Here is a 62506-nt window from a genome sequence, read left to right on the forward strand (position 1 = left end):
GCACAGGGAAATATATACAAGATCTTATGGTAGCTCACAGAGAAAAAAATGTGACAATCAATATATATATGTTCATGTATAACTGAAAAAATTGTGCTCTACACTGGAAATTGACACAACATTGTAAAATGATTATAAATCAATAAAAAATTTAAAAAAAACATTGATGAAGGAAATTAAAGAAGACTTTAAAAATTGGAAAGGTATCCCATGCTCTTGGATTGGAAGAATCAATATTGTTAAAATGGTCACACTGCACAAGACAATTGACATATTTAATGCAATCCCTATCAAATTACCCAGGACATATTTCGCAGAACTAGAATAAATCATAATAAAATTTATATGGAACCATCAAAGACCTAGAATTACCAAAGCATTACTGAAGAGAAAGAAAGAGGCTGGAGGAATCATTCTCCAACACTTCAGACAATACTATAGAGCTACAGTAATTAAGACAGCATGGTATTGGTACAAAAACAGACATATAGACCAATGGAACAGAAAAGAGAACCCAGAAACGAACCCACAAGCTTTTGGTCAACTAATCTTTGATGAAGGAGGCAAGAATATACAATGGAATAAAGACTGACTCTTCAGCAAATGGTATTGGGAAAACTGGACAGCAGCATGTAAAACAATGAAGCTAGAACACTCCCTTAACAACATACACAAAAATAAACTCAAAATGTATCAAAGACTTAAATATAAGACAAGATACAATAAGAGGGAAACATAGGCAAAACATTATCTGACATACATATCAAAATTTTTCTCCTAGTAGAAGTAAAAGCAAGAATAAATAAATGGGACCTAATGAAACTTACAAGATTCTGCACAGCAAAGGAAACCATAAGTAAAATAAAAAGACAACCTACGGAATGGGAGAAAATTTTGCAAATGAAATCGATAAAGGCTTGATCTCCAGAATATATAAGCAGCTCATATGACTCAAAAAGAAAAAAATAAATGACACAATCCAAAAATGGGCAGAAGATCTAAAGAAGCAATTCTCCAAGGAAGACATACAAATGATCAATAGACACATGAAAAAATGTTCAATATCACTAATTATCAGAAAAATGCAAATCAAAACTACAATGAGGTATCATCTCACACCAGTCAGAATGGCCATCATTCAAAAGTCCACAAATGACAAATGCTGGAGAGGCTGTGGAGAAAAGGGAACCCTCCTACACTGCTGGTAGGAATGCAGTTTGGTGCAGCCACTGTGGAAAACAGTATGGAGATTCCTCAAAAGACTAGGAATAGACTTACCGTATGACCCAGGAATCCCACTCCTGGGCATATATCCAGAAGAACCCCTACTTCAGGATGACACATGCACCCCAATGTTCATAGCAGCTTTACAATAGCCAAGACATGGTAACAGCCTAAATGTCCAACAGATGACTGGATAAAGAAGAAGTGGTATATTTATACAATGGAATAATATTCAGCCATAAAACCCGACAACATAACGCCATTTGCAGCAACATGGATGTTCCTGGAGAATGTCATTCTAAGTGAAGTAAGACAGAAAGAGAAAGAAAAATGCCATAAGAGATCACTCATATGTGGAATCAAAAAAAAAAAAAAAGCATAAATACAAAACCGAAATAGACTCAGAGACACAGAATACAAACTTGTGGCTGCCAAGGAGGAGGGGGGTGGGAAGAGATAGATTGGGATTTCAAAATTGTAGAATAGTTAAACAAGATTATACTGTATAGCACAGGGAAATATATACAAGATCTTATGGTAGCTCACAGAGAGAAAAATGTGAAATATATGTTCATGTATAACTGAAAAATTGTGCTCTAAATAGGAAATTGACACAACATTGTATAATGACTATAAATCAATAAAAAATGTTAAAAAATAAATCTCGGAACTGAATGTGTGTGGAAGCCATCCATCACCTACCTTTTTGCGAACACTGAGTTTCATTGATTTGGACAAAGTCATACCTATATGTATATATGGGGAGGCACTCTCTCCAACTCGATTTTCCTTCGCAAACTGCCTTTACCTTGAAACCAGCTCTGGGAAACATGGTGAGAACTCAGGGAGAGTGATTCTATATTTACCCTTGCCCTTTAGGCTAGCTGAATGTATGCTTCTCCACATGTTCCATTCTGGGATCCAGACCCTAATCTTGAACCCTGACCCTAACCATGAACACTTCTCCTATACCTAAACACTGACCCTGAACCTGCCCCAGCCCCAGCCCCAGCTCCAACCCTAACCTTGCCCCAGCCCCAACCCCAACCACAATCCCAAACCTAACACCAACCCAAACCCTAACCCTAAACTCAATCCTAAACCTAACCCCAACCCCAAACACAAACACAAACTCAACCCCAACCACAAACTTGTCCCTGCCCCTAACCTGACCCCGAACCTCACTCTCATCCTGACCCTCACCCTTATCCTCTCCCTCAACCTCACCCTCTCCCTCAACCTCATACTAAAAACGAACATGTACACTAACCATCACCTGAGCCAGCATCCTACATACCAGTGCCCTAAACTTGTACCCTGAGCCCTAGCCCTATCCCAGCACTAGCCCTGAACTTGACCCTGACCCTGACCCTAGCCCTGATTTTGGCCCAAACCATAACCATGGCCCTGGTTTTAGTCCTAGCCCTGGTCCTAACACTAGCCCTATACAAGCCCTGACCCAGAAGCCCTGACCCCATCTGCTGACCTTGACCATAAACCCTGTACCTGAACATGACTCTGACCAACATTGACCCTGGACCTGTCCCTGAATCTTGTCCCCACACCAAAAACACTGACCTTAACACTGACCACTGCCTCCTATCCAGACCCTAATGCTGACCCCTGAAATTGACCCTGACCCAGACCCTGACCCAGACCCAGATGCTGAACTGGACCTTACCCTAACCCTACCCTTAACACTAACCCTAATCCTACCTTAACACTACCCTAACCCTAACCCTAACCCTAAACCCTAACCTGAAACCAAGCCTTTACCATAACCCTAGCCATAGACAGAGCCCTAGCCCTAACCCTGACCCTGAACCAAAACACTGACCCTGAACCTGAACCCTGACCCTAAACCTGAATGCTGACCATAAGCCTGAACCCTGACCCTATCCTTAACCCTAACCTGATTACAACACCAACCCTGACCCCGAATCAAACCCCAACCCAAGCCTGAACCAGAACCCGAACACTCACACCCTAACCTGAACCCTAAAACCCTGACCCTGACCCTTACCCAGACCCAGACCCTGACTCTGACCTTAGACACTAAACCCTAGACCCTGACCTAGACCATGACCCAGACCTTGACCTTTGCCCTGACCCATAATGCCTAACCCAGCTTTTGCCCATAGACCCAACCACAGCCCATACTCATGACATAAACATCCAATACTTCCCCAGACCCCTGTTCCCTAGCACTGACCCCTAACACCCTTTGCCTAACCCTTACCACTGACTATTTTACTTTCACCCTGTCTCTACCCCCATCCCTTAATCCTATTTTCTTGGAATAAACTAAGTCTATCTTGATGGAATAAAATCCCACAGAAACATCACAAAAACAATCAATTTGCCTATTAAATTCGATTCCTCCACTTACCTAAAGTACTACTTACCTTAATTTAACCACACAATAAAAAGATTATGCACCTTAAGCAAATGTCTGCACAGAAGATTTTATAATTTTTTAACATTTTAAACCAAACAATGTCTTAAATTTTAACATAAAACTAAATGGTATAATAAACAACAATATTACAGCAGGAGAAATCACATAATTTGAATCAATTGATCACAAGAAACGTTAAAAAAACTCCACTCTTACTTCATGGAATAAACACTCTTGAAAATAGGGGTAGAAACAATTTATCTTAGTATGATACACAGCATTATAAGAAACAGTAAATAAAAATCTGGAATAAAGCCCAGAGGTTTCCTTTCAACACTTTTATTCACTATTTTCCTGGAACTTCCACAAAAAGCCAGGGTGAAAGACAGTAAAAGTATCAACAAATAAAATTGTTACACTAAAAACAAATCTATTCACCAATCAGATGACATCATCATATATATATATATATATATATATATATATATATATATATATATATATATATAAATCTTGAAATCATGAACAATTCATTAAGTAGCTCAACTTTTAAGCTGTAAGCAACTCAAATACTTCAGCAAGTAGACAATACAAATTGTCAATGTATCAGAATTTCTTTCTTGTACACAGTAACAATGAATAATGTCAAGAATAATTTAACAGAATTATATTTTACATAATATCAATATTACTAGAATACTTAAGAATCAATTTTATCAACGTGTAAGACTAGTAAATTGAAATGGAAAAGACATTACCAAAAGAAATAAAATAAAACCTTAAAAAAAGAAGACATCCCATGTTGATAACAAAACTAAACATGGAAGGAGTGCCCAAAGCAATCTAGAGAGAAATAGACTGAAGCCAGTTTACTAGAAGATTTATCTGCTGACTGAAACTTCCTGTAGTGGAAGCCTACCAATCTACTAAGTATTTTCCTTGATTAAAGTGTTTGATTGTCTTCAATTGATGTAGTGCAAACTCTTGTAATCTGTATTTTCAGAAATGAAATTGTACTTCTTTAAACATTTGAAGACTGTTGGTGTGTACAACCTGAATCCATACTTAAGCACTGATACTGTTGATATTAAGGCAGTAATCCTATGACTGTTAAGATTAATAATAATCGGAGTGTTGTTTTCTATGTTTAAAATCTCATTTTTTTTTATAATTTATTGATAAAAATATAGGTAGTGCCTTGGAGGATTTTAGCCAGAAGTACAAATATATGTTGAATAATGCTGCAAGGAATATTAATGTTTGTAGGTTGATGTTAATGAATTTTGTTATATCTTGAGTTATTACTCATTTGAGGAAAAACCCTTATACTGGTGGCAGACCACCTAAGACAATATGATGATGGGGATAAAAATTGTGATCAGAAGAGTTTTATTTTATGTGTGTGATAATGATACTGTTGCAGTCCATGCACAGGGCATAAATAGTAAGTTGACAGTGTTTTTGATACAAATTAGTGCATTTAGGGTTGTCATGATTGGATTACACATTGTAATAGCTTTTATTCATCTTATATGGACAGTTGATGAGCAGGCTATACATTTTGTAGTGGGTTTTGTTAGTCTGTCTCAGCTTCTGATGATACTTCATAATACAGCTTTGATGAATAGTATGTTTAGTGGGCAGTGAGATTTGGTGTAACACATAGGGGTGTACATTTGTCACATTAATAAGATTGGCTCTATTGTATGACGTATGCCCTGTATAAATTCAATCACTCAGAAAAGAAATGGGGGAAGTTCAATTTTATGTCTATGGCTATTGTTAAAATGGTGGATGCTCTTAGATTAAAGAATTTTGTACTTGTTCATTGACTGGAGTATACTCGATTAATAATAATATCCAATATAAATAGTATTGATGTGGTGTTTTTTGTTAGAAAATACTTATTGGTTGATTCTATAACTTGTGCATTTAATTTTCTTTTAGATAGGAAATACTAGTACCATGTGAGCTTTTTATTAAAATAATGATTCCTGAGATAATGTTCAGTAGAATGACAGTAAAAATAGGGTTTACTAGTATACTAAACATGTAAAACAATACTCTTAGGGTATGTGCCTGATAGTTTATTTAACAGACTATATTCACCATAGAATGTGGCATAATGTGGTAGCATGAACATTTTAAAATTCTTAGGGGTAGGATCAATTCCTATGATTGTAGGAACTGATTAGACCTCTTTTATTTACTATTTTAAAAGAACTATTTTGGGGGAGGGTATAGATCAGTGGTAGATTGTATGCTTAGATGATGATGATAATAATAATAATAATATATTAAATATTTTAAATGATTATAATAATAATAATAATAATAATAAATTTAATCATATATAAATAAACCTACTTACTTCCCCCCTAAAAGCAGAGCAAAACAAACAAACAAAAACTCTTTGGTCAGACATAATTCTTATGTTTGTAGTGGGATGCCTGATGCACTGACAGGTACTGAAACATATACATAGAGCTAGTCTTTGTGTTAATTTTTTTCATAAATAAGGGATGTATAAAAAAGAAATCTAAAAAGAGAACATAAATCCAAAACAGAAATAGATTCATAGACATAGAATACAAACTTGTGGTTACCAAGGGAGAGAGGGATGGGAAGGGATAAACTGGGAGTTCAAAATTTGTAGATACTGACAGGCATATGCAGAATAGATAAACAAGATTGTACTGTATAGCACAGGGAAATATATACAAGATCTTGTGGTAGTTCACAGGGAAAATAATGTAACAATGAATATATATATATGTACATGTATGTCTGAAAAATTATGCTCTACACTGGAATTTGACACAACATTGTAAAATGACTATAACTCAATAAAAATGTTAAAAAATAAGAGATGTATAAGATGATCATCTAAAAATTGTGTGTAGGATATTCAAATTCATAGAAAGGATATTGTTATGATGCATGTTTGAATAATAACATTGGCTGTATGTAATTTGGCTGTATATAATTCTGTTATCTAGGGATTTTGAAATGCCCTTAAAAATAGAATAATTTTGAAACCATTTATTATAGTGATACTGACATATTCAGCTATAAAGATCAGAGAAAATAGACCTGCTACATATTCTACATGGAAAGTATATACAAGTTTTGATTCTCCTGTTAAATCAAAATGGGGCTCTGTTGATTTCTGCTACAGTAGAGGTAAATATAAAAAAAATCTAGCTAGGGATTGGGAGGGGAAAATTAATCATATGTAATCTTGTTTAATAACTGAGAGTATAAATGATCCAATTATCAGTAGGAATGATAAACCAATAATTGCTAGTTTACATTATTTGAGATTGTGCTCTTGCCCATAAAGCTCTGATTAGTGTGTATTTTTAATATTATACTCATCCAGATCAGAGCATGGAATAAGAAGCTAGGCTTCATACAGCCAGTATAAGAAGTGTGCCTAAGTTTACATCAGTGGATAGTGGATAAGTTATGTTAAGAGGAACTGCTAATGTGAAAGCCATGGTTAAGGCCAGCATTGGTGCAATAATATACATAAATTGATGATATTTGTGTCTCTCTAAATTTCCAGAACCTAGGAATTCCCTTTAATTAATGTGAAAAGTGATACAGTGAGAAAACCTGTAATACTTAGTAAAAGAATGTAGATTATAAACCTGTCCTTAGGAAGAGGACTTAACCTTGAGGAAATAAAGATTTATGTTTGATGCAATTGTTGTGTTCTGCTACCGTAGCAAACTATGTTCTACACTAGGGTATATATAAATTATTAAAATTTTACTGTATCACCAATTAATTTGATGGTGCTTTTATAAAGTGACCCTTAATTCTCTTGTCCTCTCATACTGGGACAAGTGTGTAATACATACAAACTTATTGGGATCAATCCAGTCTGAACTCATATCTCACAGAACTTTAATCATTAAATGAAGCATTTTCAGCAGTTACAACACTGGGATCTTCTGATCCAATTCTGAGGGTATAAAATCTATTGCTGAAATGAATTCTACTTTTGAATTGAGCTATTATTCTTAGAGTACTTTTTTCTGTTAATCAATGTATTGGATCAATACATGCTACAGCATTTTGAAAAGCTGGTCTAAATTTTAATCACTTGGAGCTTGTTATATTCATTGGGGCCACCACAACCAAAATTATTAACCCATTAAAAGCTATGCTATCCTTTAAGATTCAGTTATTTATTTTATAGATTAAACACATAAAGCACCAAAGGATCTTCTCATTTTATATGGCTCCCACCTCTTATTGGGAAGGTCAATTTCACTGATGAAAAGAGATAGTAAAAACCTTGTGCCATTCTCCCAGCTGCTTATTTAGAAAACAAGTGATTATTCTACATTTTCAGTGTCAGGAAACCATGGCCATTAAATATGTCCTTTGTTAGGCAGTGCCTCTAAGATTAGAAGTGCTAGAGGTAACCTTCCTGGTAAACATGCAGGACATGTGATTACAAAGTTCCTTTTCCTTTTACAAAGTCATTCCTTAAATGCAAACCTGTGTTGGACTAACAGTTTTTTAAAAATAATTAAGTATTGGTTAGGGTTTATTTTGCTGTTAACCATCAGTAAGTGATTCTTACTGATATAAGTTTATGCAAGGATAAATATTTCTTGCTACCAATATGAATAGTATTGCTTTTACTAACTAATAGATTAGTCCAGTATTAAATTATGAGGTTTATTATTTTCCTATTGATATTGAGATGAATGTGTTCTTAACCTTGAATACTTTCTTAATTGGTGGCTGCTTTTAAGCAAACTACAGCATTGTTTATGCTTATTCTCTAGAGAAACTTATATCCTGCATCTACATACCTGTACCTTTTAAAATTATACTAAATTGTATTAACAGTTTTGTTTTTAATTAATAATTAAAATTGAACTAAAATTATTTTCTGAACAACCTGTTAACATCAGACTTGTTGAGCTTATTACCTCTACTCATAAATCTTCTATTATACCATATAGATGAATTTGTTCCAGTAAACTGTTCATAAATACATCATCTGGTTTCAAGGTATTTAACTTATTTCATCTTTCCCTAATGGTACTTTATACTACTAGATTTAATTTTCTATCTTCAATATATTAACTGTTAAACAAATCTCTAATTTACTTATGATAGTTGAATATGGTAGGAAGCCGGGGCTGGCTTTAGTTCAAATTTTTCATGAAGTATGGAATCTACTGGGTGTAAACCAGGTGCTTTTCTTTCAACTACACTTTAATGCATCAAAGCACACTCTCTGGTGTGCTCACATTGTCATGAATCACCTCCTCATTAATTACTTGTACTTGCTAATGGGCTATAAAATGTTATCACTATTAGAGTAGAGTGATGGCATGAGTGTGCCTGCTTCATGTCCTGATTGTATTTGTCACACTTCTTAATTTACAACTATGTTCTCCTTTGGTATTTCTTAACAATTTTGTATATATTATTTTGTACTCAAGTTTTCCCTTGACTTGCCATCCAATAGTTTACACTTAGACCTGACATTTTTATATCTAATCATTATGATTATGACTGCTCCTTTTGTGGGTATACTGAAGATGATGTTACAGAGACAAACCACCAAAAAAAAAAAAACTGAAAAAATAAATGAGTTTAGAAAAGTTGTATGATAAAATATCAATACAGAAAAATCAATTCTTAAAATATACACAATATCACTAATTATCAGAGAAATGCAAACCAAAACTACAATGAGGTATCACCTCACACCAGTCAGAATGGCCATCATCCAAAAATCCACAAATGACAAATGCTGGAGAGGCTGTGGAGAAATGGAACTCTCCTACACTGTTGGTGGGAATGCAGGTTGGTGCAGCCACTGTGGAAAACAGTATGGAGATTCCTCAAAAGACTAGGAATAGACTTATCATATGACCCAGGAATCCCACTCCTGGGCCTCTGTCCAGAAGGAACCCTACTTCAAAAAGACACTTGTGTCCCAATGTTTATAGCAGCAATATTTACAGTAGCCAAGACATGGAAACAGCCTAAATGTCCATCAACAGATGACTGGATAAATAAGAAGTGGTATAATTATACAATTGAATACTATTCAGCCATATAAATCGACAACATAACGTCATTTGCGCAACATGGATGCTCCTGGAGAATGTCATTCGAAGTGGAGTAAGCCAGAAGAAGAAAGAAAAATATCATATGAGATAACTTATATGTGGAAACTAAAACAAACAAACAAACAAACAGCAGAAATACAAATCAGAAATAGACACATAGACATGGAATACAATCTTGTGGTTGCCAAGGGGGCAGACGGTGGGAAGGGATAGACAGGGATTTCAAAATTGTAGAATAGATAAACAAGATTATACTGTATAGCACAGGGAAATAAATACAAGATCTTATGGTAGCTCACAGAGAGAAAAATTTGACAATGAGTATATATATATATATGTACATGTATAACTGAAAAATTGTGCTCTTCACTGGAATTTGACACATTGTAAAATGATTATAAAGCAATAAAAAATGTTAAAAAAAGAAAAATGAGTTGACTTTCTATAAGCTAATTAGTTCCAGAAAGATAAATTACTAAAACAAACTTATTTCACAATTGTACCAAAAAATAACCAAAATGCCTAGAAATAAATTGTAAAGGATGTGAAAAGCCTGCACATGGAAACTTATAAAACAGTGATAAAGAAATTGATACAGAACACACATCCACAAAATTTGTGCTCATACATTAGAAGAACATTGGTATAACATTCATCAAGCCAAAGCAGTGTACACATTAATTGCAAACTCTATCAAATTCAAATAGCTTTTTTTTCATGGACACAAAAAACAAGAAATCCTAGGATTTATGTAGAACAAAGAACCCGGAATAATCTAAATGATCCTAAGAAAGGAGAAAACAGCTAAAGGCATCTTTCTCACTGACTTCACAGAACATGATGAAGCTACAGTCAACTAAGCAGTGTGGTACTGGCACAAAAACAGGCACATGAACCAGAGTGATAGAATAGAGAGCACAGGAATAAACCCAGTTTATGTTGTCAGTTAATTCACAACAAAAGAGCTAAGGACACAAAATGGGGAAAGACATTATCCTCAATAAATGGTGCCAAGAACACCGGAAACCATATCCCCCCAAAATGACACGAGACACTGTCAAAATCACACACAAAATTAAGAGTAAACTCCACAAGTTCCCATATAAAGCCCCTTCTCTGCTGGATCCTCTGAAAATGGAAACCCTTTGCTTTAACCACTTAGAGAAAGCTTCTGCCCACTTTTTCCACATCTTTTACTCTCATGATGTTGCCTCCTGTTGGTTCCTGAAGACGTCTGGCTCCTGCCTGTGTGTACTTACCTGAGCATTTTCCTGAAGTTGAAACCACGACGGGTCCTGAAGAGGCCCAGCCTCCACTAGCTCCACAAGGAGCCAAGCCCCTCAGTGAGAAACGTGCACCTCAAGGGTCAGAGAGTGGGCATGGAGCCACCTTCTGACCAGCTGGGAACTGCAGGTGCAACCACTCAGTGTTTACCAAGTGTACTCTAAATTGTCCATACAATTATAAAAATGCACATCTATAAATATTCTAAAGGAAAACATGTAAGTAAATCTACATAACCTTGTCTAAGTGATGAACTTTTTTAAAAAAATCCCCAAATCTATCCACAAAAGTAAAATTTGTATCATGGAATTTAAAAAAAATAAAAATTTAAACATTGTTTATGATCTTATTCAGAAAACATAAAGACAAACCACACACTGAGAAAAATAAATCTACACAACACATAACTGATTAAGGATTTGGACACAATTACATCAAAAATTTTATAACAAACAACCCAAATAAAAACTGGCAAAGATCTTAACAAACACCTTTCCAAAGAAAATCATATACCATTAAGGAATTACAAACTAAAATGATAATATAGAAATGCACACTTATTAGAACCACTAAACTCCAAAGAAATGACATTACCTGTGATTTATAGAGAATGAAGAAAAACAGGAACTCTCCCTCACTGCTGGAGGAATCCATGTGTGGCTACTTTGAAAGACAGTTTGGCAGTTTTTTCCAAAGCTAGTCAAAGTTCACCTGAGGACCCAACAGTGTGTCTTTAGTATTTAGACAACTGCTTTGAAAGTGTCCAAACAAAACCTAGCCTGCAATTATGCACAACTCTTCTCATAATGCCTAAAATCTTTAAAATATGAGGATATCATTCCATGCATGAATCCATGTGAAGGATGGCAAATTACACTCTAACATAGATCTCTTTAGCTTGAAGATTACAATGGACAGATTTCTTAAAAAAGAACCATGAGGTTCTCTGAAACCCAAGTCAATTTTGCCTTTTTGAGGCAATTTTATATTTATAATGGAAATCTCCATTTGAAAGGTTGTGTCCCCCTCTGTGCCAGGAATAGAAAAATGACTAAATCTCAAACAACGACAACAACAACAACAACCACAACAACAACAACAACAACAACAAAACACTGTTATTAATGGAGAAGGCTAAGATTTAAATCTTTACAATGAACATACCCTTCGTTTCTTTTGGTTTTAGGTGAAGATGGTATTTCAAGTGATGTCTTGGGCCATTTCAGGGAATTACTCAATTTTCTTGGTATCTCCCATGCTTAAAGGTGGTACTCTTGTTACTAAGTTTGTTTATACAATTATCTATAGACAGCTAATACCACAAAAGTGTGTACTTAAAATGATTTAAATGTTATGATTTAAAATGATTTAAGTGTCATATTATGTATTTTTAATCACAGTCAAAATAATCAGGAATGTAGTACTGATACAATGCATGATAGTAATACACACTAAAAAGATCCCTAGTGAAAAAAGCCATAAAGAAAAGTTCTCCCAGATGAAGTGATTATCGTGTATGCTTTAAATCCATCAAGGTTGTAAAAAGGAGAGAATCTCAGTAACAATTCTAGAAAAAGAAAAAAAAAGGAAAACAAGCAGTTAGACCTACTGGTGAAAGTTGAAGTGAGCCTACGGATTAAATAATAATGTGGAAAGCATATCACTTCCTCATTTGCACATTATATGGTGGTTCTTCAGGAGAGTGTCCCTGCTTTGGGGAAAGCAGACTACAGTATTTGGTGCAAAGTGCCAACTATGAGGACTTTTTATCATTACAAAATTTATTGGAAAGTCCAATATTTTCAAAGCAACCATATCAATACCATGGCAGAAAAGTGGATAAGACAGATATCAAACGTTGGTATAGAGGCCAATACTTATCCAGACCAAGGTCATCTAAAGTTGTGATGATAATTGCCCTTGTAGAAATCCACTTGCTATTAAGAGGTACTGTGGGAGGAGTATACAAGTAGCCATCAAGGTTAAACAGTATCTAAACATCCTTATTGTCTTGCATCAGAGGTGCAGATGTACTGCCATTCTGTCTAAGCATCATCCATGTGAGTTCCTGCCTGGGTCCCCAAGCCATGCATCCACATGTCTATGCAAGTAACTGTCTCACTCCCAACAACATAGCACTGCCAGTAGCTCCTAGACCAGACAAAGAGAAACAGAAAGTGATGGGATATAGTCAGTGGTAGTGGTTTGGGAGAGGCTGGTTTGGCCATGTGGCATCTTCCTAGGTTTGCAGGCCTCTGTGAGTGAGCGAGGAAGCCTGATATCTGGGTACATGTCAAGGTGACCTGAGCTGGGCTGAGAGTGTGGGGCATTGGTGAAGGTTATAACAGACTTTTCAGGGGTACTTCTGCCTACATTTGTGCAACATGGTCTGTTCATCCCCAGCACAGATTAGAGAACAACACAGTTCCCACGGGTGCTGCACAAGGCCAAACCTAAGGTGTAATGGCTTACTGACCCTGCCATCGTGTGGTAACACAAAACCATCATCCATCCAGTAATGTGTGAATTTTCCCTGAGAAAAGTGTTTTACAGAATTCAATATAAATTCAATGTAGATTTTATAGAAATTCAATTATAGTGAAGTAGAAATCCACATATACAAATATATCCCATGCATGCAATAATAATTTTGCCATCATATGTTTCCTAACATAAACAGCTATAATGTAGTTTCTTTAAAGGTTAATTGAAATGAAGAGAGAAGTAGTAAGATCTTAAGCTCCTATAGAGTGACAATTTCACAGCAAAAGATATTTGGATGTATGTGGCTTATTTGGGAAGTGATGACAGTAATCCAGAGAGGTGTAGATGACAAAAAGGGACAGTAAGACAGGGAAAATGGAAAAGTCAAGAAAGGCGAGTTATGGGACTGGTTCCCCTTCTGGGAAATGAGGTCAATCCCAAAATGGATATTCTGAAGAACTACATAGAATGCACTTCAGAAGTATCCCTTTGAAGGGCAATGTGGAGATTTATCCAACAACTCACATTTCCCATTGATTGAGAGTTTTTGTAGATGTCTTTAACACCCCTAAACTTTCAGGCTGTGCTTGTGCAAAATGAGCTGCCTTTCAGTTTAAAGAAAATCCTGAGACAGAATAGATGAAAGGCACTCGAGGCAGGACATAGACGTAAGCTTACTGGTACCAGTAATGCTCTGCTACAGTACATTTGAGAAAAGAGGCAAGAGGATGAGCAATGAGAATTGGAAATAACTGAAGCCTAAGAATTGCGAAATAGAGTGACCAAATCTGAATAATACTTTCAGGCAAAGCCTTGTACTGAAAATAATTTAAGCTTCTGGAATTAAGGAAATGTATCTTTTCAAAAGCAATAAAAATGTTAAACTAGTCCTGAATGACATCATTAGGCCAAATTTCAAGGGAAAGTGGGAACTCAGTGAGGTAAGTGGAGCATGGAAGCTGTTGTCAAACAAAGGAATGTGCCATCAATTTTGAAGGTGTGAGATAAGGGGACAGAATTCAAAGCCAGAGCTCACCCAAAGAGTCTATGGGGATGCATTGTACTTGATGACCATAGTTAATAATACTGTATCATATATTTGAAAGTTGCTAAGAGAGTAGATATTAAACATTCTCATCATAGGAATAAATATATATAGCTATTTGTGGCAATGGATGTTAACTAGACTTATTGTGATCATTTGTATCAAATACATAAATATGATATATATATAATATATCTATTTCAAATCCATGATTTTGTGTACCTGAAAGTAATATAATATTATATGCCAATTATATCTCAATTTAAAAATAATGTAAAAATGCATGAACTAAAATATCAAAGGAGAAAAGAAGAAAAATAAAGGTAAAGGACTTAGGTTTTAATAACATGATATTAACCAATTATGAGAAATAAAAGAAATATAAAATGGGATTTATAATTCTATATTCTTGCCTCTCAAGAACACTGAAGATTAATGCAATGACAACACAGTTCCATTCAACACAAAATGTGATGAAGCTTCAATGGCAAAGTGTCTTTATTAATGAAGAAATATGTTTTGCTTGAACATTAAAAATTCCAAGCTTGAAATTCCCAAAGTAGAGCCCTAGTAAAGAATTCTTGCTGCAGTTTGTGGGGCTTAAACTTTCACTTCAAAAAATAACTTAAGATCAGAATACTCCCTAAACTATATGAGGCAAATGAATAACTGTGCATTGTTTGTTTTTTTCAGCTTAAAGGGAATAGATACTATCTCATCTCTCCTGAAAATTATCCATTATTTCACACCTCCTAGAGTCGTTAATTAGAATTCCAGCATTATTTGTTAATAAAACTAGAATGGGTTTTATTATAAATAAAACTATATGTTATATTAGAAAATATAATAACAGTAAAATATACATTAATCACTTATTGTATTCCTGGAACTGTGCTAAACTTGCTCAATGTTAATAAATTAAATGTGATAACTATACACCTTGTTTGAATCTCAATGTGATTGTGCTATTTGTCAATTCATTGACTTCCCAACTCCAAGTCTACTCTTTATTCTCTATTCTGAAAAAATAGAGCTTAACTCCTCAAGTATTTTTCCTTGGCAAAATGGCAAAGTTCAGCTTTGTCAGTAGAAGGTGTTAAGAGGACAGACACGGTCTAGTGGGAGACCTCCTTTAGATATTGAAAGAATAAACTAGTTATTCTTAACATTTTCTTTACATAAACATCAACAGGGATGCTCTTAAAAATGCTCACACTTGACCTTTGGACCATCACCAGAGTGTCTGATTTAACAGAGCTGGACTTGGAGCTAAGCATGAGTGTTTTTTTAAGGCCTCCTCCCCAAGTGATTTTAATTGCAAGCCAAGGATGAAAACAACTGGAGTACACCTACAAAGAAAGTGTGAACTTGAAGGGAATCTGCCTTCCCTCACTCCCAATGCATTATATTCAATGTTGATTTGATACAGTATGGAAAGGAGAGAGAAGAGTAGCAAAAAAAGTTTCATGGCTATCATATTTATTTGCAACCAGGGGTTTGTTTTTAAGTGTATGTTTTGTTATTATTCAAATATGGTGAGGCCAACAGATAAGGAGATGATTGTCATGGAAAAGATGGTTTGTTATTCACAGCTCCCAAGAGGAGAGGGCATGCCATGACAATGTGGTGCAACACAAGAAAGTACCAGGGTCAGTAAGGAGCAGAGTGAGCAAGGTGAAACCTGGGCAAGAGCTTTATTGTGGCTGCGGCTGGAAGGGGAAAGGGAAGGGGTGAAGCAAAGTAGTCAGGTTAAGATTGGTTAGTTTGAATAATTTCAGCAGGCTGTATGGTATGGGGGTGTCCATAGTTGACTGATATCTGATCCTCAGGTGATTAGAGCAGTTGGATAGTGGCCCAGAGTGTGAAGGCTGATAGAGGAGGTGGCTGGAATATAGCCTATTGATTGGTTGGTTTTTTACAAAAGGCACACTTGCAAGGGAGTCCTTTACTATTTCTAAGAATAGGCTAACCCCAGTTTGATCAGTCTCTTCAGGGACTGCAAAGTCCCAAGATGCCAAACCATTAAATACAGAAGCTAGTAAATATAGTTACTACAGGGTTGCATCTCTTGGATGGTCCAGGAACTCAAGCCAAAATTTTGGTTTAGGATGACTCTGGACTGGTAATATCCACAGGCACCTTAAAGAATTAAATATGAATCCTTCAGAATGGAAGATAATTTTACCCTATTAATCTTACAATTCCAACAAGAAATTTTAAAAGAAATTAAATAGCAATAACAATTTAAAAATTGCCAAGCTCAAAAGGAAACAATGAGCAAACACCCTTCCAAAAAAAAAAAAAAGAATAAAGTGACTAACAAAATTTAAATGTTGAAAATTATTGAATACAAATTACAAACTCATAAGCTTTCTCTGTTTAAACAAATAAAAGACAAACTTTAAAATATTTGCAAGTAATAGAAAATTATATAGTGACAGCAAATTTCAAAAGGAATGGAAAAGTCTTTAAATGAAAAATGGAATAGCTGAAATTAAAAACCCAAAATATATTATTAAAAGCAGATTAGAGACATCTGACAAGAGAACTGCTGTTCTGGGAGACAAATCAGAATACAATATCCTGAGTGCAGCACAGAAGAGGAAGTAGGAGGAGAAGGAGAAGAAGACATGGAAGAGAACTGAGGCATCTTAGAGGATAAGGCAAGAATATCTTAACTATATGAAATGGGTGTTCCAGAACCAAATTGAGATTAATGCAGAAGAAGTTTTAAAGAAATATCAACAACCAGAAAGAAATTAACAAAATGGCAATAATTGCATACCTATCAATAATTACTCTAAATGTAGATGGACTAAAGTCTCCAAACAGAAGACATAGAGTGACTGAACATATGAAAAACAAGGTCGATATATATGTTGCCTACAAAAGCCTCACTTTGGATCAAGATACACACTGACTGAAAGTGAAGGAATGGCAAAATATATCCTATACAAAGGGAGACAAAAAGAAAGCTGGGGTAGCAATACTTACATCAGACAAAATAGATTTAAAACAGAGACTGTAAAAAGAGACAAAGAAGAGCATTACATAATGATAAAGGGATCAATTTAACAAGAGGATATAACAATTGTATGGGGGAAAGGTATAGTTCAAGTGGTAGAGTTCTTGCTTAGCATGCATGAGGTCCTGGGTTCAATCCCCAGTAGCTCCTCTAAAAATAGACAAACCCAATTACCTTGCCCCCAAGATTAAATAATTAAATCACACAATAATAAATAAAATACTTTTTTAAAAGAGTACACAAGACTTGTAAATATCTATGCATCCAACATAGGAGTACCGAAATACACAAAGCAAATATTAACAGACACAAAGGTAGACAGTAAGATAATAATAGTAATGACAAAAATACAATAATATTTGAGGACTTTAACACCTCACTTACAACAATGGCTAGATCACAGAAAAGCAGAAAGGAAACAATGACCTTAAACAGTATTTTAGACCAGATGAACATAATAGATAAACACAGAACATTCCACCCAGAAGCAGCAGATACATATTCCTTTCGAATGCACATAAAGTCTTATACAAGATAGATCACATGTGAGGCCACAAAACAAAACTCAATAAATTTAAGAAGAGTGAAATTATATTAAGCATCTTTTCTGACCAAAACGATATAAAATTAGAAATCAATTATAATAAGAAAACTGGAAAAAAAGAAAAACCACAAACACATGGAGGCTAAAGATCAAGGTTCTAAAAAAGTAAATGAGTCAACAAAGAAATCAAAGAGGAAATTAAAAAATACCTTGAAACAAATTAAAATAGAAATAGAGCATTCCAAAATCTGTAGGACACAGCAAAAATCATTCTAAGACAAAAATGTATAGTTATAAAGGCCTATCTTGGGAAACAAGAAAGCAAATAAACAATCTAACCTTACACCAAAAGAAACTAAAGCAAACAAACAAATAAACAAAGAAAGCCCAAAGTGAGTAGAAGGAAGGAAATACTAGAACAGTATGAGGGGAGGAGGAGAGAGAGAGGAGGGACAGAAAGTTTATTAGAAAGAAATAATGGTTGAAATCTTCCCAAATATATGGAGGGAAATAAATATCCATATTCATACAGCATAATCCAAAGGGAATGGTTTTAAACTCGACACTGAGACACATTATAAGCAATTGTCAAATCAAAGATGAAGACAGACTTTACAAAGAGTCATTAAAAAAATAACTTGTCACATACAAGAGAACCCAAAACTAGGAGAGAATTTCCTTTTTTTTAACGTTTTTATTAATTTATAATCACTTTACAATGTTGTGTCAAATTCTAGTGTAGAGCATAATTTTTCAGTTATACATGAACATATATAAATTCATTGTCACATATATTTTTCTGTGAGCTACCATAAGACCTTGTATTTCTTTCTCCATGCTATACAGTATAATCTTGTTTATCAGTTCTACAATTTTGAAATCCCAGTCTATCCCTTCCCACCCTCCACCCCCTTGGCAACCACAAGCTTGTATTCTATGTCTATAAGTCTATTTCTGTTTTGTATTTATGCTTTTTTTTGTTTTGTTTTTATTTTTAGATTCCACATATGAGCGAACTCATATGGTATTTTTCTTTCTCTTTCTAGCTTACTTCACTTAGAATGACATTCTCCAGGAACATCCATGTTGCTGCAAATGGCATTATGTTGTTGGTTTTTATGGCTGAAGAGTATTCCATTGTATAACTATACCACTTCTTCTTTATCCAGTCATCTGTTGATGTACATTTAGGCTGTTTCCATGTCTTGGCTATTGTAAATAGTGCTGCTATGAACATTGGGGTGAAGGTGTCATCCTGAAGTAGGGCTCCTTCTCTATATATGCCCAGGAGTGGGGTTCCTGGGTCATATATTAAGTCTGTTCCTAGTCTTTTGAGAAATCTCCATACTGTTTTCCACAGTGGCTGCATCAAACTGCATTCCCACCAGCAGTGAAGGAGGGTTCCCTTTTCTCGACAGCCTCTCCAGCACTTGTCATTTGTGGATTTTTAAGCTATGGCCATTCTGACTGATGTGAGGTGAAACCTCATTGTAGTTTTGATTTGCATTTCTCTGATAATTAGTGATATTGAGCACTTTTTCATCTGCCTATTGATCATTTGTATGTCTTCCTTGGAGAATTGTTGTTTAGCTCTTCTGCCCATTTTTGGATTGGGTTTTTTCTTTTATTAAGTCATATGAGCTGCTTATATATTCTGGAGATCAAGCCTTTGTCGGTTTCATTTGCAGAAATTTTCTCCCATTCCATAGGTTGTCTTTTTGTTTTACTTATTGTTTCCTCTGCTGTGCAGAAGCTTGTAAGTTTCATTAGGTCCCATTTATTTATTCTTGCTTTTACTTCTATTGCTTGAGTAGACTATTCTAGGAGAACATTCTTGAGATGTATGTCAGATAATATTTTGCCTATATTTTCTTCCAGGAGGTTTATTGTATCTTGTCTTATGTTTAAGTCTTTGATCCATTTTGAGTTTATTTTTGTGTATGGTGTAAGGGAGTGTTCTAGCTTCATTGCTTTACATGTTCTGTCCAGTTTCCTCCATACCATTTGCTGAAGAGACTGTCTTTATTCCATTGTATACTCTTGCCTCCTTTGTTGAAGATGAGTTGACCAAAAGTTTGTGGGTTCACTCATACCAGTCATTCTCAAACTCTTCCAGAAGACTGAACAGGAGGGAATACTCCCAAACTCATTCTATGAAGCCATCATCATCCTGATACCAAAACCAGGCAAAGACACTACCAAAAAAGAAAATTATATGCCAGTATCACTGATGAACATACATGCCAAAGTCCTCACCAAAATATTAGCAAATAGAATCCAACAACACATAAAAAAGATTATACATCATGACCAAGTGGCGTTCATCCCAGGGACACAAGGATGGTTCAACATATGCAAATCAATCAATGTAATACATCACATCAACAAGAGAAAGGACAAAAACCACATGCTCATCTCAATAGATGTGGAAAAAGCATTTGATAAATTTCAACACCCATTTGTGATAAAAATTCTTACCAAAGTGGATATAGATGGAACATATCTCAACATAATAAAAGCTATATATGACAAACCTACAGCCAGCATATTACTCAATGGTGAAAAACTCAGCAGCTTCCCACTAAAATCTGGGAGAAGACAAGGATGCCCAATATCACCACTCATATTCAACATCATCTTGGAAGTCCTAGACACAGCAATCAAGCAAGAGAGAGAAAAGGGATCCAAATTGGAAGAGAAGAGGTAAAAGTGTCACTATATGCCAACGACATGTTACTATATATAGAAGACCCTAAAAGGTCCACACAAAAACTACTAGATCTGTTTAAAGAATTCAGCAAGGTAGCACGTCACAAGGTTAATGTTCAAAAATCAGTTGCATTCCTTTACACTAATGATGAATCAACAGAAAAAGAAAGTAAAGAAACAATCCCCTTTAAAATAGCACCCAAAATAATAAAATACCTAGGAATAAATCTAACCAAGGAGGTGAAAAAATTATACAGAAAACTATAAAACACTGCTGAAGGAAATTAAAGAAGACTTTAAAAAATGGAAAGATATCCCATGTTCTTGGATTGGAAGAATCAATATTGTTAAAATGGTCACACTACCCAAGGCAGTGTACAGATTTCATGCAATCCCCATCAAATTTCCCAGGACAAATTTCAGAGAACTAGAACAAATAATTATAAAATTATATGGAACCATCAGAGACCTAGAATTACCAAAGCATTACTGAAGAGAAAGAAAGAGGCTGGAGAAATAACTCTCCCAGACTTCAGACAATACTACAGAGCTACAGTCATCAAGACAGCATTGTATTGGTACAAAAACAGACATATGGACCAATGGAACAGGATAGTGAGCCCAGAAATGAGAAAATTTCTCAGCATAAATCTTATAGGCTAGAAAGGGGTAAAATGATATACTCAAAATGCTGATAGAAGAAAAACTGTAAAATAAGACTACTATATCCCACAAAATTGGTATTCAAAAGTGAAGGAGAGATAAAGACATTCTCAGACAAACAAAAGCTGAAGGAGTTCATCACCAAGAAATATTAAAGGGAGTTATTCAAGTTGAAAAGAAAAGACACTAAATAGCAACAGGAAAGTATACCAAAGTATAAAACTCACTGATAAATATAAATATATAAACAAATATGGAATATTGTACACTGTGATAGTAGTGTGTAAATCACAGCTTATTTTGGTATAAGAGTTAAAACACAAAAGTGTTAAAAATAAACATAAGTATAAAAAGTTATGAATGGATGCACAATATAAAAATATGTAAAATGTGACAACAAATATAAAGTTGGAGAAGTAAAAGAGTAGAGTATTTGTATGTGATTGAAGTCAAGTTATTGTCAGTTTAAAAAGAGACATAACTCTAAGATATTTTATGCAAGCCTCATGGTAACCACATGACATGAAAATACCAACAGAGAAGACAGAAGAAAAAGAGAAAACAATCAAAAAGTAACAAAAATCAACAAAACACAAAGGAAGACAGCAAGAAAGGAAAAGAGGAACAAAGAACTATAAGATAGACAAAGCTATAAACAGTTAATGTCCAGCAACAAATGAGTAGATTAAGAAAATGTGGTCTAATCATACAATGGAATATTACTCGGCTTTAAAAAGGTAAGGAATTCCCACCATTTAACACAACATGAATGAAACCGGAAGACGTTATATAAGCGAATTAAGTTGGTCACAGAGGACAAATACTGCATGATTCTACTTACAAGAGGTGCCTAAATATTGTCAAAGTCATAGATGTAGTGAATAAAATGCTGGTTGCCAGGAGCTATGACGAGGATGAAAGGGAGATTGGTTGCTCATTAGGTTGTCAGTTGCACAAGATGTGTATGTTCCAGAGAGCTGCAGTATGGTACTATGCCTACAGTTAACAATACTGCACTAAACACTTAAAAACTTGTTAAGATATATAAAATAGATAAACAAGTTTATACTGTATAACACAGGAAATTATATCCAGTATCTTGTAGTAACATATAAAGAAAAAGATGAAAATGAATATATGTATGTGTTTATGACTGAAACATTATTCTGTGTATCAGAAATGGATGCAACATTGTAAACTGACTAAACTTTAATAAAAATTAAATTAAAAAGTGTGTGTGTATGTGTATACATATTATATATATATAAATATATATTATATATATATATATATATATATAGCAGTTTGGCGCACTAAAATGTTTTTGAAGCAACAGTACTGCAGAAATAATGAATAAATGCAACACCCAGATTTTTGTTTTCAAATTTTTGTTCACTTAAAAAAATGTAGCAAACAATGTTCCTTAGAGAAATCACAGATTGATTGCAGGTGTAGGGGAAAAACATAACATGTGGCTATGATATAGTTTGGTTCCAGAAAACAAAAGTACACTCAAAGATTAATGAGGTCATATCAAATAGGTCATATCAAATATGCCAAATGGACATATCATGGGCAAGTTTGGGATAATTTTAATATCAAAAAGACTCATGACTATAAGTGATTATATTCACATAACCTAAGCCGGTATCCAGATATAACTTCAGTAATAGGAAACATAGGGAAAGAAAAACAATACAAAAGACACCATGAGAAAATAAACAGGTGGGATATTCTATATGAAAACTAGTTTCTTTTAAAATTCAATGCTGTTTTTAAAATGAATAACACATTAAAAACACAAAATGATACTTCTAGGTTTATATAAACAGATATAACAAATAAATATAGGACATGATACTTGGTTTGACCCTGATTCAAAGATATAAATAAATGATACAGCTAAAAAGGTATGTTAGACGCAATTGGGGAAATTCAAATATTGTCTATCAGGTTATATTAGAGAATTATAAATTACCATTCTTTCCCAGTTACACTAATAACAAATGTTTATTTAGGAAAAGATACTTATTCTTGGGAGATGCATGCTGAAATACTTACGGGTATTGTGAATTGTCATGAAACAAGTTTTAAATGGTTCATCGAAAAATGTATGTAGAGAGAGAAAGTAAATGTGACAAAATATTAACAAATTTTAAATCTTAATGGAAGGTATATGGGTGTTCATTGCACTGTCTTTCCACTTTTCTGTATGTTTAAAATGTATCAATTTAATGTTTGGAGAGAGAAAAGAACTGTCCAAGTGTAGAAAGGCATTCTTGCAATGCTGTTAAAAATATTATAACTCAGGGTACAATCTAAATGCACTGCAAAAATAAATCACTTAAACACATTTAGTACAGATGGTCCAGCCACAGAATGAATTCAGCCAATCAGTGAACAGTTACCACCCAGGCAAGTTCTTGGCATCAATACTACCCTGAGCCCTGAGGACAGAGTGATAAAGAAAATAGAGAAGGCTTCTGCTCTCAGGGGAGAGCCAAAAACAAGCCAACAAATAAATGAACAAATTCATTACCGATAGGACTGGTGCATGGCATGAAGGAAATAATAAATGACAGAGGAGTTTCCCTAGATTGAGGGAGAGGGAAGGTTACATTGGGGTGGCTGTATTGGAGCTGAGGCTTGAGTGACAACAAGGAGCTGCCACGGGGGACACCTCTTAAATCTTCCCATCCTCACAAGTGATAGCAGAGTTTAAAGGCACTGATGTGAGCATGAGGACGGCTACACAGGTGAAAAAGATGAGCATGGCTGAGGAACATGTTTGCAATTATGGTGCTGTGTGAGAAGAGGGGTCTAGAACATCTTCTCTAATAGGATACAACTCTTCAAAGATACATGTACACACAGGATGATACAATGCAAACCACCAACAGCTTGTCACTGTGTTGACATCACAGGAGACCTTTCTCTTTCTCTCACTATCTGTTTTTCCCAAAGTACAAATGAACATGTGACTTTTATATAGATATAGATATAGATATAGACATAGATATAGATATAGATATAGATATAGATATTTTAAATGCTTAGCAACCTCCTGGAGGGAAAAAAAAAAACAGCAGAATTAGCTCAGTAACTCCCTGGCACCCTGAATGAAGTTCAATCTGGACACTTGTGAAGGACCATTCTGATCCCACCTAGTCACAATCCAGGAGCTCTTTGCAGGGAACAGCTTCATACATTTGTGAAATGCTTTGCTTTCTTTCTTGACTCTAAACCTTGGGACTAGGACAGAAAATAGGGGAAACTTCTCATAAGCTACCAACAACAGAAGACTAGCTGAGCCTAAACAAACAAACAAACAAACAAAGCAATTAATTAATTTTTTTAACATTTTTTATTGATTTATAATCATTTTACAATGTTGTGTCAAATTCCAGTGTTCAGCACAATTTTTCTGTCATACATGGACATACACACACTCATTGTCACATTTTTTTCTCTGTGAGCTACCATAACATTTTGTGTATATTACCCTGTGCTATACAGTATAATCTTGTTTATCTATTGTACAATTTTGAAATCCCAGTCTATCTCTTCCCACCCTCGGCATCCCTGTTTAATCTTTTTAAAGTGTGGCTATGACAGATTCAGCATCCTGGTTACTGCCAAGGAGGAAAGCAACCTACCAGTTGCTCGTTAGTGGGAGCCTGATGATTGGCTGCTCAGCCACAGATATCCACAAGAGGGCAGCAGAGGAGTTTGCTTGCTCAAACACAATCCCATATGCCCTATCCTCCAGGGCCTCCATTCTTCCCTCTTCACCCTCTCTTTTAGTTCCCCCCTCAAAATGATCTCCTTCTTTTCAGCTTACTGTGGAGAATAAATCTGTTGGATCTCCACCTTCTGGAGACAATGCTCAAACCACTCATGCCACCTACTCCCAACCATAAACAAACTGAGAAAGTAGCATTTAAACCTTTGTCTTCAATTAAATTGCATGGCGAGTGATTTCCCCAAGTCCCAAAAGGAAAGAGGGAAACTATGCAAAAAGTCAAGAAGCCTTGGCTGCTTACTCTCTGAGATTCCCCAAACTTATATCAACTTATAAACTTTTTTGTGGTGATACTTTTCTTTGGTTTCAGAAAGCTAAATGGACCACTATCTAGGAAGACCTGGAGGGGTCTCAAATTACTGCTGAGTTCAGTCAGAAAGTAAGAGTTAGAGAAAAAGGGTTAGAAGCCATTCCAAGTTTTATCTTGTTAAAATCGTTTGGTCCTGTGTTCAAAATTGTAAACAACTGAAGGATAAAATATGGCAAATTAACACCAGCAATTAGAAACTATTTGGAAAGATCAGTCAAGGCTTGAACTGAATTACAAAAGTAGCCTTTGCTCTAGCTACAGCTTTCTGAATGATATAAGACTTGAGCTTTATGACAGAAAAAAGTCTACTGTTAAAATGCTGAGATGCCTGAATTTCAGATATCAGCTCAGCATTGTGAGGGTACATTTCTAAAAAATAGAAAATTCACTATCAAATCACATGGCTTTACAATTAAAACAATTACAAAAATCTGAACAAAGACAGGACCCCAAAATAAGGGCTTCCATTGAACAGAATACTTGCTGGCATTACAAAGAAAATTTCACTGGATTTTGGACTGTCTAGACTCCAAATAGAAAGAAAAGCCCCCAAAACTCACAGGAGGAATACTAAATTAGCTCTGAGGAAGCAAGCATTCTTTGACCACAGTTCCCACTAAATTCACAGGGTGAGGTTACCTTTATGAGTTGAAGGGCACCCTAACACATTTCTCTTTAATTTTGGAGTGACATATTTCACTTTTAACACTGCTTCCATTTCTGGCACCTTCTTCAAAGTCACCAAACTGCCAGTGGTGGGTTTTGATAATTTCCCTCATAGTTTGCCTCCCAGTCCTTTAGTATATCTATAAGATCCCTTCTGTGTCAACCCAATTTTCCTCTTAGACCAACTACTCCAGTAACTTCATGGATTGGGATATTATACTTCATTGTGATACTGCAGGACTCCTTTCACAGGTCTCCTATTCATTTCTTTCACTTTTGTTACCTCTAATGGCTTTACCTGACTTCCTTAAGCTTCTCTGTCCTCTTCAACCTAGTACCAATCTTACTGTGGACTTAAGTCAATTAGTGGACAGGAGTTCTCTTCTTTCTAGACAAGGAATTTAACTGAAATTGGGTATGTATGAGGTGAAGAACCCCATAATAGAATGCTATGGTAAGTAGAAATAGTTCTGTCCATGCCCACCCCCCCCAAGATCCCCCAATATAATATAACACAAGAGAAACTAGATGGGTGCTAATAGTTCAAGAATTATTAGATAAGGTACTCCTGGTTCCTACTTGTATCCCATGCAACACTTTCATTCTGGCTGTTTAAAAGCCAAATGGAAAGGATACTGGCTATTCCAAGACTGGAGATGCTAACATGTTCCCCTTCAAATCTAATAGAACTCTATCCTGAGGTCTATTTAAATGTTCCCATAACTATATACTTCAACCCTCAATCCACCCTTATCAGAATTTCCCCTTCCCACTCTAGCCTTAAACTCTCTATAATCACTCAGCTTTAGGCTTCTTTTTCCCTTCTGTGGATTTTTGGAAATGTAGGGACCCTAAAAGCAACTACCACATGTGGAAAAGACTAATTGAAAACAAGAGTGGATATTTTACCAACTCAAATGAATTTGAAAAATACCCAGATAGCTGCTTGGTGTCTTCCTAGTCCCCATTCCAAAATTGAGTTTACAGTCACCTTGACACTTATCCAGATGTCAGGCTTCCTCCCACACTCACAGAGGCCTGCAGACCTGGGCAGATGTCACACACCAAACCAGCCTCTTCCTCACTACCACTGAGTGTATTCCATCACGTTTTGTTTCTCTTTGGCTGATCTAGGAGTTACTGGCAGTGCTATGTTGTTGGGAGTGAGACAGTTACTGGCATAGATGTGTGGATGCATGGCTTGGGGACCAGGCAGGAACCCATGTGGATGATTCATAGACACATGGACAGTACACAGATTCCTTTTCTGCATCTCTGCTCCAAGACAATGAGGATAGTTAGACACTGTTTAACCCAAATGGCACTAGAAGCAGACACTCAGCCTGAGATTCTGGACTTGGACCATTTTACTTGGCTTGTAAGACAATGATACATATATGAGCTGATGACAACCCCTGGTATATCGTAGCACCACATTTACTTAAACCAGGATGACTTCCCATTGTCCACCTTTGTAAGCAATGTCTTACTGGAACATAGTTATGCCCATTTGTTTACCTATTGCATGGATGCTTTCACTGAATAGTTGTGACAGAGACCCTATATCTCAAAAAGCCTAAAATATTTACTATCTGGCCTTTTATGAAGAAGTTCCCATAGACACGGAGAATGCTGAGGAAGGTGGAGAAGAGGAGGAAGGAGAAGTACTCCCTATACCCTCACAGTCTGGCTTCCTTGGACATCTCCCTGCTGCACTTCTCACCTTTCCTTTATACGCTGCTCCATTTTCTTTCTCACAAATGTGTGCCCCCAGTCACTTTCTTATCTGACCAAATACATCCCTTTGGAACTGGTCCAATTGGCTAAATTCCTGTGGAAAGAGGGTATCTATGTTAGGAGAGGGTCCATGTGTTAGGGAAGTACAGGCATGCTGAGCAAAATGCCAATAGTGAGCATCTCCAGATAATACAATGAAGGGTTGTTCATTTCCATCTTTAATCTTTATTTTCTAATTATGATAAAAGATTTTCATTTAACTAAACATATATATTAAGGAACAGATGTAAAATGTTAAAAGCCCTTTACTAACAAAAATACCCAGGAATCCCCGCCAAGAGGAAAATGCTTGAAATCTACTTGTTGTATACAGCCTTGCTTACATTTGTGCCATGGATTTTCTATTTTTCTTGTTTGCTAAGGAAACTTAAGCCGCCTTTGGCAACTTTACACGGGGGGAGAGATGTATCAAGAAGGGGGGCTATGAAGGCCTTCCAGTGCAGGGCAGCCCACAGAAAGTGGTGGCATGTGTTAAGATGTGACTATTAAATAGCTTTTTCTAATCTCCTCTCACCATGAACTAAACACCCATATTCGAAATGTAATCAGTGGTTCTAGCATGACTCTGCTAACTGAAAAACAGCATGAATTACTTTTGCTTTCAGCTTCAGTTTTATTACCATCATACTAGATGGACCAAGAAAAGATGAACCTCCTCGCTCTTTTTTTGCTTTCATGAAGGAGAGTCAGACTGGTAGGAGGAGCTAGTGAGCAAGGTGTGAGAGGCACTGAGAACCGTTCTTTTATCCCCAGTGTGTGGAGCAGGTATGTCCTTGTCTTTTACATGCAGTGCAAAATTGATGTCTTTTCTGTTTTTATTGAAATAGAGTCGATTTACAATGCTGTGTTAGTTTCTTGTGTACAACACAGTGATTGATATATATATATTCTTTCTCATTATAGGTTATTACAAGATGCTGAATATAGTTCAATAGGACTTCGTTGCTTATCTATTCTGTATGTAGTAGTTAGCAAGATTGATTTCAGATTCAAAGTGACACCTGAGGAAGGGCAAGTGGCCTGCTGTCTGGCATGCAGGGGTCTGTGGCTGGCTTTAGTTCAAAGGAAGCTCAGCTTCTCTGTATGGACCAGTAGCAGCTGCAAAGTGACAGCCAGACACACTGTGTCCCCCTCGATGTTCTTCTCCTTGAGAGAGTCCTCCTGGGGCCCTGCCTGTCTTGCTCTGTCAAGCTCTATGGGCTGGCGTTAGAATTCAGAGAATAAGACAGTCCCTGCCAAGGAGGTTATAGGGAACTGTCATCTATAGAGATTGTTTCTTTTTAATGTTTCTATTAGTCAATTTAAGAAAGCTCACATTGAGAGCTCTGTAAATCTCTATGTAGAGATAAATTTAGTCCCCTCACCCATGACCTTTATTAGTTAAACATTACGATCACATCAAAACTATCTTTCTCTTTCTGTCTCTCTGGCTCCCTCTTCCTCCCTCTTATTCTCTCTCTTCCCCTGTCCCCCAACCCCCGCCCCCACATTTGTGGGTTTGTTTTTCATAAGAACATTGGAATCATTTGTAACATGTTTTATACATACACAACCTAGGTTTAACAATCCCTTTGGGTGATTTTTTTCTGTAGATCACATTTTGAAAACCAACCTGGAACAGGATTGAATAGCTGCAGTTTGTTAATTTGATGTTAAAAATTATGTGGCTTATTCACAGCTAAGAAATCACAGGTCTGTTTCTTTAAAACATTTTTTATTGAGTTATAGTCATTTTACAATGTTGTGTCAAATTCCACTGTAAAGCACAATTTTTCAATTATATATGAACATACATACATTCATTGTCACACATTTCACTGTGAGGTAACACAAGATCTTGTATATATTTCCCTGTGCTATACAGTATAATCTTGTTTATCTATTCTGCATATGCCAGTCAGTATCTACAAGTTTTGAACTCTCAGTCTGTCCGTCCCCCCGCCCTGCCCCCTTGGCAACCACAAGTTTGTATTCTATGTCTATGAGTCAGTTTCTGTTTTGTATTTATATTCATTTTAAAAATTTTTGAGATTCCACATATGAGAGATCTCATATGGTATTTTTCTTTCTCTTTCTGGCTTACTTCACTTAGAATGACATTCTCCAGGAGCATCCATATTGCTGCAAATGGCGTTATGTTGTCAGTTTTTATGGCTGAATAGTATTCCATTGTACAAATATACCACTTCTTCTTCATCAAGTCATCTGTTGATGGACATTTAGGCTGTTGACATCTCTTGGCTATTGTAAATATTGCTGCTATGAACATTGGGGTGCAGATGTCTTTTTGAAGTAGAGTTCCTTCTGGATATATGCCCAGGAGTGGGATCACTGTGTCATAAGTTATGTCTATTCCTAGTCTTTTGAGGAATCTCCATACTGTTTTTCACTGTGGCTGCACCTAACTGCATTCCCACCAGCAGTGTAAGAGGGTTCCCTTTTCTCCACAGCCTCTCCATCATTTGTCATTTGTGGACATTTGAATGATGGCCATTCTGGCTGTTGTGAGGTGATACCTCACTGTAGTTTTGATTTGCATTTCTCTGATAATTAGTGATCTTGAGCATTTTTTCTTGTTCCTATTGATCATTTGTATGTCTTCCTTGGAGAATTGCTTGTTTAGATCTTCTGCCCATTTTTGAATTGGGCTGTTGGTTTTTTCTTATTATGTCGTATGAGCTACTTATATATTCTGGAGATCAAGCCTTTGTTGGTTTCATCATTTGCAAAATTTTTTTTCCCATTCCTTATATTTTTGTTTTGTTTTACTTATGGTTTCCTTTGCTGTGCAGAAGCTTGTAAGCTTAGTTAGGTCCTATTTGTTTATTCTTGCTTTTATTTATACTGCTTGTGTAGACTGCCCTAGGAGAACATTTTTGAGCTGTATGTCAGATAATGTTTTACCTATGTTTTCTTCTAGGAGTTTTATTGTATCTTGTGTTATGTTTAAACATTTGATCCATTTTGAGTTTATTTTTGTGTATGGTGTAAGGGAATGTTCTAGCTTCATTGATTTACATGCTGCTGTCCAGTTTTCCCAAAATCATTTGCTGAATAGACTATCTTTATTCCATTGTATATTCTTGCCTCCTTTGTCGAAGTTTAGTTGACCAAAAACTTGTGAGTTCATTTATGGGCTTTCTATTCTATTCCGCAGACCTGGTTTTTATAAAGTTGTTTCTCTCACATTTTCCTGCAGCTTCCTTTAAGTTTTCCATTTAAAGAGGGGGACTGGACAACTCTGGTCATTATAATGTAGCTGTTAGAGGATCCTGTTTTACCTTTGTATTCTTTACTCCCACAATGAAGAATCAGAAAAAAGGAGATGGTACAGGAGCAGTTTTTGAATTTTCTTGCTGCTTTGCTCTGAAAAAAAAAAATTATAGACCTTGTTTCTTAGTAACCTGAAGTTTGCAGATTGTGTTCAAATATGTAACCCAATTTGTTTAGTGCAATTATTGTGGATAAATCTCCATCTAATTCAGTAAGCATGCACTGAAATCCCATTTTGTGCTGCATTCTATGCTCATATATAAGCTTTTACTTATCTGATTTTATTATCAAAACATCCTCCAGACTGGACTTACCATTTTTTTCATATTACCCCTATAATTATTCTTAAAAACTTAGGTTTAGCTATTTGAGGCTTCTTGTTTAAGGCCACACAAGTAGTAACTGATAAAGCTGGTATTTTTTAAAAATATTTTTGATAGTATTGGAGGCATCTTGAATACTTGACCTATAAATATGGAACTGAATAGTTGAGACATTTGAATATAATATCATGTTTATATAGTCTGATTATGAAATATGCATAGATATTATAGGGAACTTTTATTATAATGCCAATCAGAAATATGCCAGAAGAACCATGGTATAATTGTGTTTTTAGTACTTAATTTTTAAAATCAAATTTGCCTTGGAAAACAATTACAAGGGAATCTCATATCCTTTTCACCTAGATTTACCCACTGGTGGCATTTTCCTAGATTTGCTTCCTCTCTCTAAATATATGTATATGTCTCTCAATATAATATAAAACAATATTTGCATTTTCATTCTTATTTTCATTTATGGGATTAAGTTGCAAAAATCCTGACCCTTCTCAGCTAAGTACCTTGGCCTTAATCTCTCAAGATTCAGGACATCCTCCTGAAACAGAAGAAGAGTGGCAAGTGGGAGAAGGAGCAAGTGTGTGGGAACATTGACCTAAAGTGTGCAGTCTCCTTCTCAAAAAGGGGAGGCAGGAGGGTGGGAAAAGTCTTCAGTAGTTTACCTATGAGGATGATGTTACCTGTGCGTTTTTCCATACATAGACTTCATTATTTTCAGGTAGTTTATTTTTATTCTTAATTGTCTTTTGTTTAATTTTCACATATTTGTAGACTTTGCAGTTTTATTCCATCTATTAATTTCCAGTTTCATTTCATTGGGTTCAGAAAAGATACTTTGTATGAGTTTAACCTTTTAAAATTTGTTGACTTGTTTTGTGGCCTAAAATAGGGACTATCCTTGGAAATATTCCATGCCCATCTGGGAAAACGTGTTTTCTCTTGTTGGATGAGAGTGTTCTGTATATGTCTGTTAGGTTCAATTAATTTATAGTGTTATTCAAGTACTCTGTTTTTTCTACCTATTATTGCAAGTAAGGTATTAAACTATTGTATTATTGTTAAGTGATCTGTTGCTCAATATTGTCAATGTTTATTTCACATATTTTGGAACTCTGAGGTTCAGGTATACATATTTAGAATTGTTTATCTTCTAGATAAACTTGACTCTTTTAACATAATGTCCTTATTTGTCTCTTTTAACAGTGCTTGAAATAACTTTTTTATCTCATATAGATATAACCACAACAGTACTCTTTTTGTTGTTATTTGAATAGAAAATCTTCCTGGGGTGTACAGTAAGGTGGTAGTTGCTCAGGCTGACCTGTCTCCAACCTGTCTGGTGGCAAACCAGCACCCATTCACTCCTTCTAGTCTAGGCTTCTCCAGCCTTTCTATCTGTTTCAGTCTTTCTCCAAGTAGCCAAGGGGATTTGTCTCCTCTGTGCAGGACCCCAGGACTGGGATGCCAAGTCTGTGGCTTGACCTACTCACTCCTCAGGGTTAGGGTCTATTTGCACAGTCTTCCTTTTCCTCTTAGTCCTTCCCTAGGTGCACAGGTCCCAACCTGAAGTTTTTACTCCTCCTTAATTATGTGGAAATATCTCTTGAAATCTTGTTTGTATAGGAGTTCTGCCAGTTTTCAGTCACTTTTCTGTGAGAAGTTATTATCCCTCATCTTGACCCCCCTCCTCTGGAAACAGTATTCTTCATTGGTAGGTTCCCCCCTACCCCATCACTCAGTTTTTAGCAATTTAAACATATCATTCCACTGCCTTCTGGCCTACAAATATTTTGTTGATAAATTGACTGACAATCTTATTGGATGTGATGAGTTACTGCTTTTTGTCGCTTTCAAGATTCTCTCTTTGTCTTTTGACAGTTTGATTATAATATGCCTCAGCATTGGTGTCTGATTATTTATCCTACTGGAGTTTGTTGAATATCTTGCATTTGTAGATTTATATATTTCATTGCATTGGGTATTTTTTAGCCATTATTTCCTAAAATAATCACTCTGCCTTGCCTCTCCCTTCTGCTTTAGGGACTTTCATAATGTATATACCTGTCTATGTGACAGTATTCCATAAGTTTGTTAGGCTGTATTCACTTTAAAAAAATTATTTCTTCCTTCTGCTCCTGAGAATTGATAATTTCAAATGTCCTGTCTTCAAGTTTGCTGAGACTTTTTGCCTGTGCAAGTCTAATCCCCTTTATATGTATTCAAATGCTCTTCCCCTGAGCTTTACCACCAAGGCTATTTCCCTGTTGAAAATGTGTAAATTCATTCATTGTATTTTCCAGCCTCAGAATTTCAGTTTGGTTCCTTTTTTAATTATTTTTATCTCCTTGTTCATTTTCTAATTTTGTTCATATATTGTTTTTCTGATTTTCTTTAGTTATTTTTCTGAGTTTTCCTTTAGCTTTTTAAGCATATTTTTAAAAAGTTATTTTAAAGTCTTTGCTTAAACATCTAATGAACATGTTTCCTCAGGGTTGTTTGTTTTTTTTTTTTTACCACTTTATATTCTTCCTTTGGAAGGGCCATATTTTCATTTATTTTGTATGCCTTGTTATTTTTGTTGTTGTTGTTGAAAAATTGGATGTTTATTTATCTATTTATTTATTTTAAATGAAGGTACTCAGTACTTAACCCAGGATTTTGGACATGTTAAGTACATGCTTTACTACTGAGTTATTACCCTCCCACCCCCTGAAAATTGAGCATTTATGAAAGCAGTCACCTTTCCCATTCTTTGCATACTGGCCTTTTGACAAGGAAGTCTTTTCCTAAGCTGGCTCTTGATTTTGAAACTTGGGATTAAACTTAAGAGAAGTTCTAAAGTCTTTTTAGGCTTTTTTGAGCATGCATCTTCCCTGGGCCTGTGTTTTGCTTTTTCAGTTTTCCCATATATGTGCTCCTTTTAAGTATATTAATTTCCCAAAGGATGCCTCCTTTGAACTTTTGATTGTCTATTGTGTGTCTCCACCCTGAAAAGAAAAAGAAAAATTCAGTTTCTCTTCTCAACTTTCTATTCTCTATACTTATTTCTGGTCACCATATACGTGAGCATTTTTTCACAATAAGCAATTCTGACCCTAACTTCCAAGAGTTAGTTTATACCCTACAGATTAAGGGCTCAGTCCCACAAGACTTCTCCTCAGTTCAGATGCAATTACAAATCCAGGTTGTCACCTGTGCTTCTGACTAACTGGCTGTACATTGGAATTACCCATCTCTTCCCCAGGTTCAATGATTTGCTAGGATGGCTTAAGAACTCAGGAAGGATAGTTTGCTTACTAGATTACTGGTTTATTTTAAAAAAGGATACAGCCTATAAACAGCAAAATAGGAGATGCAAAGGGAAAGATATCAAGAAAAGCATGTGGAGCTTCCATGACCCCTTTGGATGGGCCACCTTCTAACAACATCCACATATTCATCAAGCCAGAAACTCTCTGAACCTTTTCAGTTAGGTTTTATTTATTTTTTAATGGAGGAATTCTTAGATAGTTATGGTTGAGTAAACTATTGGTCATTGGTGATTAACTCAACTTTCATCACTTCTCTGCTCCCCAGTGGTTGGAGCATCAGGCTAAATGTTGAAACTTTCTAATAACATTGATTCCTCTAGCAAACAACTCCATTGTAGTGATCTAGGGGCTTTACAAAATCACCTCATTAACATAAACTCAGTTGTTGTTGAAAGGTGCTTGTTATAAATAACAAAAGACTCTCCTTTCATCTTTATCAATCTGGAGCTATTTTAGGAATTGAGGACAAAAGACCAAAAGTTACAAGAGAAATAATTTCATCTCTCTCATCACATAGGGTTTTAAGAGCTATATACCAGGAATAAGGACATTGATCAAATATGTGTTTCTTATTATACATCTCAATATCACACACCCATAATATCTTGTCATAGGTGTCTGCAGGTCATTCTACCTGCAGCTTTCCCAAGCAATGCCCACTGCTTCTCCCTGCCTGAGATCCAAATAAGGGAAAAGATAACAGTCCTTCAGGCAGCCCATGAGATGTCAGAACATTGTAAATGCAGTCTGGTCTGCTCTGTTTATTTTGAAAAAGGGAATTGGAAACTCAATTGATGCCTTAGATAGTCTATTTTATATATTCACTGGTAACCTATTGCTCTAGGCATCTGTGGAGCTGTTTCTCCACATTTTTCCTTGAGAAATACCTGCTGCTTCTTTCCACCTGATATCCAAGTTTTACCACCACCTACCCCTCTGCCACCCTTCCCTGAGTTTCATGTGAGGTGAAACAGAGACCTGAAGAGGCAGCCCTGACAGGTTAGAACATTATAATATTCCCTCTCTCTGAATCAGGGGAGGGAATTGGGAAATGATTTGCCACTTCCTTAAAGACTTTACCACAATGGGGACCGAGGGCAACAGAAAAACCACAGAATTTCCTATCATTTTGAATGAGGCTGTTTCTTGATTTGGTATTTGGTTGGTTGCTTTGGAACTTTGACTGTTTTATGGAACTACTGTAAGGTTATTATAGCTAGTATTTTGGTTGTTGTTTATATCTCCTTGGGGAAACAAGAGCTTAGAGTTTGCTAGTCTGTCATTTTGCTCAAGTATGTAGATTTTCAATCCTTTCTCAATGACATTCACTCAGCCTTTATGAGAACCATTTACCTCATTTCCAAAGTAGTTATGTTAATTTCTAACTTTCAGTCTCTTGTGAATATCAGTTTAGCTGGATATGTAAGTTATTATCAAAGGGCTTGGTATATTGTAGGCCTTCAGTGCATCATAAAAATAACTTTAATTATATTATTATTTTGAAATAACAGTTTGGAGAGTGATATTATATTATTTCACTACCAATATCATGAGAGACTTGAGGGAATGATGGGGGAAAACCTCTGCAGTATGCTAATTCTAGATTACATTTTGTCTAAAGGAAAGCACAGAACTCTTACTTACCTTATCCTAAGTTGATAGATGCTTTGTATAATTCTGAGTTAGAGAATGGCTTTATAATCTGATTTCCACTAAGAAGCTCTTCTAGTTTGGCAGGTTGCCATGGCATCCAGACCCAAAATGATGGACCCCATTTGTCTGCTGGAAAGTGTCAAGGTTCTTTCAGTGAACCAAAAATCTCTGCAGATTCTTGGTGAGCTTTCTTTGCCAGTGCTGGTGGTGGACATTGTAGGGCCGTATCATACAGGCAAATCTTACTTGATGAACCATCTTGCAGGTCAGAATCATGGTGAGTGTTGTACAGGGTCAAGGACCAATTGCTTGATTCTAGCTAATACCTCAGCTTCTTAATTTTTGTCCTGATCTTGTGTAGGGAAAACCAAACTTCTCTTAACAAATCAACTTTCCACTCCTATTTCTCACTGCTAAACCACTGTCTTACTGTAATTCATTATCATATTGTATGTTTTATTCCTGTAAAGCAAAATTTCTCCTACCAATTCTCACAATCCTACCTTATTTTACATGCTTAAGCACTGGACTCTTGCAATTGTGTCTACTCGCTCTTGAAACACATTTTGCTTTTTTATGGACTATACTCATCAACATATAAATGTGTTCAAATATCTATAATCTTAAAAATATTTCCTGTATGTCATATACTACTGTGGCTAACACCTCTCCCCACTTTTGAAAAATTTGTCTGACAAAAAATATAATCTTGATTTTTTCCCACCGTTTTCTCTTCCCATGTCTGTCTTCAGTCCATTTCTCTCTGGCTTTGAACCTCACCGTTCTTTCAAGATACTCTTGTTATGGTTATCAGTGACTTCCATTTTGTCTGATTCATGGATTCCCCTTTGCCTCTATGTTGAGCCCTTGCTTGTTATTTTTATCACAATAAATGTTCCTTCCTCCTTGAAACAGATGACACACAAAGTAGGACATTCTTGAGGAAATGGAGAAAGCACCAACTCGTATGCTGGGATACTGACATTCCAATAGATCTGACTCTGTAGCCCCTTGGTTGTTTAGATTATCTGCTCTAACTGAATGCTGCTTTCTCCCCTCTCCTCACAGGCTTTCCTCTAGGCTCTACAGTGCAGTCTGAAACCAAGGGCATCTGGATGTGGTGTGTGCCTCACCCACACAAGCCCAATCGTACTCTGGTGGTCCTTCTGCACAATTAGAGCCTGGGGGATGTGTGAATGGTAAAGCAGAAATTCACAATTAAATCCTTTTTATTCTGGATTTTCCCCTTATCTCTCCATGGTCCTAGAAATTTTACTGCTTTAATCTGTAAAATCAAGAAATCAATTATAGTAAATAAGGCAAACTATGTTTTGTTTGAATCTCACTTCTAGGTAAGTTATCATAGTGTCTTAGATAAATTCTTTTATTTCTTGGCACTGTGTGGATGACTTGATTACATTTAGTAAGTCATTATTGAACGGCTGAGTTCCAGGCCTTTGGACTTAGCTTTGTAACTATCAGGGACCAAAGTAAATGTCCTGCCCTAAAAGAGTCTTTAGTTCAATTGACAAGACATTATCTGCAGTCAGATTTAATACCATGTAATTGGGAAAGAAGCAGGCTGGAGAGAAGAAGAAATTACATTGCATTGCAATCCCCAGTTTCTGGGAATTTCATGGGAGCTCCTTGGCTGGAATGGCTTTTTTGAGTTATCCTGAGTTTGGGACAGGGGTGCTGATACATTTTTGAAGAGCTGCTCCAGAAGCCTTTCTAATTAAGAGGGCTGACACCTGAAGACTGTCTTCCACCAGCACTCCCAACAGCTGGGGGAATAAGTCCTTCAGTTTTGAAAGGCAATCCAGGCAGCACCTACTGGTTTTGAGAACTTACAGTTAAGCATAACTAAGAAAGAGGAGAAGTATCAATCTGTGAGTGAGGAAAAATTTCTGATTCACCTTCTTAGCTTCAAGGTGAAGAGTGTATTTGAGGGTTGGATTTAAGAGACGGGTTTACATTTTCTATGATGAAGTTCATCAACTACTCACAGAGTGTTCTGGAAATCTGTGAGACACCTCTGAATGTGCAAGTTCTATAAAAGTAAGTTTTTGTCCTACAAGAAACATTTTAAAATGGATTTTTGGTGTTTTAGCTTTCTGCTAATGGTTGAAATGAACTATCCCTCCTTTCCCCGTTTTGAGATTTATTTGGAAATAGTACCTACATTTTTATAGCTCTGTCTTTTTTCTCAACAGGAGTTAGAAAGTCTGCTTATTTTTAAAGCCATATATCAAACAATGATATAATCTTGCTGTTGAAATAATTGTTTTCATAACTGCTACTTCTTCTTATCCTAATTGATTATTTTTAAAAACTGGGTTTTGGGGAAAGAAAGTAATGAATAGACTCTTATCCCCCCAAACTCCCATTTAGAATCTTCTCAACATAAACCACAGTTTTTGCATTTACACTGGGAGCAACTTTACATGCCATTTATAATAAAAAAAAAAACTATTTCCAGTGTATGCCATCATTTAGACAATGCTATGATTTATACAACTCAGCCTGGGCTTTAGGACCCTTGATTAGGCTGCATGAAACTCACCTTAACTTCTCCACTTGCCCTCTGCCCTCAAATGACTCTGTTCTAACTACAAGACCCCTGTCTTCTCCCATCTCTAATTATGTTTCTCTGGGTTTTCCTGTCTATGGGATCACCTTCATTTCTTCAGTTCCACATTTACCAGTTCTTTAATATTCAGCTCAAGATATTGAGGGAGCTTTCAGATCACATATTCTTTCTCCAAATTTCATAGCTCTGTTCTTCCTTGATAGACTTCTAAATTTTATTTTAGTGTTTTAGCTATAGGTTTCACTGCTTATATACATTACTGAGAGTAAGCCTTTTACAGATACTTCTATCTTTTTTGCACTTACTGTTATGGATGTTTGTCCACTGCTTTGAAATAATCATGTTGAAAGACAATTTTCATTTTTAGCATTGCTTTTTTAAAATCTAAGAACAGTGGGGTATATTTAGTAGCTTCCTGAAAGTATTTATTGATTGCATATAATTTAAATACCAGTTATGCCAACTATGGTATATTTTATATGGACTCTGATTAATAAATATATGCAGAATGAATAAGTGCCCACACTCATCATTGAATTCCTAATTACACAACAGGTACTGTATTAGTTTTTCTGTATATGCTATTTTACTTTATCCAATTGAGGAAAAAGAAAGTACTGTGAACACTAGAATCATTTTATATATGAAAAATTTGCAAACACAAGAAATGTCTCTGTAATTGTCAAAGTTGATATCTGCATTTACATCTGTCTTCAATTTCTTTGCATGGTGATTATGTTAGCTGAAATAATAAATGAAACCATGATTGAAGAAGTGTACAGAAGAATTTCTAATGTAGGGGTAAACTTCTAACTCTCTTGTTCTAATGTGCTTTCTAGGATGAGTCTAAGAAGGATTCATGGATCTTTGCCCTGACCGTGGTTCTGTGCAGTAGCTTTGTCTAGAACAGCATGAGCACCATCAACCACCAGGCCCTGGAGCATCTGCAGTATCCTTCCAGGTCCTGAACCACCATGTTTCACTGAATTCATGAGGATGAGGATAGAGTCAGTCTCTCCCTTCCTATCATTTAGTTTCTTGGGTGGAGCAGAGGGGACCCATGGCAAAAGAGTGTGTTTATAATATTTTTATACTAGAGAAATATGGGAATTGTTGGTAGTGAGTTTCTTTTCCCTAACCAAATGTTAGTTATGCAACAGAGCTTGCAAAACATCAGGGCAAAGTCCTCTCAAACACCTGATAGTGTAGAAGATTCCACAGAATTTGTGAATTTCTTTCCAGAATTTATCTGGACTGTATGGGATTTCACCCTGGAGCTGCAGTTATGTAGTCAGCCTATCACAGAAGATGAGTACTTGGAGAATGCACTGAAGCTGATTCCAGGTATCAGAGTATGGCCTGTGCAGTGTACGGTCCAATAGAGTGTGGGATCTACTAAACAATATCCCTCATCTTTGTGATTGCATTTGTATTTGAGACTAAATCAAAGTCTGTGGAAATGGTGGCTGGAAAGTGGGTTGCAAAGATCTAGGGGCTACAGTTGAAGTTTACTCAAGAAAAGTAAAGTGTAAAGTGAAATTACTCAAAACCAATTTGTTTTTTATACATCTTTAAATTTACCATCCAGATTTACATGGGTAATGAAACATTCTAAAGACTGGACACTGTGTTTCCTGTTCCTTCAATTTTTCTCTGTTGAAGAAAACAACTAATCAGCTAATTGTTAGACATGAAACTGCAGTGAAAAGCTTATCTAATGAACAAAATATAGATTTCACATATTATTCTTTTCAAAGAGGGCTAGAAAACTTTCTAATCCTGTATAATTTTATCATCTACAAAATGACTGTATGTTCTAAATAAACCTGAAGAAGTGACTGTCTTTGCAATCTATGCCTTTTCAATAATACTGACAATTATTAGAATATTCATTTTACCTTCCACATCATAGCTTTCTCCTAATTCCCACATGTTTACCCATGAATTAATTACAAGGTAAAAAATTATTTTCATGGGTTACATTTCCAAGGATGTGTGTCTATTGAAACCTTGAGAGAAATATCAATCCCAATTTAGTCATTCTTCCTTTCACGTTTCTATTTATGATTTCTCAAAACAGCTATTAAGAAATTGGCTGGCAGGAGAGGACCAGATATAAACATTTACCTCAAAGAGATTATAGATTAGTGGTGATACCTTAAAATTATATTTCAGGTACATTTATACTTCAGAGGTTTTTACTAATAAATACATAACACTGCATCAATTATTTTTAGCATCAAAACAGTTTTTCTTAAATAATGAGGATGTCATTCCTAATATTCCAATTACTGTCCATGATCCCTTGTTTGTAGCTCTCTTTTTGGTTCCACAGCTGAATTCCTACATGAGGTTGAGTTGAGCAGAAAGTTTCATGTGACCTTTCATCCTTTTAGCTGCTAGTTAAGCAAACACATCATAGATAACCACTCTACTATGTGCATGTCTGGAGAGACCAGCCATAGGTTTCCTTTACTGGATCAGATGTCTCCCTAAATTTCTCTGCAGTTATATCATTCGTATAAGTCTGATGTGCAAAGAAGTATTGAATGTCTATGTTAAAAGAGTTCTATGTGTAGAAATGGCAAAGACACACAAATCCCTGCCATGAACACCTGAAACCCCCTCGCCTCAAGACTCTACACATTCTAATCCCTGTTTTTCTGCCCCTCAGGGAAGAATCCCAAAGCCCAAACATCCAATCTACCCAGAGACTGCATCAGGCATTTATTTCCAAGATGGAAGTGTTTTGTCTTTGACTGGCCAACATAGAAAAAAAATTCTAGCCAATATTGGCATTGGGTCTGAAGACCAACTGGATCCTAAATTCCAGGAGCAAACAAAATATTTCTGTTCTTACATCTTCATTGATGCAAGGACCAAGACCCTCACAAAAGGAATCATGTTCACTGGGACAGGTGAATCTCTTTTTCCCATTTCCATGGGGACTGCTATGTGTTGAATATTTTATATAATGTGCTTTCTAGTATTTTTGTTTGATTCTATAAAGGATTCTGATTTTACAGACTTTTATACTCCATGAAGAAATCTGTATACTTTATAATTATCTCACTTTGGGGGATTTACAAATTCCTTCCCTAAATTGCAACTTTTGTCAATGATATCTGTGGCTCCTACTTATCTGAAAACATCCTCCACTTAGAATATAATCACTCTCTTGGTGTAAAAACAGAACACTGCATGTTTTCAAAGGAAGTCCTATACAATAAGTGTTCTTCACAAGGAGAATTCAAAAGATATTTTGAGAATTTAGAGTGGTCCAAAAATAAATATTAGCTCATAAATCACTGAAAATCCATTCAAAGCCTCAGAATTAGGAATAAATTAAACATGGTACACTTTGCCTCATCTGTCTATCTATGTAATCTATATTGTTTTCAATTTTTAAAATGAGAAACTGTATTTTCCAGGTAGCCCCTAGTATGTTAGATAGAAGTAGATATTAACATTTAGTCCTGTGGCCTGGAAAACCATAAAAATGAAGAGTCAGTAGAAAATGAAGGTGATAATAGTAGAAGGAGGTAGGGGTGCTTGTGTGTGTTTGTGTGTGTGCATGTGTATATGACCCTAGAAGCATAGTCTCAGAATCCTGGAGCCATTGACTGATAACTTGATATTTAGCCCCTAAATTTCCTGGCTTCTTCAGGGCTGAGGACTCTGGTTGTGACCTACCTGGATACTAGCAATAGCGGAGCAGTACCTCACTTGGAGAACGCAGTGACAATTCTGGCCCAGCTGGAGAACTCAGCTGCCATTCAGAAGGCAGACCACCACTACAGCGAGCAGATAGCTCAGCGAGTGAGCTTCCCCACAGACATGCTGCAGGAGCTGCTGGAGGCGCATGCTGCCTGTGAGAGGGAAGCCCCTGCAGTCTTCATGGAGCACTCCTTCAAGGAAGACAAGCAGGAGTTCCAGAGGAACCTTGTGGTAATCTGTCTTAGTATTTACTTTATGTCGCTTCCCCTTGAAGAATGAAGCCTAGAAGTGTTGTTACCGGTCCCATGGCTCATCTCTCACTCAAGGATAATGTAGTCCATGTTCTCATGAGGGACAGAGTTTCAAAGGACTACATTTCCTTCTTTTTTGACTGCCAGAACTCAGGCAGTTTATCTGGAACTCCCTTTGACCTTCAATGAAAAATCAGTATAGATATCCTCTTGAAATAAATACTTCTGTGGATTCCAAGCCTGTCCAGAACACCCAAGACATTCTTTAGCTGGCTTCTTTTTCTGTGAACACACTCCTATGGCTGGGAACCAAAATTTCTCTTTTCAGATCCACATCTCAGGCCACTTTCAGCTTAGGTTGCTCCTTGTTGTATCTATCATTGAAGACAGAATCACTGAATGTGGCAGCTTCAAGGAACCAGAGAGATTAGGTAATGCAACTCCAACAGCTCAGATGAAATACCCAAAGGAGGTTAGGGAACTTCCCCATGGTCTTCCAGAGTTTTCAGAGCTGTGAATAAATCAAATCTTGTTACTGCTGTTTTATTACATGTCCTCCAACAGAATACTTTTCTCATGAGGAACACAATTAGACCAATTCTTCTACCAGACCTTTGGAAATTTACTTCCTCTGTTCCTTGCTTCTGGTGACAGCCCTCTATCTTTCTTCCCTCTAGGAAATCATAAAGAATAAGAAAGATGATTTCTTGATGCAGAATGAAGAGACATCAATCAAATATTGCCAGACTAAACTTGATCAGCTTTCAAAGACACTAGTAAAAAGTATCTCAGCAGGAAATTTCTCTGTTCCTGGAGGTCATGAACTCTACAGGAAAGCAAAGGAAATTATTGAAAAGGAATATTACCAAGTGCCCATGAAAGGAGTGAAGGTGAGGAATAAGGGAAACATGGGGAACCTACAGAATACTCAAAGGGGTCTCCTGAAAATCTGAGAGTGCAGCTCCATGCATGCATAAAGAGAGTGTATGGGGCCATTCAAACAGCTGTGGCTTTTAAGGTTCACTGCATGCTATTTATTCCTGAAGAGAGTACAAATGTCAACTCCCAACCATGAGTACAGATTTCTTAAATCCACAAGAGACAGAACAGAAATTATTCATTTTTTTTAATCAACAACATATTTGACGTGTTGAGCACTGATAATTTACAAGTCAGTCTTTGTACACAAGGATGATCACAAGTGAGACAGGAAGTCAACTACATAGGCAAGCTATAACACTCAGGAAAGAGCTACTTAGGTGTTAGAAACAAATATAATAATAATAATAATAATAATAATAATAATAATAATAATAATAATAATAATAATAATAATAATAATAATAATAATAAACAATAATAATGCAACTAATATATATTGAACTGTTGTTTCCTATAGCCAAAATGTTAAGCTCTTTCCCTAGACTCTTTAACTTAATCTTTCAAATAGCATTAAGAAGCATCTACATTATCAACATTTTAAAGATCTGAACTGAGAAGCATAGGCAGGTTAAAATAAGTTGTCTATAGTTATAACCAGCTAGTGGCAGAGGAGAACAGCAGCACAATTTAGAGGCACTAATTCACACTGGGAAAGCTGATATGTAAAAGCACCAGAAATTTGGGGTTTGTAGAACTGAACATGATTCTGACTGGCTGGATTCTAGAGTGGGGAGAAGGAAGTAGCCCTGGGCAAGAGACTGGAGAGAGACAGGTCACTCTAAGGAGCTTGGACTCATTGAAAAGAACCACTGTGGAACTTTAAACTTGAAGCAAAAGTTACATGGACTTAGTTGTCTTTGCATCAATAATTTCCCTATTGGAAATCTAATTTCTGTGCTCCTCCTTGGTTCCTCAGGCAAATGAGTTCTTCCAGAGGTTTCTGCAGTCTCAGATGGCACTAGAGAAATCCTGCAGGCAGATAAAGCCCTCACTGATGGGGAGAAGCAAATAGCAGGTACAGGGTAGGGCTGGGCTCACAGTGGGATGTGTATGTTCTTGCAGTGCCCTCTGACAGGTGTGAGAGCAAAACCTTCCCAATACCGGAGCTTCCTTCCTTTCTGTGGAACAAACCTGCTGCATCTGGAAACAGCAAAGGGAACTGTGGTTGGACGCCAGACAGGCAGAGCCTTTTCTCTCACATTCTGAAGTGTGTTCTCGATGGTGTGGACATGGGGTTTTGGGGGAGGACTTCAGAGATTTCCTACCTCTCTCTTTAATTTGGTTTGGCCTCTGAGCTCAGGAGGGTGGAGGTCAATCCTTGCCTATTTTTTCCCTCTCTAATACCTTCCTGGGGCAGAAGAGTGGACCTGGAAGGAGACAGCTGAGAAGGAACAGGAGCTGCTGAAACAGAAACTGCAGGAGCAGCAGCAGCAGGTGAAGGCTCAGAAGAGAAGTCTCCAGAAACACATAGTTCAGATGATGGAGAAGATGGTGAGAGAAAGAGAAAACCTGCTGAGAGAGCCAAACAAGATATTGGAGCATCAGCTGAAGGTGAATCAGGCTGTGGCTGTAGTAGAGCTTGATAGCTTTGCCCTGGTACCCCAGGAAGGGATGGGTGAAGGTTACAGCATGGTCATGCAGAGATCACAAGTGCATCTACTGCTTGTGATTTATTAAAACCCTGAAGCCTTTGAATCCTTCCAAAACCTTTAAATTTGTCTCTGTAAGTAGAATTTGGAGAGTTCAGGATGAGTATTCCCCCCTCTACTCCAAGCCCTCAGAGAATATAAATAGGGTTGAATAGCCATTTACAGAATTTTAAAATGATCTCACAGGGCTTGATTGAACAGATATTCCAATTATTTGTGTTTAATATGAACAACAACTAGTACGCTCTACCAAGGTCACTACCTTTTACCAGGAGACCTGCTCAGCCCAAGGCCCTGAGGTAGATCTGTTCTGACATAAAACTAATAGAAATGTCCAGACTTAAAAACACATAGAAATGATAGATTTTACAATTGCTGCATTGCCTCCAGGTGTGGACAGATCCCCAAGCTATCATGTGGCTTGGAGGGATTTCTCTCATTGTTCATCTGAACATGATTTATAAGAGATTTCTATAATTTAGGGGCCATGAGTTTATAACAGATTTCTATAATATGGGTGACAGTGTCATCCTGAGTGGGACTGAGAATTAGTGCAGTCAGACCAAGGCTACCTCTCATTTGCATTTTTTGACTGGAAAATATTACATTTGTCCTCATGCCAGGCTTAGCCTCCTGGCAAAACCCTAAGGTATATGAATATTATTAAGGCTGTAAACTACACTTCTTCTTAATATTTCGGTCCAAACCAGGAAATATACCTTGTTACAAGAGTCTCCTTTCATGATTAAGAGAGAACAATTTTAGGAATAAAACAAAGATAGTCTGACAAAGTTTCAAAGTTTGACAAAATGTAATCCTTGAAAAAATGGGGGATTTAAAAAGTTTTACTTCCTTCCTCATTTTTTTTTTAGGTCCAAGAAGATCTGTGTACTGAAGGATTTAGAAAGAAATGTGAGGAGATGAGTACAGAGATAAATCATTTGGGAGAGAGAATTGTTGATACTAAAAATGATGATAGTTCCTTGCTTGCACAAGCCTTGGACAACCTTGGCAAAAGAATCGCTTCGTTATTGCCTGCCCCAGCTAACATTCTTGGTAATGTTATGAAAGTAGTGAGCTCACTATTTAAAAAGAAGTAGCTCTCCTTGTAAAGAAATCAGATATATAATATAATATACATGTATGTTCTCTGGCCTATTTCTGATATGCATGCTTTTCAATTTCATCCAGCAATGCTTTAAATATAAAAAGTGATTTCTAGAGAATACTGATGCCTGGCCCACATTAGATAGAATAAATGCATGGACAATTTGATATAGTGTGTTGAGTTTTAGGAAATATATATGTGTGCAATATCATATATATGTGTATGTAAATATATACAAGAGTTTCACTGAGGCTTCACTTCTAATGGCAAAAGATTGGAAACCACTTAATGCTCATTTATGTAATTTGGTAATATATATTTTGCACGTATTTATACTAGAATACTATGTTGCTAGTAAATAGATAGTGGAGCTCTATTTGTATAAATATAGAACAATCTGGAAGATAGAATGTAGAGTGAAAAAATGAGGTACAAAACAGTTTGTATAATGTGTTCACCGTAAAAAAAAAAAAGGCAATTCTTTTGGGCACTCATACACATGTATGTATAGTACATTTCTGGAAGATTCATTAGAAATTGGTATCATTGGTTCTACCTGGAGAAGACAGCTTGGCATCAGGGATGGAATGGACACATGCTTTTCATTATATACTCTATATTTTCAATTTTGCAAAGTTAGCTTGTGTTATTTCTTGAATAACAAAGAAAACAAACTACAATACTAATAATTAAAATAGTAAGTGGAATGTGAATAAATGGAATTGCCCATTGCTTCCAGAAATGACATTAGCCTGCTTAATGAGGGGTATAAGACTAAGATCAGAATACTAGAAAATAACGTTTGCATCCTAATCTTGTTTTTGCTTTGGCCTTGGTTTTTAATCCCTTATATTTGCTTCAAAAATAAGGTATGAACTTTCCTGTTACCCCTTGAAATCTCTACAACAGTAACCTTTACTTCATAGGTTTCAATTACACTTTTACAGTGTTTAGAAACAAATTACTAAACACTAAGAATATTCACTGGTGAGAGGAATTCCCATCATCCTTACGTTCAGTTGTGGCATCTCTGCTGTAGGCAAGTACAGAAGGGGTGATGCACCACTGCAGAAATGGATGCCTTTATAGTAATGGGGAATGAAAAACCCAGACACACAGAGGCCAGATGTTGGCATTTAAACATCAGAATTCAAGTACATACAATAAGAGTAATGAGCATCGTGGTTTGTCTTAGCTCAGGCTGCTATAACAAATTACCATAGACTGTGTGGCTTACAAAACAAACATTTATTTCTCCCAGTCCTGGAGGCTGTAAGTCCAAAAGCACTGTGCCAGCATTGTTATTTTCTTGGTAAGGGTCCTCTTACAGCTTTACAGGTGACAAGGTTCTTACTGTGTCCTAGCATGGTGAAGAGAGAGAGACAGAGAAAGAGAGAGACAGAGAGAATGAATCTCATGATTCTTTGTTATACAGGCACTAATTAGATTCATGAAGGCCCCACACTCATTATCTAATCCCTCCCAAACCCCATTTCCAAGCACATTGGGACATTGGTATTTGGGGTTTCCTCAAATGGATTTTGGAGAACACATTCAAACATTCAGTCTATAATTTGGTTGGAGTGGCAGCTAGCAGACCTGACCAGAGAAAATTCTGAAGATGGCAAATAAAACAAGGTGTCTGTAGAGAAAAAAAGAATGGGGAGGAAACCATTGTAATCAAGGATATTTATAGGAAGCTGAGAGGTAACATTGATAAAAGGTTATAATCCGTAGCCTTGGTCTAAACCAATTTCAGATGATGGAACTATCACCTGGAGGGGAGGGCAGGATCCCAGGAGAGAGGACCTTGCAACTCTGGGATGAGGATAAATGATAATGATTTTCACAGTGCCTCTCCTAGGGGACCTCTGGAAATGTACTTGGATCCATATGCTGGGTAATGAGAATGCCCAAACACTTCAAGGACTCTCAGAATCAGGATCCAAGCTAGGAGTGATGCTCAGATCAGGAAAAGACATCACAGTCTCCCTGTTAGAGGTACATGACATCCTGGTATGAACACAGTCTTGGCCCAGGTGCAACTAACTTGGTCTAGTATTTTTTTCAAATAAAAGTATAGTTCTTCTGAAGACAGACACCATTTTATATATATATATATATATATATATATATATATATATATATATATATATGTATTTTCTTTACATCTTCATAGTGTATGTTTAGGCACAGAGGGTACTTAGTAAGAAACTTCTGTATAAACAAAAAGCTGACACATGTGTGATTGTTTTCAATTGTCAGAATTCCATGATCACACCGAACCTCTGAGATAATAGATTGTTTGGATTTTAGATATTAGATTAAGGTCTCTAATTTGACTTAAGGATCAGAGGAGCAGAAGAAACTCTTTCGGTACAGTTTCCCCCTCTGTGACCTTATTCACCACAGTCTCAGTATCTCTGCGAGGATGTTAACTCATCTCCACTGGAGAATTTAAATGACTCCGTCTAGTCGTGGCTTCAAGTGTTCAGAAGGAAGAATGAATGGCTTTGCCTTTTAAAGAAGAAACCATATAGTAATGAATATGTGACCAATGTATCATGGGGTTTAATGGAAAAGTAAACTATTCTACAGAAATATCTGTATATCTGTTCCCACTGAGAGATTGACTTAAGCAGATGTTCTAATCCCTTGGACTAGACACACCCTGCATTGAAGAGCAAAGAGAAGCCTTGTCTTTTTTAGATTCGACATACAAGTGATATCACACTGTACTTGTCTTTCTCTGACCTATCTCACTTAGCATAATGTGCTCAAGGTCCATTGATGTTGCAAATGGCAGGATATCCTCCTTCCTTGTGACTGAATAATATTCCCTTGTGTATATGTATATGTGCCACATCTTTTGTATCCATTCATGTGTTGCCATTTAGGTTGCTTTCATTTCTTGGCTACTGTGGTTAATGCTGCAATAAACTTGAGTGCAGATATCTCTTTGAAATACTGTTTCTATTTTCTTTCAATAAAAAATAATAAAACTGACAATGGTCACTTAGAAAAATAAAAAGGCTTTAAAGAGTAGTTAACAATTTATTCACACATCTATTCTAATCCTCATTAAGGAATGCTTGGTTCTAATTATTTACATTGCTTGTTAAATTCTTATGTCCTCCCTGCCATTTCTCTGGATTATGTAAAGAGAGAAAAGCAAAGATCTTGTCCTCATGCAGCTTACACTGTGTATGGGCCTTACATAATGTTATTTAGGCAGAAATAAATATTGTAATTATATACATGTATATATATATGTGTGTGTGTATATAGATGTGTGTGTGTATATAGATATGTGTATGTGTATGTATGTGTATGTGTGTGTGTATATATATAAATATTTTATGTGCAGTGATCAAGAATCTAAGTTGCAACCAAATAGTCATTTTTTAAGTTTGGTTTCAACCTAGTGCATCTTGCCTGGAGATATAATTGTGTATTATAGAGCCCTAAGGACCAAATATGGTAACTTTAAAGTAAGGTAAAACCTAGAGTGCATGGTGATTGAAACAATGAATAAATAGATTAATGTTTGGATGTATGAATAAGTGTGACATTTGTTTATTATTTCAAAGGGTAATAAATATCCCTCTTATTACCTATAGGCCAAAAAGTCAAGGCTTTGGTGAAGAATTTTGTGTTTGTTGATCTCTATTCCTTTATCACCTGTACAAATTATTATGTTTAAACAAACTAAAGTGGATTCTGTTTCTATGACTGTACTAGGACTGATATGACAACTCTGGAATATTCTTCCTTGTGTCTCTTTTTCCATGGAAGTGTGGTTGTGCCACTCATCAGTGTTATTTGGATGGAATTCCTTTTACTTCAGATAATGTGATCTGATTCCTTAACCACTGTTCTGTGGACAGTGGTCCCAGGCTGCATTGAATATGGTGCTCACTCTTAGCCCAGGAAACGGTCCCTGATAAAACATGAGTAATGAATTCCTCCCCTGATATATTTGGTCTAAGGCCCCAATCTCTCTCTGACCCTGCTGACTGTCCATTAATATAGAAAATGCAGACAATCAAGTTCTATTTGCCTCCCACTTAAAATACCTAATTATTTTATTTTGATGAAATATGCACAACTATTTACTATTTTAACTACTTAAAGTGTACAATATAGTGGAATTAAGTATATTCACATAGATGTTACAATCATCATCACTATCTACCTCCAACCCATTGCATCATGCTCAGCTGAAACTCTGTATCCAATAAACAAGTCTCCATTTCCCTCTCCCCAAGCTCCTGGTAAGTGTGAGTAAACTTTCTGTTTCTATGAATTTAACTACCCTGGATACCTCATAAAAATGACATCATATAGTATTTTTCTTTTTGTGACTGTCTTATTTCAGTTAGCATAATGTCCTCAGGTTTATTTAGACTGTAACATGTGTTAGAATATCCTTCTTTTTAAGGCTGAATAACATTCCATGGTAAGAATGTACTACACTCTATTTTATTTTTTTAATTTTTAATTATTATAGAACTTTTATATTTCCACTTAATTTGCAGTTATTACAAAATACTGGCTATGTTCCCTTTGTTGTGCAGTACATCTTTGTAGCCTGTCTTATACTCAATATTGTGTTACTCCCACTCCTCCCACTCCTCCATACCTTTATTGCCCGCCCCACTTCCCACTGGTAATCACTGGTTTGTTCTCTATATCTGTGAGCCTGCTTCTTTTTTTTGTTGTTTTTATTATATTCAGTAGTTTGTTGTATTTTATACATTCTACATATAAGTGATATCATATAGTATTTGTCTTTCTCTGTCTGACTTATTTCACTTAGCATAATGCCATCCAAGTCCATCCATGTTGCTGTTAATGGCAAAATTTCATTTTTTATGGCTGAGTTGTATTCCATTGTGTGTGTGTGTGTGTGTGTAGTGTACAATAATATCTATACATAATATATCTATCTATATCTATCTAGCTGTGTGTGTGTGTATATCATATCTTCTTTATCCATTCACCTGTTCATGGACACTTAGGTTGCTTCCATACCTTGGCAATTGTACATAATGATGCTATGAACATTGACATGCATGTATATTTTCAAATTAGTGTTTTTGGTTTTGGTTTTGGTTATGCTTTTATATACCCAGGGGTGGAATCTGGGTCATATAGTAATTATATTTTGAGATTTTTGGAGAAATCTCCATACTATTTTCCACAGTGGCTGCATGAGTTTACTTTCCTACCAAGAGCCCACCAAGGGTTTCTTCTCTCCACATCATTGCCAATATTTGTTGCTTGTGTTCTTTTGATGACAGCCATTCTGACCAGCAAATACGCTACAATTTATTTACCCATTCATACGTTAGTGGATAACTAGATTGTTTCCATTTTTTTGTACTGTTTTGAATAATGCTATTATAAACATTGATGTACAACTATATATTTGAGTTCTTACTTTCAGTTCTTTTGAGATATATAACTAGAAGTTGAACTATTGAATCAAATGGTAATTTTACGTTTAATTTTCTGAGGAATAGGTATACTGTTTTCTACATTAGCTGTTCAATTTGTTCCTACCAATGACGTACAGGATTCTCAATTTCTCTACATCCTTACCAAAATTTGTTTTCTGTTTCTAAAGAAATGGCAACCATATTAATGTGTGTGAAATGTATCTCATTTCCTTAATGAATAATGATGATGAGCACCTTTTCAGGTACTTATTGTCCATTTATCTTTGTTATTTGGGGAAGGTGTCTTCAAGTCCTTGACTATTTTTGAAATGAGCTCTTTGTTTTTGTTGTTGCTGAGTTACAGGGTTCTTTATATATTCTGTATATTAATTTCTTATCAAATGTATGATTTGTAAACATTTTCTCCCATCCTGTGAGTTACCCTTTATTCTTTTGATATTGTCCTTTGATATGCACAAAAGTTTTAAATTTTTGTAAAAACCAATTTATCTATTTTTTCATTTGTTGTCTACAAACACCTTTGGTGTATATCCAAGAAATCACTGCCAAACCCAATAGAATGAAGAGTTTCCCCTACGTTTTCTTCTAAGAGATTTTGTTTAGCTTTTACATTTAGATCTTTGTTCTATTTTGAGTAAATTTTTGAATATGGAGGAAGGTAAGGGTATAACTTCATCCTTTTGCATGTGAATATCGAATTTCCTCAGTATCACTTGTTGAAAATATTGTGCTTTTCCCACTGAATGGTCTTGACACCTTTACCAAATCATTTGACCGCATATGAGAAGATTTATTTACTGTATTCGTCTATATGTCTATTTGGATTACAATAGTTTGTACTAAGTTTTGAAATCAGGAAGTATGATATCTCCCACTTTGTTCTTCTGTTTCAAGATTTTTTATTTCTTTATTTGGAATCTCTTGAAATTCCCTATGAATTTTAGAACTTTTTATTTTCTGGAAAAAATATTGGAATGTTGATAAGAATTGCATGAGATCTGTAGAATCTGTTGAGTAGTACTGACAGCTTAACAATATTAAAACTTCCCACTTATGAACATGGATGTCTATTTCTTTATGTCTTATTTAATGTCTTTTGGCAATGTTTTCAGTATGCAAATCTTTCTTCTTCTAGGCTAAATTTATTTTTAATTAATCACTTTGATACTATTTTAAATGGGATTGCTTTCTTAATTTTTTGAATTGTCATGTTAGTGTATAGAAATGTAACTGATTTTTAATTGTTGATTTTGTATCCTCCAAATTTGCTGAATTCGTTTATTTTTTCTATTTTTTGGTGAAATCTTTGATATTTCTATATTTAATATCTTGTCGTGTGTTGAGAGAATTTATTTCATCATTTACAATTTTAAATCTCTTTATTTCTTTCCCTTGTTTTATTACACTGGCTAGTATCTCTAATACTATGTTAAATAGAGGAGGGAAAAATGGGCATTACTGTCTTTTTTGTTATCTTAGGGAATAAGATTTCAGTCTTTCATCATTGAGTAGGATGTAGCTGTGGATTTTTCATGCATGGTTTTTATCATGTTGAGGAAGTTTTCTTCTATTCCTAATTTTTTAGTATTTTTTTTTAACAGAAAAATTATTAAATTTGATCAAAGGATTTTTGTGAATCAATTGGATGACCATTTTTTTTCTTTGCTCTCTTAATGTGGTATATTATATTGATTGATTTTTCTATTTGGAATCTACAGGATGTAATCAACATTTATAGAATACCAAAAACATCAGAATACATATTTTCCTCAAGCTAACATGAAACATTCACCAAGATAGACCTCATTATGTATCATTAAACACACCTTAAAAATTGAAAGGAAAAGAAATGTTATAATGTATGTCTCAGACTAGAGTGAAATTAAACTAGAAATCAACAATGGAAAGATAGCTGGAAAGTCCTAAAATACCTGGATAGTAAACAACACACTTCTACGTTATAAATAGGTCAAATAAGTCTCAAGAGGGATTTTAAAATTTATTCAATGAAATAAAAATAAAAATACAACTCATCACAATTTGCAAAATGCAGTGAAAGTTGAAGGAGACTTGTAAGATATTTTGTCATGATATATAATCTTATGGAGACCATAAACTCAATTTTGGGAAGGGGAATAGGAAGACACAAAGCAGCAGTTCCCAGGAAGGGAAATGATCCTAAAATTAAATTCATAAATGGTTTCCAAGCAAAGAACAAATCCAGGGTGTTGCCAGAAAAGAAAAGAAAAAAGATGGAGGGGTCAAATATGAAATGAAGGACATGACTGAAGATTCATTTCCTTAAACCTCAGAATCATTATGGTTGCATCCTTGGAGTATGACATAATCAGAAAAAGACTCTCTGAGGAGATACAGTATGTATCATAGATGCTCTCAAACAATTGGGCTTCTGGAAATTTTAAGGGAGTTTTTCCTCAGACTTCTCAGCAAAAACCCAATGTAGAAATAGGGCTACATTGAAAAGATTTGTGGGTTCAGCATTGTTGAGCCTTGATGAAGCTCACCTCAGAAGGCTTAGACCAAATTGGAGGGTATTTGTGCTAATGAAGAGCTACAGGGGAACCTGTTGATCCTGCCCTGGCACTCCCATGCATGACTATACTTTCATACATTTTTCCTTACCACTTTATTCTCTTATCTAGTTTTACCCTTTGTTTTTCTTTCTTTTCTCATTTCTTCACCCCTTTTTGGACAGTTTTGTGTAAGTAATGGACAGAGGACAGGCCTTGGAGTCAGAGAGCTTGCATCTGAGACTAAGCTCTAGAACCAAGCTAAGTGACCTAGAATATGTTAAGTCTAATCTCTTCACTTGCATAAATGTAGGAATAATATCTAATTTACTGTGTGATCATGAGGATTAGAGATAGTAAGTGTACTTCCTTAAAGGTAGAAAGTGTCCAATAAAAGTGACTGTTATATTGTTTTTATTACTGTTGCTACAATTTTGTTTATGTGGTTGATTTGGGTTCTTGGAGCAGCTGTTAGTAAACTCTACACTGAGTTTCTTTACTCTACATACTCTTTAATATGATTATTTTTATGAGGTTGAATTTGATAGCTGATATTGAACTCTCTTGGTCTCTTTACAGCAGAGTATCCATCCCAAGATGCTTTGAGTGCTGGCTTCTAGAAATGCTTACATGATCTCCCTTGAGAAATGCCTGGGAAATTGCATCCTCCTATGTCTCCAGTTCTCTAAAGATTTCTTCTCAGAGGATTCAAGCAACAAATCATCTACAGGAATTGCCATCTTATGCTTTGCTTCTAACATACTAACATTAGAAAATTATTTTTTAATTTTTATTTTTAATACTACAAATATATCTTAGGCCTTCCACTAGCAACCAAAGATACAGCAAGCCCTCAGTTAAAGAGAATGCTAATCTATACTGTATCAGTTTCCCCTTCCTGGCTCCACTTCTGGCACGATGGTGTGCAACTCAGAATCACTCCTCAAAAAAACTGATGAAAACTATTTTTAAAACACATTTAAAAATAGTTGGCCTTATGAGCATACACAAATGGAAATGCCGCTAAAGATATACAGCAAATGAAGACACATTTACTCAGAATATTTACTAAAGCTCCATAAAATGATGAGTCTTTAGTATTTGAAGATCCGCACTTTTCCCCTCTCGGCTCATTGAGCTGGGAACTCCACCCAGACTTGTACAACCGAGAACACAAGTTTTTGACTCCCCCCAGGTCCTGGTTGGAGGGTTGTCTTCCTGGGAAGGACATGACATTAGCATTTCTCATACTGCCCCTAGATACTTGTTGCTGAGGCAAAGTTCTGTACTACTGCAGCCAACAGGTGGGGGCCCCATTCTTCCACCATGTTTCCTCTCATGAGACAAAGGTTCTACCTTGGGCATGGTAGGACATTGAGGTCCCAATTGCTATTGACTCAGCTCATATGACTGGGGCTTGTGCCAAGGGAGAAAAGCCAAGGACACCTGGGGCTCTTGCCCATATATCCACTGAGCACTTACTTCTTCAAACTGGGCTGTCACTTAGAATTGACCTATTGTTCCTTACTCCAGCACCAGAGTTGTATCTCAGAGATTTTCCCTGGGAGGAAAGGCAGACCATAGAACAGAGAGCTCAAATTATCTCCCCAAAGGAGCCAACTTTATTTGCAACAGCATATGAAGTTTAAATCTAAGTTTGCTTTCAAAAACAGTAGAAGTGTTCGTGAGAGGCAATGGGGAGGAGACTGATAAATTCATTGAAGATACAGGCTAAATGATAAGCCAACTAGTTGCTGGAGAAAAATAAGAAACCAGCTGCAAGAACAAGAGTCTGAATAAATTTCAAACTTTGACCATCAGGAACTGTCCCTTCATAGCTGCCTGAATTTGACTGGATTAGGGTGTAAATAATTTATTCTCCAGGGCATTGTTATGAACAATAGAGCTTTTAACCAGCAGTTAGTGGAGTTTCATAGGTTAGTGCGGTCAGGTAACGAGACAAACACTGCCTAAGTCCTGCTAAAACCTTGTTATCCCAAAGTGGCTGGGCATGTCCAAGGATGAATCCCTGAGGAAAAACATCAGAGGCTTTACCCTGTGTCTGTTTAGGGGATAGAGGAGGAAGAGAAGGGAATGGACAACACTAAAATAATCCAGTTAGTCTTTAAACAAGTAAACAAGCTAACAACAATGACAAGCACTGAAAGAGGGGAGAGATGAAGCCAGTACCCAAAGTTGCTGCAATATCTAAAATGCTCATTTTCCAAAAAATATGAGAAATGCAAAATAAGCAGGAAATTATGGCCTAGATACCAGAAGAATAGCAGGCAATAAAGCCACCTGCAGGAGAGACCAGATGTGAGAAAAGAAGCCATTATAAATATGTTCAAAGCAACAAAGGAAACCATGATTTTAGAAGTAAAGCATGATGACAGTGTCACATCACATAGAGAACATTAATAAAGAGACAGAAATTATTAAAAATAACCAAATGGAAATTTTGGAACTGAAAGAAGCAATAACTGAAATTTAAAAATTCACTAGATGGAATCAATAATACACTTAAACGGGCAGAAAGTAAAAGTACTTAAGAATAGTTCAATAGAAATTATGCAATCCAAGAACAGAGTGAAAAAAGAATGAAGAAAAAATGAGCAAAGTCTCAGAGAAATGTGGGACACTAATGTATACCAACAGACATGTAAAGGCAGCACCAGAAGAACAGAGAAGGGAAGGAGCAGAAAAATATTTGAAAAATTAGTGGCTAAAAACTTCCCATTTCCTAAAAAATTTAAATCTACATATCCAGGAGGTTCAACAAACTGCAAGTAGGATAAACTCAAAAAGACCCATGAATAGACACATAGTAAAAATGCCAAAGAAAATCTTGAAGGCAGCAAGAGGAAAATGACATCTTGCTTAAGAAAACTCGTATAAGATTAACAGTTGACTTATCATCAGAAACAATAGAGGGCTGAAGGCAATAGGATAACCTATTCTCAGCCCTCAAATTTTAAAAGCTCTTAATCAAGAATCATATATCCAGCAAAATTATCATTTAAAAGTGAAGATGAAATAAAAAGACATTTGGAAAACAAAATCTGAAAGAATCTGCTGCCAGTAGACCTACCTTACAAGACATGCTAATGTTAGTTCTTCAGGCTGAAAGCAAGTGACCCAAGACAGTAATTTGAATACACACACACACAAAACAAAGAACACTGATAAAGGTAATTATGCAATTATAAAGGAGTATAATTGCCTATTTCTTATCCTTTCTTATCTTGTTTAAAAATCATAAAGCAGTATACATTTAATTGTATTTGTGGGCATATAACATACAGAAATGTAATATATTTTCCAATAGCAGGGCAAAGAGGTTGGTGAGAACAAACCAACATTGGGTTAAGAATTGACTCCAGATGTTTCACTTGAATCCAAAGGAACAAATGCATAGAACCTGAAATGGAAAGAAGGCTAATATGAGAAAAATTATACATATAACAAAAATTGTGTTCTACACTGGAAACTGACACAACACTGGAAACTGACTATAACTCAATTTAAAAAAAAGAAAAATTATACGTATAAACTTGCTCTCTTTTCTCCTCTCAGCTTCTTTAAAAGACATAAAATTACATAAAGGAATAATAATTATAATGATGTACTGTCGGGCTTATAACATGCATAGAGATAATACCTATGATAAGAATACCACAGTAAGAAACAAAAGAGAGTAGAGCTATATGGGAATGCTGTTTCTACATTCTCTGAAATTGCTGGTGTAATTGTGAAACTGTTTTTGATAAGACATATATGGTAAGGCCTAAAGCAATCACTAAGTAAATAACTAAAAATATATAGCAAGAAAATCATTAAAGAAGTTAAAAAGTAATATTAGAAAATATTCAATTAATGAAAAAGAAAACAGTAATGCCAAAAAAAGACTTGTGGTGTAGAGAAAATAATAACTTAAATGAAAAATGTAAATCCTATTGTTTTGCTTAGTTTTGTTTTTATGAACTCTGGATACAAGTCCCTTATCAGATATATTATTTGTGAATATTTTCTACCATTTTGTGGGTTGTCTTTTCATTTTCTTAACATTACTTTTTCAATTAATGCTATGTCTCTCTCTCTCTTTTTTTTTTTTTTTTTACTTAAAATGAATCAGAGCAAACACAACATGTGTACAAATCTATAGATAAAGCTGCTCTGGAAAAAATGCATAAATACATGGCAAAGAAATGAGACTTGGCATTTTAATGCTGATCATGCCATCCTCAGTGCCATAACACCAAATCTGTGCTTGCAACAAAGTAAACTATGTGTATCTGCTATACCCTACTCCTCAAATCCAGGACTTATGAACTCAAATCAGAATTTGCCATCAAAAACTCAAACTTGAAGTCCTGTACTAGGAATGTCTCCAGTAGAGAGCACTAATGTTATTTGAATATTCGGTATAAGTAGCTTTAATTTAGATAAGGACTAGGAAGGAGTTACAACCATTTCCCATTCCCATATATCTGGGTACACAAGACATAGGCATTTATTCCATATCTATTAACAGTTTACAGAGCACCCACTGTCCCCAGGCACCACATTAGGCCTTGGGATCCTGAGGAGGAAAAGATACACTATTAACCTCAAGGAATTTGGCCTAGTGAAGAAGACTGTCTCAATCCCCTAATAACATCTCCTTGCATCAATCAAGGAAAGCATTTACTAATCATGCACTTTCCTATCACAAACTACATACATATATGTAGAAAAGCACATGGACTGTAAGCATTTGCAAACAGTAGGTTCAGGAGGGCCTTAGAGAAAATCTAGTCAAAATCTCTAATTTTATACCTGGAAACTTTAAACCCAGAGTGGATAAGTGACTTACCCATGATCACGATAAGAGCTAAGATTAATATGGCACTTCCTATACGCCTAGAACTGCTCTAACAGTATTGTTTATTTAATCCTCACCACAAATCATTTTTGAAATATAAAACTAAGGCACAGAGAAATTAATTAACAACAAAAATCAAACAGCTCACAAGGGCAAAGTCAGGATTTGAATCTAAGTAGTCTTGCTCCAGAATCCATACTTTTAGTCACCATGCTATATTTAAGTAACTATGTCTAAAGGCAGTCATGATTTTCTGACTCATGTTTTTACACTGTCTTGTTATTTTATACTGTCAGGGATTCCAGCATCTCTAGAAACCATTGGTCAAAAATTATCAAAGAAATCTCAAGATATTATGGTCCTTCAAAGTCACAAGATCCTCGATTTGGGGAAAATGGCTCAATTCAATGTGGATGTATATGTTACCAGAAGGTGAAGATGAAGACATGCACAGACATGAGAAATATAATAAGTAATCTTATAAGTATTCTTTTATCTTACTTTGACAAATGTTGCCACTTGTGTCTCATTTCCTTGTCTTCCTGAATCACTTCCATGTACTCCTTCTCACTTCCAAATCCCAGTCTTTAAGTGTGTTGATTCTTCAATCAAATAAGAACATGTTAATGTAGACAGAGCTAGGGATTAAATCTTGAGAGGACCCTGCACTATACAAGATAGAGAAAATGTGCATTTCAGAAGCCTCAGACTTCACTTCACCCATTCATTTATTATCTAACAAATATTTATTGCGTGCCTGCCATATGCACAACAATGCACTGGGTTCTGGGGATGTGCTAGTCTATGTGATGTATGTGACCTTTACCCTCCTGAGGTCCACAGTCTTACAGCATTCCTCCAGAGTAAGTTAGGGATCCATAGTTAAGCACTTGTCAATTCTCAACCTGTTGCGCCTCTGAATGATGCCTGAGCTACAGGAGGATGAACAGAATGACTCAGCAAGACTGGGGACTGCTAAGGGATGCTGTCACTCTCAGGTGTGCCGACTACAGAGGAGAGAGAATGTTATTTTGAAATGAGAGTAATACACTGTTTGAGTGATATGCATGAACTATAAAATAGTTTATAAATAGAAATTATTTGCATTATGATTATGTTTTGTCAGAATGCACACATCTTTTTTTGTGTGTTTGTGTCCTTGAGGAACCTGAAGAACAAAATTTTGTATCTGATTATTGAATTGGTTAAGTAAATTAAGCAAATCCAGGCATTTTATTTGATAATCAAGTTCACTCAAAGATGAAGGTAAAATTATAAAATTTACACCCACTTACATATTTGTTTCATCCTTTAGTATGCTTCCCCCCTCATTTTTACTTGTAATCAATCTGTCTGTAACTCCCCCAGTTACACAGAGGCCTTTACCAGACACAAAAAGCTATTCTGCTCACAAAAACAACAGGCTTCCTTAAGCCTTAAGTTTTTTTTTTTTTAATATGCCCTTTAGGTCTTAATTTCTCTGAGAAATCTGGGAAGTCCTCTCCACTTTAGCCCACTCTTTCATCTACCAATGTAAGACCCAACTACTTTTGCCCTTCAATTTTGTAATGAGATAAAGGACGCCTGATTTATTATCATACTGCTCTTTTTCATAAGGTGACCTGGTTACATTCAGCTATTATAAAGCATATTTGAGTCATAGGCTCTGATACATGTCAATATCCTGTACTAGGAGATTTTAATCAGCCCTGAATTTGCTCATATATCCAGCTACATATTTGCCTCTATTTTTTTTTAAACTATATGTGTCTTGAAGGCACATGTTTATTTGTTTTTAAATCCTCCAAAAACAATTTGGTGGAGAGACTGAATTGGAGATAAAGAAGTTAGCAGAGATAAATTAGTAGAATAAGTGGATAATTGGAAGGTGTGCCTGCATTTGGATACATAGGATTCAGGAGACAAAGACAAAGAGAACTGTGGTGTGGGGACACACTGGGGTTTGGTTAGTTAGTCCCCACTGAATTATCATGTCCAGCCTAACGGTCCCTGGAGGAATGTTTGGAGACTTGTGGACCCCAGGAGGGCAAAGGCCACATCCATCAAATGGACCAATGTATCCTCAGAAACCAGTCCAGTGTTTTGCACACAGTAGGCATAGAATAAACATTTGTTGGATGATAAATGAGTGGTAAGATGAAACGAAGTCTGAGATATCTGGAACATGAAATATTCCTATCTTCTTTTCTGATATAGTCCAGGATAGTTACATTAAACACATAGAAAACAGAAACTCCTGCCTAGACTGTTAGTGGCTTGCACCAGATCTCACTGCCAGAAGAGCCACCAGCAGAAGCCAAGATACCAATTCTCATACACTTTCTGACTCATATCTCTTTTCCTCTATTTCTAAAATGTTCTGAATCTTGTTCTTTTACAATTTATATTGATTCTTAAAAATTCTTAACAAACTATATATATGTGTGTATATATACATATATATACACACACACACACATACATATGCATACATATTATGTCCTAGTCTTAGAGAATCAGTTAAGGTTAGAATTGAAGTTCAGTATTAAATGTGTATTACAATTAACAGATAGCCTAATATTAGGCCAAGAAACACATATGCACAAATACATACACACACAGTCATTGAGGAAAAAAAGATGGGAGCGGCATGGAATCAAGGCCTAGCTGGTATTAAACCTGGGTTACTTCAAATCAAAGAAATGAAAAAGTTGACTATGAGGAACCTCAGAAACCAGCTGTTTTCACAGTATCAG

At 35.9% G+C, this 62506-nt stretch overlaps 1 pseudogene; it reads left to right on the forward strand.

The window, feature by feature from the left end:
• Positions 1-36726: 36726 nt before the first annotated feature.
• On the forward strand, positions 36727-46970 carry LOC141577833 (guanylate-binding protein 6-like; annotated as a pseudogene).
• Positions 46971-62506: the final 15536 nt, after the last annotated feature.

This window comes from Camelus bactrianus, chromosome 6, assembly GCF_048773025.1.
Source record: "Camelus bactrianus isolate YW-2024 breed Bactrian camel chromosome 6, ASM4877302v1, whole genome shotgun sequence".
Classification (NCBI taxonomy): Eukaryota; Metazoa; Chordata; class Mammalia; order Artiodactyla; family Camelidae; genus Camelus; species Camelus bactrianus.